This window comes from Lottia gigantea, assembly GCF_000327385.1.
Source record: "Lottia gigantea unplaced genomic scaffold LOTGIsca_2, whole genome shotgun sequence".
NCBI lineage: Eukaryota > Metazoa > Mollusca > Gastropoda > Lottiidae > Lottia > Lottia gigantea.
The window spans coordinates 177,220-249,308 of NW_008708400.1; the positions used below are offsets into that span (position 1 = coordinate 177,220).

General features: G+C 34.0%; 4 protein-coding genes across 4 annotated transcripts; 1 reads left to right on the plus strand and 3 right to left on the minus strand.

Moving 5' to 3' along the window:
* Nucleotides 1-9,801: 9,801 nt before the first annotated feature.
* Nucleotides 9,802-11,694, plus strand: LOTGIDRAFT_103976 (hypothetical protein; the record flags this gene model as incomplete). The annotated part of the gene is made up of 4 exons (XM_009053120.1): nt 9,802-9,963; nt 10,154-10,599; nt 10,843-11,226; nt 11,448-11,694. The coding sequence occupies 4 exons, from the start codon at nt 9,802-9,804 to the stop codon at nt 11,692-11,694; spliced, it is 1,239 nt and encodes a 412-aa protein (XP_009051368.1).
* Nucleotides 11,695-25,331: 13,637 nt separating this feature from the next.
* LOTGIDRAFT_152592 (hypothetical protein) lies at nt 25,332-26,240 on the minus strand (the record flags this gene model as incomplete). Its single annotated transcript, XM_009053121.1, has 1 exon — nt 25,332-26,240. One exon carries the CDS (start codon nt 26,238-26,240, stop codon nt 25,332-25,334), a length of 909 nt encoding a protein of 302 aa, XP_009051369.1.
* A 5,215-nt stretch (nt 26,241-31,455) lies between these two features.
* LOTGIDRAFT_152593 (hypothetical protein) lies at nt 31,456-32,859 on the minus strand (the record flags this gene model as incomplete). Its single annotated transcript, XM_009053122.1, has 1 exon — nt 31,456-32,859. One exon carries the CDS (start codon nt 32,857-32,859, stop codon nt 31,456-31,458), a length of 1,404 nt encoding a protein of 467 aa, XP_009051370.1.
* Nucleotides 32,860-34,953: 2,094 nt separating this feature from the next.
* On the minus strand, nt 34,954-58,080 carry LOTGIDRAFT_152594 (hypothetical protein; the record flags this gene model as incomplete). Its single annotated transcript, XM_009053123.1, has 40 exons — nt 34,954-35,832; nt 36,273-36,350; nt 36,688-36,925; nt 37,308-37,471; nt 37,947-38,057; nt 38,617-39,634; nt 39,854-40,086; nt 40,742-40,951; nt 41,586-41,747; nt 41,974-42,085; nt 42,245-42,307; nt 42,808-42,880; nt 43,300-43,354; nt 43,572-43,673; nt 43,984-44,185; nt 44,644-44,763; nt 45,113-45,286; nt 45,673-45,797; nt 46,493-46,713; nt 47,044-47,134; nt 47,489-47,559; nt 48,182-48,294; nt 48,921-49,000; nt 49,401-49,440; nt 49,605-49,682; nt 50,257-50,410; nt 50,866-50,939; nt 51,319-51,401; nt 51,631-51,749; nt 52,080-53,127; nt 53,416-53,482; nt 53,720-53,820; nt 53,960-54,008; nt 54,329-54,458; nt 54,727-54,805; nt 55,142-55,243; nt 55,558-55,695; nt 55,887-56,000; nt 56,167-56,247; nt 57,919-58,080. The coding sequence occupies 40 exons, from the start codon at nt 58,078-58,080 to the stop codon at nt 34,954-34,956; spliced, it is 7,314 nt and encodes a 2,437-aa protein (XP_009051371.1).
* Nucleotides 58,081-72,089: the final 14,009 nt, after the last annotated feature.

A 72,089-nucleotide genomic window follows, 5' to 3' on the forward strand; every position in this document is an offset into this window, starting at 1 on the left:
GCGTCCAATGATGAAAAAAGTAGATATAAACACTACGTCATGAGTCGAATGATGTATAAAAAGTAGATAAGCACTATGTAATGTGTTAAATGCGTAAAGTAAGTAGATACAAACACTATGTTGAATGATGAATAAAGAAAGTAGGTGTAAACACTGTGTCATGAGTTAAATAATGAGTCAAAAAAGTAGATATGTCATGAGTCCAAAGATGAATAAAGTAGATATGAACACTATGACATGAGTCCAATGATGAATAAAGAAAGTAGATATAAACGGTATGTCATGTGTACAATGATGAATAAATAAAAAAATAGATATAAACACTGTGTCATGAGTCCAATGATGAATAAAGAAATTAGATATAAACACTGTGTCGTGAATCCAATGATGAATAAGGAAAGTAGATATAAACATTGTGTCATGAGTCAAATAATGAGTCAATAATGTAGATATAATAAACATTGTGTCATGAGTCAAATAATGAGTCAATAATGTAGATATAAGAAACATCGTGTCATGAGTCAAATGAGTTGCAAGATCAATGTTTCATAACGAGTCCATAGCGAATATTTCACCTGCCATAGGTTATATAACTTACCTATTGTCAGTTTGTATCGTTTTCCATTTTCAGTTTTCTTGCATCTGGCATCACCATCAGAGATCAATAGAAATATATAGATTGGTGCCAGAAATATTATATTCCAAGAAGCTGAAATCATTATGTTGCCTTGAAGATTCAATTAAATATTTCTACTATACATCAAAATCACCGAGTCTCTTCCATGGTAAGTATTCATAGTTTTGTCACCCTGAATTTTCGTTCCAAGTACACCATATACCCTAGAACCATCACGTAAAACTTCTGAACTATTTTACATTGTAACACGAAACAAGTTCAAACGATTCTTTTATATTGTTCCCAATCTTGGAATGTATGACTTTACCAACATACGTTAGACACCATACGAAAACTTGATGACTTCGCTACCAACGTTCACAAAATCTTAATGAATGACCTTTATTGACTAATTCAGCGTATTCTAAATGGCAGTACAAAATAGTAGAATATAAAAATAAGGAAAAGTAAAATCATCACGAAGTAGAATACAAGATGAGATAGAATAATCGACTAATGGTATTACATTATTATTTGATTATCAATTAATTCCTCTTTCTCTTTCACACCATTTCAGCTTAGAGTTGATGAGTTTCAGATGACACTAACCTTTAAAGCAAGTACCCCACTTAAGAAGGGTATGTCTCAGCTTCTTAAAAAATCAGGAAATTATGTGTAAATATATCTCAATGTTCAACGCTTCAACAATTAATTCTTATTTTAAATACAAATTTTTCAAAACTGGTGTTAAGAGTGAAGAAGTTCCTAAAAACTTCTATGTAAAGCACTGGCCAAGGTCACAAATAAAGAGATAAATGTTCAATACAAGATAAGGTGAAGTTAGCATAGTTAGTATTAATTTAAAAAAAAACAACCACGAGTAATCTACAATAAACACAAGTCTATAATATGAAAGTTTTCTTGTTACCAGTTCTAAAGGAAAAGAGTATGAATAGGTTCTGAAAAGATAAACATCTATATATAAGGATTAGAACTGGTATAATTGCCAAATTTGTGTTTAATACACTTTATTTTCAACTCTTCGTTAGAGACTTAACATATTCTTCCCATGAAATTGGCATACACCACCACTTTAAATTGTGTTCCATTTCAAGATGTTGAAAGTAAATATCCAACTTGAATAATGTCACTTTTGAAGATGACTTTCTCTTTTTAAGTTTCTTATTCTAGATGATGTGAGAGTCGATTTTAAATGTCCTTTTGTCTGTAGATTCAGATATCATTAACTGACTCAAAGTTGGATGTTCCCGCTGAAAAGTGCTGCGACAAGCTGAAAGTTATAAATAACTTCTTTCTGTATTTTTAAACGGCTTGAAGTTTCTGTTTGTCTATTTTTTAATGATGATTAACTAGCCCCTTTACTTTAAAAATATTATTTTGGTTTACAATATCTTTCAAAGACAAAATAATTTGAAAAATAAAAGAAATTTTACCAGACACAAGCGATAACTATAGTCAACCTTTTCATGATTTTAAGCCATCGAGGGACCTTGAATGTAACAGTCTACAGGGCACAGTAGCAACTGATCTAAAGAGATAAAAAGGATAATTTTCGAGCTTCGAGTATATATATAATTGGAATCAAACAGTATTATCCTTTGATGAGTATTACCAATAAGCTGAATAACGACACAGGGTGCCCTTATTAATGACTGGATGTTTACTAACTGGAGATGGTGTAGATCAATCAATTAGTAAATTAGCTAACTAGAATTGTTATATTTCCCTGTAGAGTATCCACTTCATGAATCTGCATTCCGACTCGAATACAATACACTTACCACTTACCCTAATAACCACGTTACTTTAGTAAGAATAATCCCTGGAATGGTTACAGTAACATCAGAGGTGATACATTTATGATATTAGTGTATGTCGCCATTGGAGGTCTGAAAAACTGATTTGATTCTGATGAAGATATTTCTATTGAGGATCACACAAAGCCTTGGTGAGTGAAAAGAATGATGTCAGGTTGAAAGAGGGACATAGGTCTTTAACGTGAGTATGATTGTATTTATCTATGTAAGTTTAGGATATTTGGCTCTTATCTAACAAAAGGAACTTCCGAAAACAAATAACACTTAATAACATTCATACAAAATCACAATCGCATATCAAGTTATTTTTTTGAGGAAAAAGCTTTCTGGTGCATGAAAAGTGGCTATTTTTGTTAAGAAAGTTGAAAATCCAGACAGCAAAATTTCGACTGATAAAGAAAAGTGAACACATCTTAGTGATAATTTTCTAGAGGCATTGTTCGGAAGTAACAATATAGGCAATTCATTTCTATAGGAATTTACCCTTTATGAAATTTGTCCGCATTCGTTGTTTACTGGCCTAAAAACCAAACACAAGCCCTTGAGCTGTCAGGATAAGGACAAGCGCACAACGATAAAACATGAGATGGATAACACATGATTTGGATAGCACATGATTCACATTGCAGGAAATGTTGGTGATATATGTGATTGTTTCTGGTCTAACATTTCTGTCGACCGTACAACCTTTTAACTACAATATCTATGCAAGTAAGTAGTATCATTTTTCTTATTATTGAGTATAGATTAGTGGGTGGACTTCAGGCGAGCTAAGGAGTTGGAACAATACTTTTAGGATCCGATTTCGTGTCTTTTATTTTTGGTCTAATAAAAGGCGACAATGACACATGTTAGCTGATCATCAACATCTTTTTTTTTTAACTCAATGCATTTGAAATCAAAAAGTCTATGTATAGTGCTATATTTCTATAAAATTGCAATTGAAAATAGTTTGCAATTGAAATATCCCACCCTAAGTCTTTATATAAAGAGAAAGTCAAACATTCTATTTCCCAAGACCGTTACATGTCGAGTGTTGACTAACCCACAGTTTTTCAATTTATCAAGAGTTTTATGGTCAGGGATATATTTAAATGACTATGGTTAATAATCTGTGTTAATTCAATGAAAATAATGGTTTTAGCACCACGATAACATGATGTTTTAGATTAATTAGATAAAGTAAGCTATAGTATTTGAAGGTCGAGCAATCAATCAACGGATTTCGAAACATTTTTCAAGTGTTGAGGCCAAACTTTACAACATCGATTATAAGGGCACTATGTTTGTTTTTATCTGAACTTTCTTGCAGCCCGTACATCGATTTTGTATCGAAAACAATAAGCAAAATGTGATCCAGACGTATATTGCTATAAGGATAGAAAAGATTAGTAGATGTTAGTGAATACCACATCTCTACATACATAAATAGTACCCTTGTTCACTTTTTTTGAAGCGGTAAATTTTAACCAATCAAATCCTCTTTTCCGTACTTTCACCAGTTTCGAGTGTGTTCATATATATACGAAACAAAGCGAAAAATTACTATGTAGAAGCGTATTGCTTTGGGGTTTAAAAACACGTGACAACATGAATTTATAACCTTATTACGTGTTAAGACAAGGTTTACCTGATGCAGCGAACCATGGTAAAACAATGTCATCTTTTCGGACAAGTTGAACAGACCATGATCCAGATACTGATAATTCCTTGAATGACATGCCTTTTTTATTTATGAAGGTGTTATGGGACGACTTGGCTCCCAAGAAATTAAACTGTATCGCCAAGTTGCTGATATTTTGATGTCAAAAGAAAGTTATGAAAATGGAAGTACCAATCATTGTTTGATACATTTAAATGAATTATTATTTGATATGACAAATGGTTCAACGGTTTATGAGAGTTTGACCAAAGGTAAAACTTAAGATATTGAAATTTTGTATCGTAAAGCATTCAGAGGCACTTATAGATTTATTATCCTTGCCATAATAAAGATGGACTTTCAATCAGATTCTTTAGATGAACTGTGGTGGCTCTCGATTGGCAAGTTCTAAACTAGTTCTGTCTGCATGCTCCAATCCTGGCCTCAATCGCACGTGGAACGTGTCATTATGAACTGGTTTTATTGAAAGTTTAGTTTATTCCATGAATCCAATCCAATCGAGCGTCCCAAAGTGTATAAAACGTATATACAAGCAATTATAGAACTAAAAACTAAACGAATCCATACACAATACCTCTTACAACTTGAAGTCGCTGATATTCCAAAAAAATCCCGCAAAACAACACGTTTTAGCCATGTTGCAGTCCGAATTTTGTAGTAGAAGAATAGTATTTCTGTAGCCTTATGGCGACTTCCGAGAACCTATCGGTGGCGCCAACTTCGGGGACAGATGAAATGGACATTTGGCTCCTATTTTGACAAGATACCTATACCATTCCCCCTTATTTCAACTTTCATCTCATTGCAGCACGGGCAAATTTCGAAGATAATAAGGTAGCAGTGGCCATTGGTCCCCATATTGATGTTTTTACATCTACCAATTACGTCATACTCAACAGACTTCATCTGCTGACGTCAGCATCAAGTGAAGTTTCCAATAAGGTGGTGCCAATTCTCCCGCAAGCTAAATCCATGTCGTCTGCTATAGCAGATATTGTTCGAAGACTGGGTTGGCGAAATGTTGCTTTACTTGCACAAGGTATGATACTGACCACAGAAAACTATACAAATGGCGTCGTGTTGCTCGGATCGAGCTTTACATTTGCACTGCGCAAACCCTCCCTTCCCCGAAATCTATTTCATTTAATTTAATTTCTGTTGATGTATTTATTACAGCCATTGTCAAGAAAGAAGTTATTAAGTTTTATGGCGTAAAAAATTATTTGGAACCAAGAGCCCCACTTTTTCTGCCATGGTTGTTTATGTGTGTTATAAATATAAACCCCTATTTCTACCAGTACGAGGAAAAGTCTCTTTTTAACCATTCAACATTTTCGTTTTTCAGACGATTTCTCTCCAGTTTTGACATTGGGTAGTTTGAAAATTAAGGTTTGGCCCATTCGACTTCCACCTAAAATTTCTTCAGAGAATGACCCAGAATTAAGGAGAAATTTGATTCAGCTTCGTTCATCACAAGAAAAGAAATTTATTTTACATTCCAATAAACGGGATGTGATCAATTACGTCATGCGAGCAGTGAGTCTTTCTGAAATTATTTACATGATTATACTCAGCTATCTCCGATATCAATTTAATTGATAAATCAAAGCAGTTCGTTCCTTTCAGTTCTCAGTTTCTGTTATTCACAAGGATGTCCATTAATTAATGATGGAGAGTATCGAATTAATATTCCCTTACTTGCCTCCTATACTTCCGATTGAAACGCAAATACATTGAATTGCTTCATTTTCTGCCTTACTGATTGTGCACCAGCACAATTGCTTGAAAATTGTATAAGGGAGGTAATCCACTGACCTGAATCAATTTGTTTTTCAGGCCAAGCATCTTCATCTGCTTCATTATACTATTGACTGGTTTGTTACATATCCTGTAAGTTTTTCATTCTTTTGAGTCAGTATATTAGCTTGCGAATTTCATGTCATTGTCCCTACTACTTAAATGGCGCTTTGAATCGGAATAATTTTGTGACACCAACACAAACCGCCTAAACCGGAAGTGGTTATATATTCAGCAACACATAAACTGGTCTGAACATGACAACAAAACAAATAGTAAAAATAAGCTTTTTATTACATTTAGTTGATTTGTGCTCGCCATGAAAGAGGCATCAGTGGTTTGCTAGGTTTTATGAATTTTGTGTGCAAATACTCCATATTTCTTGATCTTCTGTCGCTTTTCCTTTTTAATTTTAACAATACTGTTTGTACATAGCTAACTTCTCATTACAGCTTGTCTTTTTCCCCAGGATTTTGAAGATATTATTAAAGAGCAGAGTGGACGATGGCCTGGATCTTTGTATGGATTGCAATTGCTAAGAAATAACAAAATTCCAGCTAATGTGTCGGGTAAGTTATTAAGAAGAGTCGATTCTATCGTGCCTTACGCCCCATCTTCCTTCCTTACTGAGCTTATATACAGCGATACGGAGGAGATTTCTCCCAACTCTCAAGTTTAGGTATGTACACACATCTACCTTACATCGTGAGTATCGACTTTACCGCCAATACCTCCATTTTTCCTTTTTCTTTCAGGACTACAAGATGTATTCAACATCTCTAGGTTAGATCTAGGTTTAGCTGTAGATGTTGTGGGGATTCTCAGACATGTTCTCTGGTCTAATGCTCACGATTGTAGTCGAGGTCCAATGGGAGGTAACTTCAACATCTACTCAGACATCTTTAAGACCACAATTAGAGATCAGGTAGGGCTGATATTTTTAAACCTTGGTATAATTTGAAATAAAATTCAGTCTTTTTTCATACCTGTCATTGATTGGTGTTTCTTTTAAGTAGAACTGTCTGCAATTTTTTCTTTATCTTCCACAGCATGTTTGGTGTTACTGCCTTTGTATTTTTTAGCAATATCACTAAAAAAGTATCTATTTTGCGTGAATAAGTAACTAAAATTGATAAGGTCCGAAAATTATAGCTCTTCTTTGTTGTGAAAAATTTAAAATTCCTAGTCGATTTTTCTACAGACTACAAAATATCTTGACTATCGCACTTTGAATTTTTGTTACAGACCAAATCTAACCATGGTTTGGTGTTACGTTTCGTTGTATGTTTTAGACCAACCCGTACCATGGTGCATTAGGACAATATATCTGGCAGAATGATGATAATATAAGAACTAACTATTCTATTGATGTTCTTTGGTATAACTCAACAGTTAATCAGGTAAAGGGTCAACTTCTTTGCATTTTGCTTTTCAAAATATAGCATTAACATCGAAGACAAACAACAAAAAACTGAAGAATACGTTTTCCCACCATGTCAAATGCATGGTCATGTCCATGTTCATGTCGGTCAATGTATTTTGACTGTAAGTGCTACGGAAGTTTGTAAGTGCAGCAATTTGGATTGATTATACGTTAGCGAATATAGCCAAGCAGAGTTCTTGACGGAAAATCTGTAACCGATAAACCATAATTTTTACAGCTTGTCTTTCTATGGCTATGAATTCGATAGCGTACAATCCAATCAAATCGCTGCAATTACAAACTTCGGTGATACAAGATTGGTATAACGAAGTTTGCAATACCTTGACCATGTGATGTTTGATTGGTCCATCTTCACTTTCCTAATCAAGGGCCGAAAATAAGACGTGGGCCTAAACTACTTAACAACCTCACTTTTCCTATATAGTTGAATTGAAATTGCCAACTAAGAGATCGAAAGCCTTGCCGAAGTTCCATCATCGTCATTGTATGTTCCACTCCGTACTCATATAATATTCACAAACTTCGAACGTGTTCAAATTTATTTAAAAAAGAGCACGTACAATTTGTATTTATTACCTGCTTAAGAGCAAAACGATAAAGAAATGTAGGCTAATACGTTTTGGAAGAAACGTCAGCTTAAGGATCGAGGGCATATACTGATAACTTCCTTTGTTAGAGCAAAATGTTTAAAAGCTTACGTCTTCAAGTCAAATCAATTTTTCACAGAAGCTCACTGACTCGATCCTAACCTGAGACTAGTCCGAATCATCGGCCTGTGTTCCAGCCTCTGATGGATATTTTGAGATTTATCGGCTGGAGCAGAGTCAGAAAACTAGGTCCTGTTTTATGGGGATTTTCTTAACCTCTGAAAATGCGTTCTAACATAATATTAAATTACTTTTACGATGACTGTAAATTACTTTTGGCCATCACTGTTACTCTCATTCTCCTAGTATCACTTTGTGACTCTTGAACTTTGGCTGTTTTGAATGGTCGATGAGAGATCATTAAAGGGGGATTATGGTTTATGATTTTGGTTCTGTGTATTGGTAATTGATGCTGCATATACTGCTAATCTGGCTGCTTATCTAACACTACAACAGATTGATAATAGAATAAGGTAGATATCTGATTATTCTGAAGATACTTTTGTACTGGTAACGGCTGGTTAACTTGCTTGAGATCTTGATACATATTTTGACGCATACAAAACAGGAAGCAGATAGATAAGTGTTCGAAATCAAGGTCCAGTTTATGTATGATGGCCAATTGAACTTTGGCTGTTTTGAATGGTCGATGAGAGATCATTAAAGGTGTAGGGGCATTATGATGGTATGATCTTCCCCATATATTTGGGTTTGGTGGATCCGTTTTGAATAATAAAGTTTAAAGCACCCCTGCACATTTGGAGGTGCGGAAAAATTACAGTTAAACAAGTCTTAGTTTTTCTGACACCAGCCGACAACTTTCAAAAAAGCTATCTGAGGCTAGAATAGAGGCAGATCTTTCGGCTTAACCTCAGAAATCTTATTTTTGTCAAATGTCGACACAGACATCAAGGGCTAAAAAGAGTCAGACTGATTATGACTGTGGAAAATGATCATATAATGTTAATTCCTGTAAGACTGACGTTCGAGTATTGTTTTCCCAGACATTGACCGGAAACAAACAAAAAGTTTACTCGTGTGGAAAATTAAAATGAAAAAGAAATGGAATGAAACTACTTGACGCAAAATTGACAGGAATTAGTCATTTCATCGCAAGTCCTAAATCGAAAGATATTTTCTGTTTTATTGGTTTGACCAACATAATATATTGAAATAGAAATGAAATTCCTAGTTTGATGTATTTTTGAATGAATTATGCGATTTTCATTTATTTTAAGTCTTCTGGGGACTATTTACATATATTCAAGACTCAAATATACCCCGAAAATGGTGAAACTGTCCCTTTAACAATTTTTTAAGATAATCATCTGACAAACTTTTGTACTTTGATAAAAGACTCATTACAAATTATTCGTGATGGCTCCTGTGGTTAAATAGATATTTACAACTGTGAATGTCGTTGTGATTTGTATTGATCAATATTTCAGATTGGAACTTGTACTTTTCTAGATGGCAAACCGCTTGTCGATTTTACCGTCAATAAAACCAAAAACCCTTCCCGAGATTTTGTATTTGGTAAAGATGATTTACTTCGAGTGGTTACCAAGCAGGTAAACTTTTATAAGAAATATAATATCGTTAGTCCTTTTAACTACCGAACAGTATAACCTTACCGCCACAAACAAATTGTCACAGATTAAGTTTTCAGAATAACTAGAATACTATTACCAAGAAATACCAAAACATAAGCATTCTTTGTATCAGCGAGTCTTCTTCTACCGTAGTTTTGTTCATGATAATATTTAATCTTTTCATTTTAGGATGACCCGTTTGTTATGTTGAGGAATGGTGAATATATTGGTTTTAATATTGATCTATTAAAACATCTGGCTGAAAAGCTTCACTTTACCTATGAAATATTTGATGTAACAAACAAGAAATATAAAAACAACCAGAATGGTCAACTGATAGGATTGGTACAAGAACTCATCAATGGGGTAATAAACAATTGTTATTGTATTCACTTACCATCATCTTTGCTTCTTCTTTCTTATCATCGGCGTTGTCATTTCCTTTGTGCCTTTCCGTTCTTAAAAACTGGAGTATCCTTACAAAACTAGTTTCGCCCTTTTCTGTTGTAAACTAGTAAGTAAGATATTAAATCTCGTTATATATTTTGAATTTAAGAATGCATCAATGGCAATTGGAGCACTAGAAGTCACAGCTCAACGAGAAGAAGTCGTGAGCTTCTCCTACACGATTTTATCATCTAAGGCATCCCTACTCATCAAGAAAGGTGAAAGCACCCGGAACTTCTTCCAATTTCTAGGACCCTTTTCAACTGGACTATGGTTAATGATTATGGGTTTTGTTGTCGCTGCTGGTCTGATAATGTACATCATGAGTCGTTACGACCAAACCCAAAGTCAGTCTGAAAAGCGGTTTAATCTGAAAGAAAGTATGTGGTACTCAGTGAATATCTTACTTCAAGGAACTACAGATTATTCTCCTCAAACAACCTCAACCAGGACCATCATCTCATTCTTTTGGTTCTGTGTATTGGTAATTGATGCTGCATATACTGCTAATCTGGCTGCTTATCTAACATTACAACAGATTGATAATAGAATAAGGTAGATATTTGATTATTCTGAAGATACTTTTTTAATGTTAACGGCTAGTTAACTTGCTTGAGATCTTGATACATATTTTGGCAGATAGATAAGGCCCGGTTTATGTATGATTGGCCGACTGTCCACGGACCAGGGAGTTTCAAACTTATGTTCCTTTCACTTATCTCCATTTAAATAATTAAAGACGATACAGGGTAAAGCATTAATAGTCATATTGATTGACGTTACTAATTTAATTTTCAGAACTGTATACGATCTTTCTGGACAAACTACTACTCTGTATGGTTTGGAAAAGGACAGTAGTATTATGCACTTCTTCAAAGAGCAGAAAGAAGATCCTTACGAACGAATGTGGGCCTTCATGAAGCTGAACGAAGAAGAAGCGCTGCTTACAGACAAGAATGATATTATTGACAGAGTAGCTGGTGGGAAGTTTGCCTTCATTGCTGATGGCGTGGTCAATGATTATTATGCTCAGTCGAATTGTGATATTGAGTCAGTTGAACAACATTTTGGTGGTAAGGACTACAGTCTTGGTCTGCCACGAGGCGCACCTTATAGAGATGACATAAATAGAGCATTATTGGAGCTAAAAGAGGAGGGTGTTTTGGACGGACTGAAAGAAAAGTAAGTGTCAAACTTGCCTTACATAATATCAAATCCCGGTAGGACAAGTTTTGGGTACATCACCATCCTATCGGTAACAAATATTTAGTTGTACTAAACAATCGATATGTACTCCCACACAGGCTCCCGTGTTCCAGCAGACATAATGCATACATCTTTTGGATTTTGAATAATGAATGCTTTGAGTAGTCTTTGATAGTGTCTGTTATTTTGCTTTCTAGGTGGTGGTCTGCTGGTTCGAACTGTAGTGATGAAGGAAAGGCCAGATCAATCAGTGATAAAACAACAGCCGAACTTCAGATTGAGAACATGTTTGGTGTATTTCTGGTATTAAGTGGTTTTGTGGTTTTGGCAATCGTTTGGGAAATAATCGATAGAATCAACAATTGTAGAGTAAGCATGAAGAAACCTTCCAGCAAACCTCCTTCAGAGGAGATACTCCCGGAATATAAACCTTACAATACTTGATACCCTCGTACCTTTTTTTTTAATGTTTTTTATCAATTGAAACCATAACCATAATAAAAAGACACAATGAACCATTAACTATAATATATAAAACAATACAATATCCTCTTCACTTCTATAAATACAATTGATGTACATAAAATTGTTTTAAACGGGTTCTTAAAAACGAAATGTACTAATTGTTAAGAAAGATGTTTGCCCTTATAGATTGGCTCGATAGGCCTACAATAGCGTATTTTAGCGGTATTTTGGGCCATGACCCTTTAGGCCCGTGAAAGATCTGACTTTGAAGTGAAAATTAAGCCTTCTCGATGCACAAAATTCATCTAAGGTATGTGAAATATGGCCCCTTCAGAGGCTGCCTTAGGCATATAGGGATCTCCATTTCAATCCCCTCCCAGGCCTTTTCTAGATACGCCCCTGGTTCGATATATTTAAAACCTTCAACTCAGCATCTAGTCGAGGGGAATGTTCTTCCAACCAGATAACAATAAATTACAAAATTCATTTGGTTTCGCTGTGTTCCAGTAATTTTAAGACTATTGAAATATCTAATAAATTCATAAGGACGAGGTAACGGATATTATATAGTATTGAGTATATTTACTATCCTTCCTTCTGATTTAATAAACTTTGATTACCCGGGGGGGCACGCTTCATAATCAACGACGAACCGTTTCTATCATAAACCTTTCTTCATGGAAGATACATATATTAAAATTTCACTTCAAGTTAAGGAGTTTAAGAGAAACATTTTGTATGATGGCGATCACTGTAACAACTCAGAGCAGCATAAAATCGCTTGATGTTTAAGTACACTCAAGGTTAAGAAATCGCCATGGTAGTTTTCAAAATGTCGAAACTGATCTCTAAGGCTCTATTGGATGGTTACTGGAGAGAATTGAAAGAAGAACAGGCATTACCATTGGTGTAGTTTCAGTCAATTTAGGTAACACTTCTGTCTTCTTTTGAATATGCTTTAAGGCGGCGTAGTAGCTTATGTTTGTAGGTGGCACGGACATTATAGGGTGTAAATATCATGGAAATAAATGGAAACGATTAATAAATTTTTGGCCAGATATGTTCATATGTGGCCAATGTAACAAACTGATTTCATGGCGTTTACTGTACAACGTGCATTATCGAAACCATAGGACTCTCAGCTAGCAAGCGATAGTCTTCATATATAGTCTGGTACAAAATACTGAGATTGATGGACCATTACGAATGGTAGACGGGGTAATAAGTCATATGATTTATCAGAATGATGTTATATACTACGAGGGATGTCTGAATAGTTCTAAACCTCTACCAGGTCATACCAGCTTAACATACTTTTGTCAGCGGTGCCGTAAGGATTGGACTGGATGGAGGCCAAGAAATGTAATTCACTGCTGAAATGACGTCATCGTTTATTGAAAAATAGCGAAAGCTTAAATTTTCTTTTTCATTTTGGGAGACAGATGGGCCGGGCTATATAATCATGGACATTAATTTTAATTTTACGGGACGCCAGGAAACCAACACATTTCTTTTCCGCTTTAAAGAACCATTACTTGTTTGGTCGCAAAAATTTGTTTCCATTCGATTGAGATATTCCACTGAGACTAAGAACTTTTCAGCCATCCCTCGTAGCCAGAAGAATGGAGTCTTATTGATATTTATTAAGAAGGTAATTACTGCCAAGCTTTACAGAAATGAGTTATTATGAAAGGATCCAAAACTCATTTCATTTCCAATTAGCAGGATGATATTTTCAGCTTCTTTGTTGAATGAAATTGATATGGAGATGTAATTTGTCAATTCATATTACTGGATGTCATGGACTCGAATCCCTGATTATAGTGACGCATGGAACTTAGAACTAAGGAAGTTTCAGCTAATCTGATGAAATAGTAATCTTCTAGCGAAACAGTCGAAACACCCTCATTCGAAACTGTATTTCTAGACCGAAACATCTGCATCTATTCCAGCCTCTGAAGCTATATTGAAAGTTGTCGGCCCGTGAAGAGAAAGAAAAACTAGATCCTGTTTTGTGGGAATTTTCCGCATGTCAGAGGGTGCTGGGGTGTTTTTTTTTTTTTTTTATCTAAATCGGATCCGCCAATCACAGATATAGTTCGGGGCGGTTTTTATCATCTAAACTTCGTAAATTATTCTGTACAGTAATCATATTAGACCACTAAAAGCTTAATTTTCGTATTTTTTTAAAAGAGAAAAGAAATGAACATGTCCTAAATAAACCTCCGTACACCACAGTGAAATAATTTCACCTTATTCTTTCTTAAAGTTAAATCGATCTTTCAGACAAAACTAAATTATATGGAAAACAAAGTCATTCAATGTAAATCAAATTTTTAGTAATGACTGTCGCGTGACGAACTGACGTAAAGTTCGCAATGCTACTGTCTGTATTTTATAGAATAACTAATCAAGCGGTATAATTAACATGTCTTTTCCATTAAAATTTATTGCCTCTCTTACGCTGGAATTGTTTAAAGGAGCACTTTGCAAAGGATTTATATAATTTAACAGTAAATAAACGTGAACAGGTTTCTAAAATATACTTCTATGTATCGACCTGATCAACTTGAATTTGTTTTAAAAGGGGTGATTAAATTTTTTAGTTGAAACCTTCATAATAAGTAGGAGACATATTTCTCAACAATTTGAGGTTTATATTGCTTTATAGTACAGTAGTTTTCTTATACCTGTTAAAAGCAGCGACCTTGAAAGGTTTACGTAAACGTTTCATGTATTTTCTGCGTTCTAAAAATTAGGGCAACGTACTTTAAACTCAAACTTTCAGATAAAATAGGGGACACTTGAGACGTTCTCTTAACGTGACGTTTACTATTTTTCCAGAATCACAAAATCAGACCTGTAAAGGGGCGTGATGTTTTACACATTATTTTTATTTTTTTTTGTTCTTGCTATTAAACATGCCAAGAATAATATCAGGAAGAATAATTTAGACATAGAGATGAAAAAGATTGAAAATTTAAATTTATGTGTTGCTGTAACTCTATGTTTTAAGGAACACTCCGCTTATGTTGTAGGTCGAAAAATTATTTGCTCAAAATCTGCCCTTTAACTCCAGTACTCTCCATTTTGAATCAACCCTTAAATTTAGTTTGATCAAGAAGATACATAAATATAAATAGCATACTTTAGATATATTTCCATGTATGATTTACAACGTTTTTTGATAATGAAAACCTTTTACCAAAAAGCGGAATATCCCTTTAATATGGACAAGCTTACATTTGTTTTGTAGAGGCTAGGAAACTATCATGCAGCTATGGGTTTAGAAAAATGTTTTACGGTGGTTCAAGTCTGCCATGGACTAAATGATTGCTGAGATGTTTATTCTTTTTGAACGCAATAACAATTATTTTAGTATATTGATGTGGGTATTTCTCTAGCAGAGTTTTATAGTGTTTTTTTTTCTCAATTACTGACGCATTAGATGCACTATGATTATAGGTATAGTAATGAAGGGTATTATGTAGTTATCGTGCTGAAGATTTAAACCATTTGGACTCCAACTCGTCCATCCAATAGCTCTCGCGCTATAATCTTCTATGTTTTGGTTTAAGGTTAAGCATCGGCGCAAAATTTTCGATAGCCATGACTATCTTCAATGGATTGGTCGGGGGAGTTAGAGTGATTCGCAATCGGTCTGTTTTAGCCATGTACGATATCGTAGCGCTGGTCATTAAAGTGGATACTCAGATACTTCGGGAGTGGGGCCGTCCAGTGGACATGATCCGAGTTTACTTCAACCACTCCACTGAATCTTGGGATCCATAGTAGCGAAAAAGTTTGTAATAAATCAGGTGATTGTTTCTTCTAAGGTTGGCATACGGCTCGACGCGGTTCAGGGCAGCGGAAATTGGTATCTGTGTGGTAGGATGGAAATTTGGTTTTGGTGATGTTTATTAGTTCTAAAATCTGCTTGTAGATGGATTCTCTATTTTCAGTTCGGATGTTGATGGCGACGTGAAATAAGACTTTCTAAGGAATCATAGTGGGATCTGCTTTTCAAAAGAATACTAAAAAGGTGACCGATGCGAGCTACTGGAAAAAACTCAGCTTGGGTGTCTTCAATAATTCGGGGATGCGACAGCTATTGGGTGAACCTAGTATAAGAATGGGTTTCAAGAATTTAGTTCAGTCGTTTTTTTCTGTTTTCGTGCTCATTAGGCTCTGTTCCCATAGGAATATACTTTTCGGGTATACGGTGCACGTTTTGAAGATAACGCGGATACCTTAAATAAAACAGGATAATTTCATAATACCGGGTCACATAAGAGGGCACTATTCGAAAACGCTGTATACCTGCGTATAGTAGAGTAAAGTATGGTATAGTGGGTATCGTGCAAGTTTTCAAGCAGCGTATATACATATATTCAAGACCCAAATTAACCCCGAAAATGTTGAACATGTCCCGTAGATAAGGCTTTCTCGAAAACAAATTTAATTGAAATTATTGGATTTTTATTGTCAAACATTAACTTATATTGTCAGCCTATTTGTATTTATGATTCGTAAGCAATATAGTTTTGAGAACCCTTAATGTTGTCAGGTGAATACTACTAATGAAAGAATTCCCTAAGATCGTAGATTGCGAGTGTGGTAATCTAATGCAATGTGGTAAAAACTAGAAGCAAACATTAGTATCTGCATTTTAGCCAAATTATACAATAATATTTTATCGATTCCGATGGTCAGGGAATTTCCACCTGACTGTTACTATAAATTACTGCAGAAGTAAACCGTATGTGCAGTTACCATGACGCTAAGCCGCCAAGTGAATTAAGCTAGCAATTAACAAGTTATTTATATATTGTTCTATTAAAATCTATAATACAGGCTTTTAATACGTCCGAAAGTGTATATCGTATCCAAATCTGCCAGTCCTTTGAAAATCCGGTGGCATGTCGTTTTTATGCTACTTTTTTTCTTCAAAATCGACTGTCAACTCACTTTCTCCTGAAAACTGAAAATTCTTGAAAGCAACCATGTTGGAAATCTATTGGCTGTACATGGCAAATAATCGGGGACACCGCACATTGCAAACTTAATTAAAATAATTTTTGTCCGTCTCAATTGCAACCTAAAGAGATTTATACTAAGGTCACTACTGCTGACGTTTCAAGCTATTTATAGCAGACATTCGAGCGCCACTCTCCCGCCAAATCACTTTTACAAGCGAGTAGTCTCATAATCTCATTGGACATATCGCTTTACATTGGGTTTCGCTTTCCCACAATTCAAAGTAGATATTTAGACACGGATTCTGCATGAATTGCCGTGATTGGTTAAAATAAACGTCTACGGTCCAATGAGTCCTTGGTAATCTAATTCAATTAGCCGACATAGCACGTGAAGAAGACTTCCGTTCAAACATACAAGATGTCCTGATCATTCCCGATTTTGTCGTAGTTTAACGCACACTGACTGACTATTCTATCAGCGTAAAAAATCGGCCAGTGTGCGGCGGCCTTTATGTATACATATTGATGATATCATCGTTTATTACCTCTGTCCAATTTCATGATAAATAAGCAATGAGTTATTGCCCTTGATTTCGCCAAAATACGATATAATTGGCTTAGCACGCAAGAGACTATCGCTTTATCGGATTTGCCATTTTTGTGTATTTTGCGTTTCTCACAATAATTAGATAAACAGTTTTTTAGTTATGGCCCTTGAGTTCTTCTACACTACCTTTCAAAAGATAGCAAGCACAAGACACCATGACGCCTTTATGAAGCCAGATTGCTAAAATCAGTACAATGAGATAGAGAACCATTTCCATCAGATAGGCGAACCCTGGATAGATAGACACTGTAGCTCCATAAGTAACAATAAATATAAAAGATTCTAAAGCCTTAGATGCAGATTCCGCACAACAAAGGACTGCAAATGCTTTATCAATATCCGAATCATCGACATGCTTACTCATAATCGCACTGCAGACACCAGCATACCACCAATCGCTCCTATCACCACTGAAGTAAACACCATCCATGTTTCATAACAAAATCCTGCCCACAGAGCTCTTATCAATTTACAGTAGGTCCCCAGGATGATGATGGTATCTGCTAGATTGAAATAATAAGTTAATAGTGGTGTCAACACCATCAATGTGACTCCCACCATGGTGTACTCGACAGATAATAAGTATCCGTACCACGGTGTCGGCCATGACAGTGGATACTTTCTAACAAATAATACCGTGACATCCTGATCTCCAACTTTACATATTTGATTCAAAGTTGTCATGATCACCAAGATAATGAAAATCTTCGTGGTAAAAGAGCCTTTAAATCCAGTAGGTGTACCTGATTTACCAGAGTCCAGTTCTCCCTGTTCCGATTTCTGAATGCTACAAACAGTTATCAGAACAGAAAATGCATGCAAGAAACACACAACAGTTAATGTGGTTTTTATATCGATGTACTCTTGGATTGTGGCTGATAAAAGGGAACCCGCAAACAATCCAAAATAGTTCATAGCCAAAAGTCGGCTTAATGCTCCTGTTCTGTGTTTCTGTTCAGTTATATCAGAGAGGTAACTATTCACTGCCAAAGATGCCTTGAGCAGCTGAACCACACAGAATAAGTGCAATCGTCCATTCGTTTTGTCTTAAACTTGCCACATATAAGAGAACGGCTAACTCATTACCTATGCTTGGTACAATCATTTGTAACTTCCGGCTGTGCTTATCACTCCACACTCCCCAAACCAGACCTATACTAGAGAACTATAGCAGGAACGTTCACAAGTAATCGATAGTAAATCAAATAGGTTGATGCTCTTTTTTCTTGTTGAAGTTTAGATTGTGAAGATGTATCTATGCAGATGGATGTATTTTCTGGAAAATTGTCTCTGCAAATAGCATGGGTGATGTACGGTCTAATTGTCGCACCAAGCATAGATTCTCCGGCTTTATATAAGAAAAATACTCCTGTAATTAAACCTTGCTTTGATAAAATAATTCCAAACCATCTTCTGTTAATCTAAATACACACTGAATGTTAAATGTATGTAAAAGATTCCTATAATTACATGCATGCGTAACTTGTAGTTTAACTTTAAAAATTTAACATCATGAAATTTCTGTTGCAGAACATAATTTGCTTAATTACTTCTTTCATATCACACACAGCTTAGTATGTCATGGAATACTACAACTCTGTATAATATGATTGACTCTAATATCCATTTTTCCTATATCACTAAATGCAGCTATTTGATTGAATTGAGCGCCAGCGAATACAGCCTATCAGAGTACTCGACAGACTGTAAACATTATGACCTGGTGTTTAAATGCTTTTTGTCGAGACCTCTGGATGCCTGTATCGATTGCAATTCAAATAATTCAAAATTTTGAAATTTTTTATAGAGAAAAAGATTTGCATGAAATATTTTGAAATTTTCTACTCGCTAATTATCGGATCGATTTTAAATGTACACGATAAAATAGGCAGTAGGCAAATACAAATAAAACTGCATCATTAACATTTTTGGCAAACGACTTACCATGAAAGTCACGCTAGCGCTCTGCAACATATCACGGTAATGAATGACCATTTTTTATGTCAATATTGTCACATGATCACGTGATTTGGGTAATTTAAATATTAGAGGCTGGTCGTTCGGGACTACAGGTGATGATTAAACAAAGTCAATGAAAAAGGAACTTCGTAAGATACAGATCCAAAATGATAATAAAATGTATCATTGGATAACCAATAGTTACAATATAGCATTAAATGCATAAATTATGTTAGATTCGTTAAAGGACCCTTTTAATGAGCTCTCATGGAAATGTGGACGTTTATTGCCGTCGCCCCTGTCCGCCCGTCCGTCTTAACGTCCGTCCGTCCGTCCGTCCGTCCATCCGTTCACATTTCTTGTAGGTGCGATAGAGGCTTTAGTTTTTATCCGATCTTGATGAAACGTGGTATGCATGTATATATTGATTAGATCTGTCAAGTTCGAAATTGGTAATAATTGGATTATGGGTTTCAGAGTTATTGCCCTTGACTTAGTAAAAACGCATTAAATTTGGCTTGTAGGCACAATAGAGACTAGTTTTTATGTGATCTTGATGAAACTAGATATGTGTGTATATTTAAGAGATCTCTGTCAAGTTAGAAATTGGTAACAATCGGATGAACAGTTTCAGAGTTATTGCTCTTGTATGTACAGCGATGAGACATTGTTCATGTTTAAATTTGATGATAATTTAATGAACTGTTTCAGGTTTTTGCCTTGACGTATAGGACACTTTAAGATTATCTGAAATTCATTATTAAGCCAGAAAATAGAAAAGATAGACAGAAAATAAAGTTGGAGGTTTATTCATTCTGTAGTCCTTGTAGATCTGATTCTTTGATAAGATGTATATCATATTGATAAATGTAACTTAACACTAAACCACTTGTAATCTCAAATGGAGTCTATTAGAACTACCAGAAACTGGTTACAACCTTAAACAATTACAAATCTCATTTCAGAACAAACAATTAAAGTTTTTATCCTTTCCTGGTAGAAAAGATTATATTCAAACAATAAGATGATTTTTAAAATTGCAAAATCATATTCGTCTGAGTCTCAATTGTGGCAAATGTATGGATTCACTAGTCCGATTAACCAGTGTTTAAATTGAACACAGTGTATCCACTTTCCAGCTATTTTGCGATATATTTATACTTCTAGGTATACCTTAACACAGTTACAACTTACAAACCAACTACTCATTTCAAATCTCCCGCTCATTATTTATGAATAGTGAAACAGTGTCAGATAACCATTTAATCAAAGAGGTGACATTAAAAGATACTACCAAAAATGCCTCCGTTCTCTTGTCATAGATTAAATATGCTATGGAAATATTTATTATAATATCTAAATTTCTACTTTAATGCTTGATAAGCATGTTTGGCGTCTTTTACAGTCGAGTTCTATACACATTCTTCAGATATGTTTACAGCTACACCATCATCTATGAAGAAAAACTCTATAGAACTGTAGAGTTTGTGTGTTAGGAATTATGAGGCTTGTAACAACTTACCCTGTTACAACTAGCCCTGCACCCTATACCAGGTGTTTCGAATTTTTTTTAGATATGCCTGTATCGACAGTTGTAAAAAACCTAGGTGTACTGATTGATTCAGGTCTCAGTTTCAACATCAATAACATTTGTAAGATTTGCCACTTCCATCTGCGAAGGATCGGGTCAATTTGTCATCTCATAACAAAAGATACTGCTGCCTGCTTAGCTCGATCATTTGTGCTATCCAGAATTGACTACTGCAATGCAATACTTACTGGTATTACAGAGGAACAGATTTCTAAGCTACAGATGATCCAAAATCGGGCCGCCCGAATTGTTACTAAAACCAAATCAAGATCACACATTACTCCTGTTTTAAATGATCTACACTGGCTTCGTGTTCGTGAAAAGATCAATTTCAAAATTTTATCGCTCACATATAAGACCATCAACAAAACTTCCCCATGCTATCTTCAAAATCTACTGTCATTATACAAGCCTAAACGTTCATTAAGATCTGGAGGCAAAATGTTACTTGAGGTTCCTTCATACAACCTGAACATGTTTAGCTCCAGAACTTTTCAATACAGTGCATCAGTAATTTGGAATAAATTACCGAAATCAATTCGACAATGTGAATCTGTGTCTGCATTTAAATCTAAAGTGATAACTCGGTTGTTTGTTTGGTTGTTTGTTCACCAATTGAGATCACCTGGGTGCTCCTTAAAAGATTCCACGAGGATTTAATTGATGAGCAATATAAATATCGTCATTATTGTTTGTTATCGAAATGTCAATTTTTTTTTTTTTTCGATTTTTACACACCTTCCTGTGCTTAGACTGTGGTAGTTACAACAACCTTTCAACTATCATAGACCTTCTATATAGGCGACGATGTGCTTAAGTGTAAATTGGACGATTGTTGCAAAACCGGAAGTGCCACAGTTCAACATGTGCAAAAGTCGAAAATTGGCTCTAGAAGGCGCATTTATGCGTCGATTTTCCCGGGGTTTTCAATTTTAACATCCGGTGGCTAAATGTCGACTAGATAGCACTTGAAAAATTTCGAAATTCTAAACTTTGTCGCAAACTTTAAAATGCAGATAGTCATCACTTAAGTAAATGATATGATACAGTCAGATTTTTTACGTCATTTCCGGTTTCGAAGTTTGAGTCACTTGAAGTCCAAAATCGAATTTGTCGAATAACTTCCGGTGAAATTTATCAAAATGAACGGAATTTCGTTGATCGATATAAAATAAAAATCTATGGCCGATTTTAAAATAAAATTCCGACCGGAGGTGTTACTTTGGCCGCCATTTTGATTTCCCTGAAACTCTTCGATTTTTATTCAGCCAATTTGTCTAAACCGAATTTCAAAGTTTTGCTGTCAAATGAAAGAACATAAAAATTAAGAGAGGAAGCCGATTTTTGAATTTCGATTTTGCTTTTTTGCAATTTGCGATTGAATTTTTTCAATATTTGATGGCGTATATCTCGTGACCTTGACCTTTGATGACCTTGACCTTAAGTAGGTCAAAAGTCATTGACCTTGGCTACCAGATGATACTTTGATATTTGACCTCCAACACCTACTTCCGGTTTTATAGCTGTCCGAAAACAGAAAAAATCGCAACTTTGGACTGCTCGTACAGGTGATCTAATTGACCTAGAGAGTTAATTTTTGCAGATTCTGAATGGTCTTTACGAACTTTTTCGAACGATATATCACAATGGATTTTAATGCAAAATTTGATTTTTTTATATTTTTTAATTTTTGGAAACCTTTAACTGATTTTGTGAATTTTTTTACATTAATATAAGCATATCTCACGAACCATTAGATATAGAGGTTTCAAACTTGGAACATAATACCCCATATAAATGTATCCACCCAAAAAAAATTGACGTGGGCGTGGCACATCCGGGTTAAATTTTCATTTTGTTTACATTTTGTTGTCTGGAAAAAAAAATATATACATTACAATTTTTTGGAAAATGCTTTTGCACACGCTTACCTCATTACTTAAGCTGAATTATATAAAAATCTCAGATGTTTCACCTTTGTAGTTCAAAAAAAGGAACGGGTTTTAGGATTTCAAAATTTTCAATTTTAGATTTTGACCGTTTTTGACCTTGATGATTGTATATCGCATTAACCAATAGATGTAAAGGCTTAAAAATAACGCATGTATATGATATTATCAATATTTATAAAGTGAGTAGATAAAATTTGACGTGGGCGTGGCACATCCGGGTTGAATTACTAATTGTTTAAATTTTGGGGCTGGGGCATAACTCGCATAGGATGCGATTGTTCAAAAAGAGACTTTGCACACAATTACCTCATCCTTTTGGCCAGTTTGTGTTAACAGCTCAGTTGTTTCAGCTTTATAGTTTCAAAAAAAGGAACGGGTTTTAACATATGGATATTTTCATTTTTCGATTTTGACCTTTGTTGACTTTTGTTGACCTATATCTTTTGACCTCTGTTATGTAGGAACTTTTGGAACATAACGTAACATTTTGAATATTAATTAAAAAAAAATTGAGGTGGGCGTGGGCACTTCCGGGTTAAATTACTCACTATTGACATTTTTGGCCAGGGGCTAAACTCGCAAAGTATACATTTGTTCAAAATGGAACTTTGCACACAATTACCTCATATTTTGAGCCAATTTGTCTTTGAATTTCGGTTGTTTCCGCTTCATAGTTCAAAAAAGGAACAGGTTTTGGAAATTCAAAATTTTCAATTCTTGACCTTGACCTTTGTTGACCTAGACCTTTGTAGGATCAAACGTCATTGGCATTGGCTATTTATTTATACTTTTATATTTGCTGTCCTATGTCAACTTCCGGTTTTGTAGTCGTTAGCAATTTGAAAATTTAATGGCGTATATCTCTTGATCTTGCCCTTTTTAGACCTTCTCCTTTACAAGATCAAAGGTCATTGACCTTGGCTATATGCTGATACTTTTATTTGTGAGGTCTGACGTCTACTTCCGGTATTAGAATCTTCTAAAAAATGAACATTTCTCAACTTTAGACTGTTCTTGCGCTTGACCTAATTATCGTCGATGGTTGATTTTTTCGGGGTCTTTAGCAAATTGCTACATTTGAAAAGCCCCACTCTGTGCCACAAGTGGCTCTAGTTATTATTATTATTATTATTATTATTATTATAAGATGTGCGTATATCAAATGATTGCGTTCGGTGTTTTAATTTGATAACTCTAAAAATAAATTGTGCTAACTATAAACTATGCTATAAATTACTCTTTATTACCCAGCTGAACAAAAACATTTTTGCTGGACTATAAACACAAACATATGATATGAACAAACCAAAGCGAAGCATTACATAACAAGGCCACTCTCCTATCATTCGGCAATCATCATTTCCCATAAAGCTGAATCTGTCTTGGTAATGAATTGAAGATTATGTTGTGTTTTCTTGGGCGAAACTCTTTACTTTCGGTATTTAGCATTAATTTGTCATGTGATGTCATTATTAGGACTTAAATATAGTCAATGAATTAAGAGCCTTTGAGAGATCAAACTAACACTTACATATGAATTTAATGCTATATTGTGACCATTTGTTCACCTATGATACATTTTATTAGCATTTTGGATTAATATTTAATTTCCAGCCAGGTGAAAATACAAGTTTTTAATTAAAAATTCTAAAATTATCACCCGAGTGGAAATTCAAGTTTTTAATTCAAAATTCTGAAATTTTCACCTGGGTGAGTATTAATTTTCACCTGGGTGAAAATACAAGTTTTTAATTAGAAATTCTGGAATTATCACCCGGGTGGAAATTCAAGTTTTTAATTCAAAATTCTGGAATTTTCACCTCGGTGAATAATATTTTTTACCCGGGTGAAAATATTAGTTTTTAATTCAATTTTTTTGTTAAATTATAATCCAGTTTTTTTAATTCAAAATTGAAAAAAATAAATGATGTCGTATACGAACCACCGTATATTCAAGTTTTTGTAGATCACAGTATCCAAATCCATGTGTGTCCAATGTTTGAAATTTAAAATGACCACCCGTCTTTTTTTAAACCGCATATTAACCTACAAGGCACGCGAGAAAGATTTTCGATCAAATAAGGCCTACAAGATATGTCCCGATCATTACCGATTTTGTCGCGGGACTGTCGTTGATTAACGCACACTGGCCGACTATCAGCAACAAAAATCGGTCAGTGTGCGCGCCGACCTTTATGTATACATATTGTTAATAGCACGGTTTATACTTTAAAATACAACATAATTGGATTGCCATGCAAGAGAGACTGCACCATTTTATTGGATTTTGTCATTTTTGTGCATTTTGATGAGTACGTTTCTCACAGTAATTAGATAAAAAAATGTTTTAGTTATGGTCCCTGAGTTGGTCTTTTTCTTCTACACTACCTTTCAAAAGATAGCAAGCACAAGACACCATGACGTCTTTATGAAGCCAGATTGCTAAAATCAGCACAATGAGATAGAGAACCATTTCCATCAGATAGGCGAACCCTGGATAGATAGACACTGTAGCTCCATAAGTATAATTAAAAATAACAGATCCTAACAATAAATATGAAAGATCCTAAAGCTTTAGATGCAGATTCCGCACAAGAAAGGACTGAAAATGCTCTATCAACATCCGAATCATCGACATGTTTACTCATCAGAGATCGCACTGCAGACACCAACATACCACCAATCGCCCCTATCACCACTGAAGTAAACACCATCCATGTTTCATAACAAAATCCTGCCCACAGAGCTCTTATCAATTTACAGTAGGTCCCCAGGATGATGATGGTACTATCTGCTAGATTGAAATAAGAAGTTAATAGTGGTGTCAACACCATCAATGTGACTCCCACCATGGTGTACTCGACAGATAATAAGTATCCGTACCACGGTGTCGGCCATGACAGTGGGTACTTTCTAACAAATAATACCGTAACATCCTGATCTCCAACTTCACATGTTTGATTCAAAGTTGTCATGATCACCAAGATAATGAAAATCTTCGTTGTGATCTGTTTGGTAGCAGCAAAAGAGTCCTTAAATCCAGTGGGGGTACCTGATTTTCCAGAGTCCGGTTCTTTCTGTTCCGATTTCTGAATGCAGCAAACAGTTATCAGAACAGAAAATGCATGCAAGAAACACACAACAGTTAATGTGGTTTTTATATCGATGTACTCTTGGATTGTGCCTGATAAAAGAGATCCCACAAACAATCCAAAATAGTTCATGGCCAAAAGTCGACTTAATTCTCCTGTTCGGTGTTCCTGTTCCGTTATATCTGAGAGGTGACTATTCACTGCCATAGTTATCACTGAACTTTTTCCAAAGATGCCTTGAACAGCTGAACCACACAGAATAAGTGCAATCGTCCATTCGTTTTGTCTTAAACTTGCCACATATAAGAGAACAGCAAACACATTACCTATGCTTGGTACAATCATTTGTAACTTCCGGCTGTGCTTATCACTCCATGCTCCCCAAACCAGACCAAGAACTATAGAACGTTCACAAGTAATCGATAGTAAATCAAGTAGGTTGATGCTCTTTCTTGTATGTTTTCTTGTTGAAGTTTAGATTGTGAAGATGTATCTATACAGATGGATGTATTTTCCAGAAAATTGTCTCTGCAAATAGCATGGATGATGTACGGTCTAATTGTCGCACCAAGCATAGATTCTCCGGCTTTATATAAGAAAAATACAACTCCCGTGATTAAACCTTGCTTTGATAAAATACTCCAAACCATCATCTCTTAACCTAAATACACACTGAATGTTAGCTGTAAAATAAGCGTATAATTACAAGCATGCGTAAATTTAATTTTAGTGAAATTACTGTTGTAGAACGAACTTTTTTTTAATATCACACACAGCTGTAGTATGTCATGCAATTTTTATTGTATCACTGAATGCAGCTATTTGATTGAATTTACGCCAGCGAATACAGCCAATCAGAGTCCTCGACAGAGATTTTAATTTTGAATTTGAAAAAATAATTTTGAATCTGAAAAAATAATTTCTAATTTATTTTCTATTTTTGTGACTAGTGTATTCAAGACTATATATACTATACTAATCATTTAGAATCCTTCCGTGATCATAAACACACTTCCCTCCTAGAAATGTCATCCGAAAACTCCTTTACCCTGTGTTTCAATTTCCCGAACATGAACAGAGACTCATTTTGTGAGCTGTATTAGTTCGGAAAGTGACGATTTAAAAAAATAATTTTGAATTTGAAAAAATGATTTTGAATTTGAAAAAATAATTTTGAACTTGAAAAAATAATTTCTAATTTATTTTCTATTTTTGTGACTAGTGTATTCAAGACTATATATACTATACTAATCATTTAGAATCCTTCCGTGATCATAAACACACTTCCCTCCTAGAAATGTCATCCGAAAACTCCTTTACCCTGTGTTTCAATTTCCCGAACATGAACAGAGACTCATTTTGTGAGCTGTATTAGTTCGGAAAGTGACGATTTAAACCCAATTCATGCAAAACTACCAATGCTTTTCAAGAATCTGAAATCTTGCTTTTATTTACAGGCACATGCAACATATTGCATGGTGATATTACCCGGCCCCTTTATTTCAAATTCAAAATTAAAAACAATTGTGATATATCGCTGGAAAGATCATGAAGAGCATATGAAGAATCCGAAAAAATTAACTCTGTAAGTTAATTAGGTCACATGCTAGAGTAGTTCAAAGTTGCAAATATGGCTGTTTTAGGACAGCTATAAAACCGGAAGTAAATGTCGGACGTAATGTCAAAGTATCAAGTGATAAGCCAAGCTCAATGACCTTCGACCTATAAAGGTAAAGGTCATCAAAGGTCAATATGGCGTCCAAAGTATCACTTCCGGTCTGGATTTTATGTTAAAATCGGCTGTAGAATTTTATTTACTAAAAGCCAGCCAGATTATGTTGACCTACATAATTCACGTTTAAACCGGAAGTGAAGCAAATAATTTGACTGTACCATTTAGTTTACTTTATTAATCCATCTTTGCACCTAACATTTCAAATTAATCGAATAGGAAGCTAAAATCAATTTTTTTTTTTGTTAAAAAATTCGGCCGTTAAAAGTCTGCCACAAATTGTCGAAAATTAAAACCTGGGGAAAATAGACCCACCCCCGATTTTCTACTTTTTGCACATTTGGTAATTTGCAAATATTGGCTTTGCAGAAATGTTCCAATTTATATTCATTAACAACGTTGCCACTACAGGAGGTCCACAAATGTAGAAATATTGCTGTAGCTGTGGAAAAGAAGTGACATTTCGACAACAAACTGGGACTTTGCTTCTGCACAAACACAAAAACGTTCCAAGACTTACAATACTATTCTGAGATTGCCGTGAAATACTCACAGTTGATCAGATTGACGTGGAAACAGGATACAGTATGGTATTTAAGGGGAAGGCCATTAGCCACCGGCCCTCCGCTCAGGTCTGTTAAAGGTCTTATGAAGTGAAAATTTATATCAGGTCATCTGAAATCGGTTGGCTGACAGCCCCCATTCCTCCGATCTCAAGGGTCTCGGAGAAACACTCATAGTGCAGAAAAGTAGGACGTAAAACTCCATTTCATTTCATTTTATTTCTATACCAGCTGACATCTGTCCAAACAGCTGTCTCTATACCAGCTATAATTATAACATCTGTCCAAACAGCTAGCAGAGGCTGGAATCGAGACAGGTGTTTCGGTCTAGGTGGAAATGGCAACTGTTAACTTCATTGGGTTGTTTGTGAAAGGAGATCTTAAAGAAGGCATTAATAATACTGTTATGTATTCCCAGCAAGCAGTCAACCAGTCCTTATGGCAGTTGAGCCACTGAAGACTGTAGATAAAATGCCGACATGCAATACATTAAAAAGCATCTACTTTTCGTTTTGTTTTTTGGGATTCTCAATCAGTAGTAAATGGGGAAAAAATAAGACACAGTGAGGGGTAGCTCGAGCTAGTATATAATGGGGATTAGCCCTAATGAGCATGAACCTAACTTTGATTTAAATATTTAGTGTCACTTATCATTGGAAAGAAGTAGTACTAGTGTTTCCAGATTTACAGCAACTACTCCACTTAGCTCCGTAGTTGCTGTAAATCTGTAAAACCCTACCAGGCGAGCAACTACTCCACTTCGCTCCGTAGCCCTGTGAATCACCTTCGGAGACTTTCACTTTTACAGAGTTAAATGTCATTGACCTTAGCTATCAGTTGGTTTTTTTATATTTGACCTCCGACGTTTACTTCCGGTGTATTATCTGTCCAAAAACAGCGAAATTTGCAACTTTGGAATGCTCTAGCACGAGACCTAAATCGTCCAGATGGTTAATGTTTTCTAATTCTAAATCAGCAGGGCTGAAACGATTCACCGTTGAATAGATGAATCGCGATTCGATCCTTCTTATCGATGCATTGCGGAAGAAAAAAATAATGACGATACATCGGTCTCATAAATATAATTAACTTCCTTTAGTGACTAATAGCACGGAATCCTCGCGTACTTTAGAAATTGTGTCATGTTCAAATGTTAAAAAATTGCTTTTCACGTATTAATTTGTCTTCAGCATTATTAAATTTTGTTATAAACGATGAAAAGAGAACATATTAATATGCCAAGTGGAAGATAAACGCATGGGATCCGATATAAACTTTTTCTTTTTCCAACGTAGGTGTGTTTGCATAGTCATAAAATAATTCCACGAAGCTGTTTATTCGATACAGCGCTCTTGGAAATTAGATTCTTCAGCTCAATACGTTTTTATAAAACCAAAATATATATGATCCATTCTCAAAAACGCAATTTATGACCTTGTTACTAACAACAAAACACAGAACGACATTTCTTTGTTTTTCGGTTTAAAATCTTTTTTTTTTTTGGTTCTCAAGGTGGGTTTCGAATGCCCTCCGGAGATAGCAGAATATCGTGGAATACCTTATTGTCGAAACATTTGAACACTGAAATATTTTATAAATTATTAGCTCGGAATCATCTCTACCGACAACGTCATCAATTAAAGTCAGGCTAAAATTATGTCAAAGATCACTGTGGGTGATAAGGCCAGTGAAAAAAAATGGAAATTGAAAACGCTGAGGCTAAGTATAAATCTGAAGTTTGGAAGTCATTTGGTTTTCCCGTTTATTACGACGACAATATCCAATTAAGATATTTGCCAATGGTTTGGTATTTTAATATTTATTATTTTTAAGAAATTTGTTAGTCCTTGTATGTAACAAATGATGAAAAGTGAATTTTGTACTTCTAAGCGTGCCAAAATAATTTGAACTGTGTTTAAATGTTATTAATTATCAGTTTTCATTTTCTTTCCCTTTTAATCAAAGAATCGCATTTATTATCGCAATAAATCGTATCGTTGAACGAGTATCGGATCGCCACTTTAGGAATCGTTGCAGCCCTAAAATGAACATTTTGTATTCTTTCTAACGATATATAACAAAAGTTTTTTCTGCAGAACCTAACATTTCCACTTTTGTCGCTGGATTTTTTATTTTGAAATTTTTGGTTTTTTTCTTCTGGTTAATAAACATCTAAATTGCGAACTAAAATTAATTTTCAAAATTTCAATATTACTTCCAGTTTTGACGTTATTCGCTTGAAATTTCATCTTGAAAAAATGTGGCTATTATGTATAATTGTGCTTATAAAGATATTAGAATAAAAAAATCCGAAAGAATTTTCAGCCATATGACCATTTTTGTAAAGCTCTAAAGAGTTGAGAGTTCAATCTGATTTGTATTGTTTCGGTATCTGTGGAAACTACGATTGATTGCGCAAAAAAGTACGGATATTTTGACGAAATAGACAAATAAGTCAAAAAAGGTGGATTTCTGTTTCTCCTTCCCTTAATTTTCGGGGGCTGCTGGGGCAATGGCAGGGGGAGTAAGCTCGGTTGTTTCAGCGGCAAATAAGAAAAAGGCAGAATACACCGCAGCCAGAGAAAAACGTAGACATAACTTAGAAATGGAAAAATTAGCCAAAGGTTCGGGCATAAAAGATATCTTATCAACAATCAAACAATTCAACCGTGAAACCAAGAAAACAGTAAAAGGGAATAAAACTTAGACATTCGCACCGGTGATGGTTTTAAAAACTTAGGTCCCCCTTCTTTCTATACATTTACAGAGTAAATCGTGCTTTAACTTCGATTTAAACCTTGTTCTATCACAACTAAGCGCCACCCACTCAACGAAATGAACAAATGGCATTTTCGATATCATGTTATAAAGACATTAATTGCTTTTTAAATTGTTTTTAATGCCTAAACGGATTACATCTATATCATGATTTATTTATCACGTCGAAATTTAATGTAAATGTAATGTCGGTTGGTTTACAAATAACTTTGTACCTTGTTACAGAAAACATAATAAATCAAACTACGCAATTTGCATTTCCATTTTAAATCGTTTCAAAGTCTAGCAACTTTAACAGTTATAGAATATTTTCTACGCATGAAAAAAATGTTTCAACAATATCATACTGCTCCCGTTTTCTTAGGCGAAATTTTGTAAGCCCACTTTCACAGATAGTTTTATTAAAAAACTGACCTTGTTTAAAAGAAGAACCTTAGAACAAATGAAATTATCATCATCGAAACTGGACTGCAACAAATTCTTTTCATCAATCAAAAAGTATTGTTTCCGCCTCAGTTGGTCTTTCATCGACGTTACCTTTCAATAGATTGTAAGCACTAGATACCATGACGTCTTTATGAAGCCAGATTGCTAAAATCAGCACAATTAGATAGAGAACCATTTCCATCAGATACGCAAATCCTGGATAGATAGACACTGTAGCTCCATAAGTATAATTAAAAATAACAGATCCTAAAACTTTAGAAGCGGTCTCCGCACAAGCAAGGACTGCAAATGCTTTACCAACATCTGAATCATCGACATGTTTACTCATGAGAGATCGCACTGCAGACACCAACATACCACCAATCGCTCCTATCACCACTGAAGTAAACACCATCCATGTTTCATAACAAAATCCTGCCCATAACGTTCTTATCAATTTACAGCAGGTCCCCAGAATGATGATGGTACTATCTGCTAGATTGAAATAAGAAGTTAATAGTGGTGTCAACACCATCAATGTGACTCCCATCATGGTGTACTCGACAGATAATAAGTATCCGTACCACGGTGTCGGCCATGACAGTGGGTACTTTCTAACAAATAATACCGTGACATCCTGATCTCCAACTTTACATGTTTGATTCAAAGTTGTCATGATCACCAAGATTATGAAAATTTTCGTAGTGTTCAGTTTGCTAGATTTCAGGTGAACGGTAATTGAGTCTCTAAACCCAGTCGGTGTACACAAGCCTGATTTACCAGAGTCTGGTTCTTCTTGTTCCGATTCCTGAATGCAACAAACAGTTATCAGAACAGAAAATGCATGCAAGAAACACACAACGGTTAATGTGGTTTTGATATCAGTGTACTCTTGGATTGTGCCTGATAAAAGGGAACCCGCAAACAATCCAAAATAGTTCATAGCTAAAAGACGACTCAATGCTCCAGTTCGGTGTTTCCGTTCCGTTATATCTGAGAGATGACTATTCACTGCCATAGTTATCACTGAACTTTTTCCAAAGATGCCTTGAACAGCTGAACCACACAGAATAAGTGCAATCGTCCATTCGTTTTGTCTTAAACTTGCCACATATAAGAGAACAGCAAACACACTACCAAGGCTGGGTACCATCATTGGTAACTTCCGGCTGTGCTTATCACTCCATGCTCCCCAAACCAGACCAAGAACTATAGCAGGAACGTTCACAAGTATTCGATAGTAAATCAAATAGGTTGAAGCTCTTTCTTGTATGTTTTCTTGTTGAAGTTTAGATTGTGAAGATGTATCTACACAGATGGATGTATTTTCTGGAAAATTGTCTCTGCAAATAGCATGGATGATGTACGGTCTAATTGTTGCGTCCAGCATAGACTCTCCGGCTTTATATAAGAAAAATACAACTCCTGTGATTAAACCTTGCTTGGATAAAATTCCCCAAACCATCTTCACTTTATCACAATATACACTGTGTTTTCACTGATTTTTAAAAAGGATTCATTTAATGCATGTGCCAGACAATTCTTTCGAAATTCAAAAATTGATGTTGCCGAACGTTTCCAAATAACGCTGTATTATCTTTTGAGATCTTACGATAGTCATCACTTAATAAAACTTATTTTAGGAAACGTGTTAACTTAAATAACTGCAACTTTGAAAACATTTACTTCAATCAATTATCCTGGTAAATGGCAAGACACATTTTCGAAAAACTTTCCAGATTTAAATTAACGAGGTAAAATAGATTGCTAGCCCAATACCCGATCAATTTAGACTGAAAGAAATAATGCGTAGCATGATTGAGACAAGAAAAATCTGGCTTCAGAATTAATCAATATGGAATATCATTGAATCGATTGAAAGGACAAGAAATTCAAGATGTACTTAAAGGAACCAATGTCAATCACATTTATTCAGGCGTAATTTGTTTATAATCACTTCTGTTACGAAACAATTTTTTATAAGTTGGCCTACGCAATAAAACTTTCTTTGTTGTATGTGAACAATCAATAGGTGTACTACTTCAGACAAAGACAACGTTCATGTAAAGAAGATCAAAATGGAAAAACAGGAAACCATAAAATCAGAGAAACGGTTCACAAAGGATAAGAGGGCATGTCAAATTCGGAGAATAATATCTGTTAAGAGATGTCCGATTTTTTCAGAGAAATATATTTCCAAAAAGGTCCTCCGTTAAAGTTCTACTGGAACAGAAGACTGTCGAGAGGTTACAGGATGGGTTTATCCTAAGAGGTAGATAAATATATAGTAACACCTGGTTTCAATCAAACTCTCAGAAGAATATTGTTCTTTCCAGAGTGCCATGTTAAGATTAAAATGATGATGTCCACGCCAATCTTAAAGGGATTGTAAAGAGGTTTTCTAAACTTTTTATGTGTATCAGGGACACTGATCAATTTGCACCATTCCAATTTTCATTCCGACGTCTGTGGTTCTTGCAATTCAGTGCCACAGAAAACCTCTTTACATTCCCTTTAATATGAAAATCCCAACTAATTTCCGATATTCCGAACTTTTGAAAACAGCCTTCTGTGAACCTTTTGATCGACCTTTTATATTTTACTATTAAGTAAGTTTTAAGTGCCCGTTTCTTTAAATAGTCTGAATGGAAGTGGAAGATTAAAGATCGAACGTCAATCATTCTATTAAAGTAAATCACGTCGCCTCATCCATAATCATAGACTAATTATAGCAGATCTTGTCGCTTCTCTAGTCATACAATTATTTCTGAAGAGAAGATGGTTAATATAGAGGAAAATAGTAGAATTAAAGGAATACAATCGTCTTAATAAGGGGATTCCAGCCTTTTCCTATCTACTCCTTCCAGATCCTTGATCGATTGAATCCACCCATCCTACCCCACCCCCCAAAAAATGGATTGCCTCCCTGCAAAAATTCAGACAACCGGCCAATTCAGTTCCTGCATCTAAACATCATTTCCACTCTTTATATATTACTTTCCTCTCCGAACAATCAAGTCCGGCTACGGGCTTGTTCTTGCAATAACTTGGTCAGTAACAGTAAGCCTATTTAATCGTTGGACCCACCCAGTGCCACAAATATACAACAGTATTCCTGTACATTACGCCATTATAATGTGGGCAAAAACTTACACCATAGTTGCCTCACCAAGTGGTGATATTCCCAATATCCCAAAACGAGGACCCAGCGACTTCTTTTTTCAGGTTGTCGCCGTTTATTGTATAGATATAAAGTGCTTGGACTTCAATGTCTGATTCATCCGCCATGTTGTTTTCCTCTCAAGCATGTGTGTCTTCGCCTATGGCCTACGCTCATATGGACAACGCGGCGTATTACGCTGTGTCATTTCCAGGCGTAATCTGACGCAACAGAATCAACATTTGACAGAGCAAGATTTTCAGATGAATGTTGCCAGATCACGTGGACGGTGAGTGCAGAATAGAATAAACACACAACTAATTATCTAGATTTGCCATTTTATCAATTATTCAATTCATCAATTACAAACATGATTGTCATTATGAAGATGATAACTTCTTATAAGTTATGATAACCAAGAAAAGATTGGATCAATTCATCAGGATTGGACATGATCAAAAAATCATCTCCTGCATCAACAGGAGCTTCAATTAATGTTTCGACTTCTTCCACGGGAGATCTAGCTTGAGAACTCGACTGATTTGAGGTTCTTCTTACATTTGAGATACTTCCTGAAGATTTATTAGGCTGGTGCTGTGCTACTTGGCTTGTTTTCTTAGAAGCCTGAATTGGGATTTGTTTTGGGATTGGTTTGTTTTGAGCCTTGGCTGTAGTAGCAGCATGTGCCAGAGATTGATTCAGCAAAGACACAGTCCCTTTTGAAACCATGAACTTCTGTGATGGCTCAACTGAAGCAGTGCTTTGCTTTGTTGAAAACAGTGGGAGGCTTTTGGTAGGGGCAACAGCTGTTGACGATGGTTTGACATCCTTTTTAACATTAGTTACTGCCTGCATCAATATATTCTTCATTGGTTCAGCAATCTTTAAAGCTGATTTAGAAGTACCATCAGATTTACCTTTATCCCCTTGCTCTGTAGTTTTAGACGACATAAGCTGTCCTGTAGCATGTGATTGTGGTTTCACATTAGATGTATCCGATTTTCCAAGATTTGATGCTAAAAGACTTTTGGAACTGACAGGTGAAGATAAGTAACTACCAGTTGGTGTTTCTGGTGTAGCAATATATCTACTGCTAGACAGGCTTGGTGTAGAAGGTGAGTTGGGTACAGGAGAGCTACAGGTGCTCAGTCCTGATACTCTCTTGGGTGGTGGTGAGAAGAATATGCTCTCTTTGTCTGATTTGGATGGGGAAAATAAGGAAGAGTCTGACTGACTTTCTTGTGGTTTAAATAAGGTAAGCGCAGGTCTGTGAGGGATCTGAAAGACAAATAATATTCTATATACAGTATTCTGAAGGAAAACTTAGACTTTGAATACTTGGTTAATAAGAACATGCGCATCAAACTTTTTTAAAAGTGATTTCTTGATACTTTCAAAAATTTACAGTCTGCCGCTTCTGAAATGAACAAGAGTTATTTGTGAATGGGTCATTTAGGCTAGTGAAGATGGGCACTGACATACAAAGCACAATGGCGGAATTCATTCAGGATATCAGAATAATTTTATTTTTCTATAAATTTGACCTGCCTGTACCAACACTATCCAAATGACAATCTAAGATCTTTGACCTTTGATTACTCAGGGGAACTGGAAATTGAAAAATCTTAGGCAAGCTTTGGACATAATGAGAAACAATATGCATGCAATAAGATCATTTGCTTATAAAATAAAATAGAAAGTAAAAGAGCATACCATACCTGAGGTAATTTAGTTTGATTTTGTCTCTGTTGACAAAATTTACTAGCTTGTTCTATAACTGCTATATTGTTGTCAACCTTGAAAAAAAAAATTATCAAGTTGTTTTCATGTGCCATGTATTTTTATGATTAGTGCATTTATCATAATAATAACCTACTAGTTGAAATTATTAGAATGTATATTGTCATATTGTGGTCTGGATCAGTGCATCTTAACAAGAGTTACTTTTCTTCTAGTTCAGCCAAAATGCTTGCCCTCGCTGTCATGTCAAGTGTCTGGAAGGATTTAATAAATACAGAGAATGGCTGAACTTCTACTCTGGTTTTAGAAAACCCTCAACGGTCTCCAGTTTTCAGACAAAATGAAGGTCTTCTTGCATGAAATCAGTAGATTTGTACAGCTCTTAAGACATACCTTATCTCTCCTGGCCAATCTATAAGTTCTTATGAACAATTTATTGGTCAATTCTGTGAGTTTGTTTATCTTATGTACACCATGATGCCAAACTTTATAAACATCCATTAAAAATGACAATCTCTTTTCTTCATTGTTCTCCTTGTCTAACTGATCACATTTATTCATTAGGACATCGATTGTATTTTTATAGGCTTGTTTCCATAAATAGATTCTTTCACTATCTCGCAGAAATTTCCTATAAAAGTTTTATGTCTACTTATTTATGTATTGGTAGCCTATCACTTTTCAAAAATAAAATCTAAAGTCAGGTTTGCTTACATTTAAATAACTACCAGTTGCCAATTGAGATAAGCCCACTCACCCAATAAATTCTTAGTAAATTCCAACATTATGTGAATATCTACACAACAAATTTGACCTGAAAACAACTTTGGTCTCTGTCATGTTCACAAGCCAAGGTTTACATACTTCCAGTAAATCAAGGGCAGTAATTCAATATTTATTTAATGGTGATCAGATTCGAACTCATCCAAAATATTGCTCTTGGATCAAAATTCAATGGATGGCAAATAAAATAACCTTGCTGAAAAAGTCAGATGAGTTTACAAGTTTCTTACTTGCCAGAATCTGGAACTCTAAGTAGTTGAACATGTACATTATACAGCATTCTATTGTCATTTAATTCTTTTAATATATCTAACAACAAACATATAGCTTTATTCATATGACTAGCAAAACTACCAGCTCTATCTATTTCTTGTACTGGTATTTTCCATATACCCTGTAATATGTACCAATGGGGATATGGTTATCACAATCTATAAGTCATCAAAAGCAATCAGATTGCCATGCAAAAACTCAAATATGGATAAAAATTGGATTAAACAAGGTGAATGCAGATACAGTAAGCACTTATTGCCCAAATTAATCAACCTGCCAAAGAAACCAAATATCTGATATAAGATTTATTCAAGCAAGCAACAAACTAGATTTTGTTCAATTGAGGACTTTTGACTTCTGATGGACTGTGATTTGGATGTATCAGTTATTTTCACCAATTTGAGGACTAAAAATAGCTTTAAAGAATTGTCAATGGGAAGATAGGAAGGGAGCATTGTTATCCAAATAGATATAAACAGGTTGGTCCACCCAATCAATGTGCTTTCAAGCAGTTTTTTTAGACAAAATAAAAGGAGTTAAAAGATTTTCATGTAGAATGAGTAATTCTTGAGAATCTTTTCATATCTCAAACATACCTGAAAGAAATTTGCTGTTTTCCTCTCATGAAATAATCCTGGAGATGACATATGATCTGTTTTCTGCCAATGGTTGGTTCCTAATAACAGATCTCTGGCAAACTGTAGATTCTGAAATTGAAGAATGATTTGAATCAAACTGCTTGCTTAATGAGACTTAAGATTTATTAAACTCAAGCTTCTCATGGCTAATATTATACAACTTACTTTTCTTTGGACTTAAAAGAGATTGTAAAACCTTTAAATCACTTACGATGAAGTCTGTGAACATCACAATTTTCAATAATAGGTATTGTAAAGAAGTATCAATCTGCTCCATTCCAATTTGCAATCAGACGTCTGTGGTTCTATCAATTCTACTAAAACTAAGTGATTTATGACGTCACCCCCGCAAACGTCTTATGTGATACATTATGTGACGTCATAAATCACTTAGTTTTAGTGAAATTACAGGAACCACACACGTGAAATGGTGCAAATTGAAGCTATCAGTGTCGCCGATAAGCATAACAAATTTAGAAATCATCTTAACAATCCCTTTAAGTTTCTACGAAAATTATACCAGGGGTCATTACATATTGATATCACATTTGATATCTAGATATTCTATTCCTTATGTTGAAACATTCACAGTAATAAATTTGTATTGATGAAAAGAGATTGTACAAACCTTGTGATTTTTAGAGTAAGTATACGCATATGCTAATCTGTAAACTGATTTATAATGATTAGGAAATCTGGATAAACACATATTTAATGTTTTCATACAACTTGATATTAGTTCTTTCCGTTTTACTTCAGGATCAACTACTTGAGCTTCTGCATCATCTTTTGGTTTATCCTGAATTTTCCTTTCAGAATCAGTCTTTGGAGTATTGGAATGCGTTTTTAAATCTACTCTTTGATCAGGATAGAGACATGTTTTCTTTGAAAGATCCTCATCACTTTCAGTCAGGTCAATGACCATGTCTTCCTCAGTTTTTGAAGCTGCAGCACTTTCACATTGTGTTTCATCTTTGTTTGAATTTTCAGATTTAGAGTTGTCCCCTTTTGGGGCAGACTTTTTACATTCAGAGACAAAAACATTTTGATTTTCAGATTTAGAGTCATCCACATTTGAATTTTCTGCTTTACAATCATCCACATTTGAATTTTCTGATTTAGAGTTGTCCACATTAATATTGTCAGATTTAGAGTTATCCATTTTGGGATTTTCAGATTTGTCTGTGTCAGGTTTTGCACTAATATTCTCCTTTTCTGTCTTGTCAGTAACAGTAGTTTCAGATTTTGGACTCATTTCTGAGTAAAAACTTGGTGCTTCTTTGGCAGTTTCCATACTCATTCCACCGACTTCTTTAGTAAATTGATTGTCACTGGTGTCCATTTTCTCAGGTTGTTCTGAACCTGCTCCTTCAGCACCATCAAATGCAGCAGAAGGCACAAACGGTTCTGTGGTCTGCTTTTCTAATTTGATTGGTTTCTCAACAGACTCTGTACTCTCTTTACCTGCTTTGTTAGAACCAGGGTTCTCAACCAAAGAAGAGCTATTATTATCTGTATCAGAACCTGAGGAACTACTCATTAGTTTAGAGTAAGTATGGTCTTGAGGTGTCATATGATAAACTGGTTTCTGTTTTGAGAAGCAGTAAGCAGAATTTGAGGAACTGTCTTCATTTGTCGATTCTCTTCTGAAAGAAAACCAAATAGTTTCATGAACTGATCTGGGAAATCTGAGTTTTATTCAAGATGGTAGACTAAGGTTGTATGACTGTGATCCTCGGAATAGAGCTTTGATCAGCATAAGTTAGTTTTCTCTTGATTTCACTGATCAATCAATAATCATCCATAAAAAATAAAAAAAAAAACACTACCTTCCCCGAAATTAAAGACAAGCACTGGATAATTACCTTTCCTGTCTTTTTTCTCGCCCTTTAGCAAAAGGACTGTTGGCTGCTTCAGTGATGTATTCTTCAAATAATTTATAGTCATGTGTCCCATCATCTCTAATAAGATGTTTTAGTATGGTGGCATGAAGTCTATAAAACACCTCCAAAGCTTCTATAGCAAGATGGGGTGGACTGTGAGAAAACACTATTTTCTTAGGATAAACTGCTTCATCTTCATGTAAGTATATTGCTGCCTGAAACACAACAGATTGCTCAAGTAAACTTCAGATACCTGTTTCTTACAAAACTGTTTAAAGGTGCATTCTGCTTCTTTTGATGGTTGAATTTTTTTTTTTTTTCAAATTTGTGAAAACTATAAACCAAAATCTACAGAAATGTATCCCTTAACATATCTGAAAATTTTACCAAAAAAAACCATTTATAAAGTTTACGTAACCTTCTGCTTTTTGGAGGCTGTATGTATGGATCTGAGTAAAATTAAACACCTAATTGTAGAGAAATATGTCTCCTATGTATTCTAAAGGATTCAACAAATATTACCAAGCTATTATAAAGCCAAACATCAAAACTAGGTCAAACTGCTTAATTAACAATTAGTACTCTCCATTTTTAATTTACCCTTTTAAAACAAAGTTTGGTTTTCCTCAATGTAGAATACATTATTATCATATTATTATTTAAGATATTGGATTTTACTATAATATGAAAATGTTGTATGTTTCTTTGTTATAGTCTTGATAGTTAATAACAATATTAGTTATTACAATATCATTACTAGGACTATGGTTAATACGATCCAAGTGAAGGTTAACCATGGGTTGTATTATCATTCTGAAAAGGTAGCTGGAAGGTAATAGGACAAGATATATATATTCAATATTACTCTACCTGTCTATAGTGTTCTAAATAATCTTTAGGATGGGCTCTTTTCTTCTCTTTGATCTTTCCCATCATATAGTGATGTAACCACTCTTCTTCACTACCGTCGGCTTCACATTCACTGGCTTTCCAGTAACAATTTCTAGCTATCTGTAACATCTCTGGTTTCATATCATTGACAATCTGCAGTAATTCTTGATCTAATGAGAACCAGTCCTTCTATAAGTATAAATGAATGGAAAAATGTGAAATGGTTTTACCTCATGGTCTTTGAAGTGGTATACCATTTTTAAAGGAAGGCTTAAAAGTCCAATGCAAATATATTTAACACATCAGTCTATGTAACAGAATTTTATAATGGTTATAAATACCAATTTATCTCATTTTGTGATTAAAAATATAACAAAACATAGGTAGAAGAAACCCCTGAAATATTGCTATATAACAAAAATCCAACATTTTTAAGAGTCATATAATTTGTCAATAAATCTCTTGAACATATTGTACATTTTTCAATAAATTGCCAAAATCCAATTGCAAAATCTAATTTAGAAAAAGTGACTTTAAAAACAGCTTTTTCAAAGCAGAATATCAAATATAAAGGTTAAATTGATCATAGAGATTAGAGTTATTTCAACTACCTAAAATCTACATAAAATCAGAGTGCCTTATCCTTTTTGTGAAAACAACAAATAGTAACGCTGAGAACAAAGACACAATCTTGATGTCACATAAACTAGATATTTGAAGCAAATAAAACAAGGGTTAACGCACTTTGAAGACTTATCAGTATGAAATGAAATTATTAGCCAGGCTGAAATTATTGAGTCAAATACAATCTAGGATTACCTACCAGTTTTAGCTGACGTGAAGAATGAGAGTGAAGTTGATAAGCTAATGAACCGTATTCTATCCACAATGTTCTAGTTGTATCATTAATCTCTACAGCTCTCTTGAAACATCTTAAAGCAGCAATTGCTTTTTTGTGGATTGGCATGTCCAGTTTTAATTCCATCTGAAACATCATAAAAGAAATTAAATTATTGCTTTGTAGATCAATCACATGCTTACAATTACAACAACACAAAACACTCAACTTTCCAATTAATTTGCTCCTTTTGTGAGCTATGGAAGCTAAATCTAATGCAAGGAATCTTGTATGTATGGAGTCATACAATTCATGAATGAATGTTTCCCTTAATCCTATTTTGATATTAAAAACAGGAAAACAGGAAATTTACCGAATTCAGCTTTTGTTCTAGTTGACTCATCCTAGCTAAAGCTGTTCCAGCCCAAGAATCTAATCTCTTTGGATTTACACACAAATCACATTGATAAAATCGGATAGCTTTCCTGAAATATAAAAACATTAATGAAATTTTGGTTTGATGATAATAAACATATCTTTGCTTTAGTTATTATTCTTCTTTTTTTTTAATCAAATTTTTCATCATCAATTCACAAGTACTCATCATTAAATATATTTGAAGTTTTAAAAGCATGATAACTTACGAAGTTTCCTTGTTTTTGAAATAATAATCAGCTAACAAATAATAGAGTTCTTTTAACACCAGACTGAAATAAATTTTATTATTATAGTTGATTCACAAACCACAAAGAGTATGTTATATGACCAGTATCACTTATCACACCATTTCTAAATTTTTTATGTGTTTCAGGGACGCTGATAACATCAATTTGCACCATTTCAATAAAACTAAGTGTTTGATGACATCACTAATTGTGAAGGTTCTTATGTGATACAAGCACATTTTGCAATTAGTCAAATCATGAAACATTTATTTTTTGTGGAATTGCAGGAACCACTGACTAAAAATTGGAATGTTGTTAGTGTCCCTGATACACATACAAAATTCAAAAAATTATCTTTACAATCCCTTAAAGTTATTAAGAAACTGAGTTAAATAGCTGCTATTTCAATGATCAAAATATATAAGTGGTATTATTTCTTGCAAAAAACTTCAATATCAGATTTATTCATTCAGGAAAGGGAGCAGCTCTGAACTTTACATAATACTCTAAACAATATCAATATAATGAATATAATTACTTACTTGTCAGTTTCAAAACTTGGTGGTGTATTAACATCTCCATCTATATATTTAACTACAGTATCAACTTTACCAGCTATAATATAAATCACAGTGCTGACATCCAAACCCTGGCTCAGTGAGTCCAGTGTTCGATACCAATATAAATCTAGATAATACCTTGCATTTGGTATTAACCTGACACTGGCTAACGTGGAAAAAGTGTTCAATGGTTCGGATGGGACAACAGGGGCCCAGTATGCTATAGACAGTGCACATAAAAGAAATTGGGCTAATGCTTATGTACCAAACAAAATTTTCTTCATTGCACACCGAGTGGCATTGCCTGTCTTCATTAGTCCAATCATAAAAATTCATTTTATTTTCATTTTAAAATCTAAACCAATGTTTTAATGTACAAAATAATTAGTCACATCCCTAAAATCTATGACAAGGCGTAAATCATTTGTGAATTTTCCACATAAATTATAACATATATTCAGTAAATTACCATACCTCCTCCTAATTCTTCTGGTACTAATACAAAAACCCTTCTTAATAATCCTTCCAGCTAGAATAATCAATATAATAATAAACACATTTTTTTCATTTTGTAGGGATTATAGCAAAAAAGTTAAAATACAAAAAGCTAAAATACAAAAATATTTCTTTATCTGATTGTAGACAAACCAGATGTTGGATTGACTCTTCAATAATAACCATTTTTGAAAGTGTTCATCCTTGAGTGAAAATAAACAATTTCACAAATAATATCAGAGACTATTTACCTCTGTTGATACTGTACTAGTTTTATAACTATCAAACTCTGGTACAGTTGAGGGTTTATAATATTCAAATACTGCTTGAGCTCTTGTCCATGTCAGAGAGATCTGTAAAAGAATTAAGTTCAAAATCAAAATCAAACACCTGATGGTACTTCTCTTTGGAGGAGCCACTACTTTAAAATTTTTGATTGATGAAATTGTCTTGCTTGTAGTTGTACAGATTTTATTTTCAACTTTTAATATAGGATACATTAAACTTTTGGATCAAATCTAAAACCATAAACAAAGGTATATGGATTCAAGTTATCTGTTAGTCTGAAAACAGATCTCTAGGATGTGATTTCACAAGTTTTTATATATTAACAATGAGCTACATCCATCCTTAACCCAAAATAAACAGAATTTAACTACATACTGGAGGTGAATTGTGATCGTGCAATCTTCTACTTTTGGATTTTTTATTAGGATGACCGTAAAGACAGTAAATGCATTGTTCAAAAGCCACATCTAACTCTTCTTTTAAACTGGCTGACAATTTACTCTTGTTTCTTTCTTTACGTAATACTTTAAGAAATAATAATAATACTGCACCATTATTCTTCGTACACCATGAATGTCTGAATAGATATAAAAGATAAAGATTGTTTTAATTCCTTGTTCATATGAATTATTTTCTTCAGTGAATACTTGTTCATTTATTGGAGCTTTCTGAAGGTGAACCACCTGAAGCACATACACAATTGAAACATATTTACACTACTAGTTTATATCAAAATAACACAAGATTTAGCAAATATCTAATATATAATACAGAAATATTAAAACAGAACCTAAAAGAACATGTTGTTGTTACTATGAGTTTCGCGCAATGCGATCTTCAGACAACTGACTTATGTCATGTCATGTCATAATATCTTACCCAATACAAATAAACTGTCTTACTGTTAAATAATATGAACAAAAAGCTTCAAATATGACGTGTGTCACATGCTTAAGTGCTCTAAATAGGATACTTGAGGGTTTGAACCACAAAATACCTAAATTTATATAAGAATAAACACTAAGGTGAACTTACCTTCCTAGATATTCATGAGCAACACTTAACAACATTAAAGAAGTACTTATAGCTCCTTCTAAAACATCAGCTTGATCTTTAGATTGACTAGCTATCATAGAATGTAGCTTCACCTCTTCACTACAAATAATAATAAACAGCCAAGTTTAAGTTCAGGAGAATTAGTCTTTTTGAGGAAAATGCATGCAAAATGTCATAATTTACTTGTCAATAACTTTGAAGAATACATCTGTTTGGAAATGAGGTTGTGCTTTTCCAATTTCTCCTATCTTTTTAAACAAATTCTAATTGCTTATATTTCCAAAATATAGAAGTTTATTGGTCCAAACGACCACTTTAACCCTAGGCCTTGGAATTTAAAAACACATCAATCCTGATGATCATATATATAATTGAAATCTTTAAACTGACAAACCCTTAATATCAAAACCATAACAAGCCAACATAGAGGATGTAAAGACATACTTACTGGTGTATAAGTCTATATAACAATAACCATGGTATGACAGTTCCTACTGGCATCTCAGTAACATTGGGTGAAACATCCATCATTGTCTCTATAATCTTGATTAAATTCTCACTAAATCTTATTTTATTGAAGGATGGTAAACCTTTACTAGCAGTTACATCTTTTTCAAATGCCCTTTAAAAAATGAAAATATGACTGTTAAATGGAAAGTAAAGAGGTCTTCTAAACTGATTTTCAATCACACGTCTGTGGTTCTTGCAATTCCTCGTAAACTTTGTGTTTTATAATGTCACTTTTGCACGATCCTAAAATACAAAAAGAACTTTTGCAATACTGACATCATAAAATACTTACTTTTAGTGGAGTTGCAAGAGACAAATATCTGATTGATAATTGGAATGGTGCAAATTGATGATATTCGATCTACTCGTAGGCACACCTGATGTCAGTCTTTCATATGAAATTTCTAAAGGTAGCTAAAACTGAATTCATTGATTGATTGTGACAAATATACAGTGTAACTAGTTGAAAATACAATAAATATACTCAAATATAATTACTTATTTAAAGAGTTAAGAACTTCCACCATAGTTTTGGCCCATTCTTCACGTTGTGTTGGGGTAGCTGCTTTACGATAATAATGTAATGCCTCACTATAACAGACTTCACCCCATAAAATACATTTCTACAAAATGATTTATACAGAATTATTATCAAATCAATTATTTTATTGGGCACAAGAATGATCTGAGAATCAATAGAGGCAAAAATTAAGTAAAAAAAAATTAAGCCTTAATTTTCTAAAATGAGACTGTAAAACCTGACCTTCAAGGTCAATTAGCATATTGATTATGATTGGAAGAAAATTGAGTTCTAGACCAATGAGATTCTTTGAAATTCAACATATATACCAGTCTCCAGTCATACAAATTTCAGTCTGCTACCTTCAAGGTTAATTTTTGTTCAGGTCTTCCAGTTTTCCAACAGTTATCAGATTATCTAACAAAACCAAACCAAACCAATGACTACCATTCCACTACCAATCAACAAGGATTAGCATTATCAGAACAAGTTTGGAAGAATGAAGAAGATCACACCCCCCAGGGACAAGTCTCACCGCGAGATTACGAGATCTTATGAAGTATCAACAACCAAACCAACAACACAGCATCATCCAATTTGAACCAACCCAACTACCAACTACTACGACTACCAACCAACAACTACCTAGTTTGCTATATCAGCTTTCGCTGGAAGTGAACGTTAACTTGTCATCTGCCAACCATTGATACAAATTTCGGTCTGGGTTAATTAGAAAATAGACAGACAACAATTGAAGATTTACTATCTTAACACTGAAGTAATGTCTGATGCTCTTACCTGCATATCTCCATCTTTAAATAAAGCTTTCTGTAAAAGTTTGATTTGACTATGTCTTTCACTGGGAGCTACAGAAGATTGTGGAACCTTATTACGAGACTCTTCAAATGTCTTTAATAAGGTATCTATAACTTTATCATATGATTCAGATTCAAATAGTTTCTGTGTTTGACCTAATGAATGACTTCTCTGTACATTGTCTTTTCTATTAGTAACTTTTTCTGTAAAAGAGAAAATAGTCCTGAGTATCAAACAGGATGAGCCAAAAAGGTACTAGCAGTAATTATAGAATTTCAAGACCGATTTCTCATTTATCCACATCTTAATCAGATTAAAAATGTAGCTTTTATCTTGTGAACGTAAACCACACACCCTTATCAATAATTTGTAACCAATGACCTTTTTCATACATACTGATATAATACTCAGAAGTGTGTGTTCGTAATTACAAAACAAACTGTATGTAGAAGTGTATTGATTGGCCTGTATAAAAATCATTTAAACTTATGAATTATATATATTAACTCTAAACATGTTCAGTACAGGCCTACCTGGTGTAATGAGCTGATCAGAATGACAATTTTGTAGTTTAATAAATAACTTGGACTCTTTCTCTTCTAGTTCTTTAAGATAATATAAAACCTAGAAATATAAACACAATTATTTCCCTTGGATTAAATGTACTTCTTACTACATCAATTTTGTGCAATTCTTATACTTGATATTCAACATACATTTTACTATTTACCTGGGTGAAAAATAATAAGCCAATAGTAAATGTTTATGGAACAAAGATAGGTAAAAAAGATGCCAAAAAGACACATAACTATCACATACATCTTTCCCTGATTATCCATATCCATTTTCAGGTGGGTATAATTCTCAAATAACTAGAAAAGATGACTTATTCAAGACTTTAACATGCAGACTGAAATTAGGACCCACGTCCATCATTTGTTTGACATATACATGCAAATGAAAGTATCGTTGAATTACCTGTTCAAAACAAACAACAGCCTGTTCAATATCACCTTGTAATAGATAAAATCTTCCTCGTAACCAATGTACTAAAAAATAAGATTATTAATTTTACATAACATGGCACGTAAAGATGCCCAAAAATATTGTGACACTCTCCTGGGAATCTTGAGGCGACAATCCAGTTCTTGAACATCTTTCAGAACGGCTCAAAATTTCAGCATGATGTGTCATAAGAAATTAAATTTGGCAGATCCTAAAAAACCTAGGCTGTAAAATATGGTTATTTCTTTCTGTCTTTCTTAAAACATTTAGTGAAGCCATTGAAACCCGCACACCATACTCTAACATGTCATTTTAGTCCATAAAAATTACATGAAAACTCTCACCTCTAATACAATAAGAAGGACTATCTTGAATTATGAAGACTCTCACCTCAGATACAGTAGGAAGGACTATCTTGAATTATGAAAACTCTCACATCAGATACAGTAGGAAGGACCATCAAGAATTATGAAAACTCTCACCTCTTATACAGTAGGAAGGACTATCTTGAAATATGAAAACTCTCACCTCTAATACAATAAGAAGGACTATCTTGAATTATGAAAACTCTCACCTCTAATACAATAAGAAGGACTATCTTGATTTATGAAAACTCTCACCTCTAATACAATAAGAAGGACCATCTTGAATTATGAAAACTCTAACCTCTTATACAGTAGGAAGGACTATCTTGAATTACAGTGGGAAATCCAATACAGAATAAAATATACCATAAATCTTCTCTTAAATATCTACTGAATATATCTTCTATTTCATCTCTATATAGAACAACAGACATTTATATTTCAAAGCCTTTTACCATATTTCAATATCAGTATTTTCAGTAAATGCATCTATTGAATTTTTCATAAATGCACTTTAAATGGGCAGATACGCCATTTTGGAGGGTAAATTTGAGTCTTGAATATATGTGAGTAGTCTTCAGAAGTACTAGAAATGTATAAAAATCGCATAATTACTCCCAAAATATCTCATATTTCCTACTTCTATTATTGTCTTTTCTATATGGCAGTGTCCAAAAAAAGGAAATTTGTCTTTTTAGCTTTCAATTGCGGATAAATACAATTTAGTCCAAGCTTTTCTCCTTAAACTCTTATATATTTTTGTTTTGCTTCATTAGAAATCAAATGAAGAATTTGAACCAACATTTCCTTCAGAAACCCAATCTGTAGGAACACTGGAAACATGACATCATTTTCTTAACAAATGGTGGTTGTGGTTTCTAATCTTGGTCAGCTTTTGAAAAATCTGGTAACCTTAAATAAGTCATTTTTCCTAATACATTCAATCGACCTAGATGTAAATGGGTATGGATAATAGGGTAAAGATAAATGCCTGCTTTAGGGGCCACGATTTACAAAGGAATAGTTCAAAATGAACTTACCTAGATAACACATCCTTTTCCAATGAGCCATTAATTCTAACATATTCATCTAAGAGTAATTCGCATCCCACTAGACCAATCTACAATATAATACAGTCATGCTATTCAAATTCTATTGTACTTTAGCCTTCATATTGTCAATTGACCTTCCCATGTTAATTTGTCCAGCTTATTGTCATTTGCCCTTCTTATTGTCATTTGGTGTTCCTATTGTCATTTGGTCTTCTTATTGTCATTTGGCTTTGCTATAGTCATTTGGCCTTCCTATTGTCATTTGGTCTTCCTATGGTCATTTCGCTTTCCTGTGGTTATTTGGCCTCTGACTAACTATTACTACTGAATGGAATATTGAGAATTGTTACTTTCTTGGAGAAAGTCTGGAACTGATATTAAAAGGTACTGTTTCAAACCTATGAGTAAGTGAATGAGGAATGAGTCACAATAACTCAATGAGTCACAATACTTTCAATCAGTACTTACTTTTGAAAAATCATACTTCATGTCTATGGGTATACTTTCACTGAAATATACAACACATATATAGATTGATTTATTTAGATTTAAACCCTTAAATGGACAGGAGAACTCTGAAACTGAAACAACTACATTATACTTGGATAACAGCTCAGGTTCACCATCGGTGGCTGGTAGAGTTGAAAATGTAAATATGAAAATAATTCCTACCTGAAGAGATCAGGAAAAGATGTGATTGGTCTTAAAGTTTTAAATACATCTAGAAATGATTTATGTACTTCTTCTTGCCTACAAATACAATGAAAAAATTCATAGAATAAAATAAAATCAAAAGTTTGTTATCAAATACATTGTATATGTTACTGAGTAAGACTCTGGCTCACTAAACAAAAGGTTGTCATAATCTGACCATTTAAAGGGATAGATGCGCCATTCTTTATGACCAATCATACTTTATTCTCAGAAACACAATTTTTTAGCTAAGCCAATCATATACAGTGTTCACATCTCACCGTCAAAATTTTAGCCTTCATCCATGTGTGTCTGCATTTGAATGTTAAAATTTATTCAATTTTCAATTCAAAAAGATAGTCTGTGATATATAGAAAAGACATACATAGTGAGTAAAATTCCCATGAATTTCAAATACCTCTGAAGACTATTAACATATTTTCAAGACTCAAATCAACACCTCAAAATGGAGCATCTGTCCCTTTAATGCATCAACAAGAATAATGTCCTGAATGGCCTCAGATGCATGCCACTAAACCCTCATTTGCAGTTTCCTGGAGGAGAACCCTACCACAGGAGGAGTCTCAGCCCCTACTCCTAATTCAATGACCTTCTTACGACCCTGACTTACCATATTTTATGGTCTTGATGAGCCAGAGTTATTAGATATTTTATACAGAGATGAACAATACCACCATTTTTAATACAAGATTTTATAAATTCTCTAACATCTTTATCTTCTGTTGTTTTTAAATATTCTACATCTTCAGTTTTTACTACAACATCTAGAAATATAATTCAGTTTAACAAGTAAGAACTGTCAGTCCCCAATCAGCTAATAAAGATAAATATATTTACTCAATCCTATTACATCGGGTTGTAACAAAATTATTAAATAAGCTGCTATATTGATTATCTTATGTTATTGAATGATAGAGCAAGGCAATATATACTGACATTGCAATAAATAACAGTACAGGAATTTATATCCTTATCAAAATGTTCTTATTTATAAACACCAAAATGTCGCAATTTTTGTCATATATAATATTATGAAGTTATTTGCCGTAGGTTTTGCTAATATCCATAGTTGACCAGTAATAGTTGATAATGTATTTTGAAATAAAAATGGCTATGAATTCATATATTGTGATATATTAATAAGAGATTTTGTAATATCCATTAGATTCAATAATACCCAAACCTATTGAAATTGTCTGTGATATGAACAAATACTAACCTTTTTTATTTGTTTCTTGTTCTGATTCAGTTTCATCACTTCTCATTTCTTCATCATCTTCTTCATCATTTTGACTGAAAAAAAAAAAATTCGATTCAAGCTTTTAAGCTTTTCTTTATTCTACTATCATAGTGTACAAAAGTGTTACTAAAAGATTGAGAAAAATTAGTTATCAATTTCTATTTCAATATAATTTATAGTGCCTAGATTATCCAATCTACATTTCAATAAATGTCAAGAGTCATGGATAAGAATAAAGAAAAAAATATAACTTGACAAAATTCTTTGAGCTTTGCGATTTCCTCTATCTCATGCAGATATCTTCAAATTTGATACCTTGTGTAGAAAGATAAACCCTTTTAACAATGGTTGCAAAAAAATTATATTCCAAGACTCAAAGTGACATAAAGTAAAGATGATGATGTTAATGTTATGTAATGTATAGTAACTTACACTAAACTTGATGGTAAAAATTTCTGTAACAATTCCTGAAAGTTGACACTTTCTTCTTGTTTTTGATCTTTGGTATGTTTTACCTGTTATAATTAATATAATACAGCAAATTTGACAGGAGCCAAGGGTTATTAAAGGTTCCAAGCCCATTGTATGTGTATCAGGGATACCTATAGCTTCTTTATGCACCATTCCAATATCACAAAATTTTGTCAAAGCTTAATGAAATGACAAATTGTGCTGGAATATATTTAGATACCAAATAATGTACAATATAAGAGATGGGTTAATTCTATATTAACTATAACTTACTCTAGCAGATCGTCTTTTATTACCATATCTATCATCTAAATATAACCTTTTACGTTTTTTATTCAGATCATTCCGGGAGGTTGGGGTACCAGGTTTAGCTTCATTATCTTTAAACAAACCTACAATATAAAAATCTAATTTAAATACTAGAACTTTGGCATTTCTTTCAGCATGGATGTAATTTGATATCAGGAATATTTTTTTGTTTAAAATAAAATCAAACCATGTCAACAAAGCTTTATGATTAATTCATATTGATAAAATTTGAAAAACATTATTAATGATGTCATCAAGTGATTCAAGTCACTTATCTCATAAATAGAATAACTGAAAATACCCATAGAAAATATCTCAAACAGTTACATTGAAGGTTTATTTCCAAACACAAATAAAAAATTTAAGTGGGTGAAATAAAATGTGAATGTATCATCACTAAAAAAAAATCTTACTTCCATAATCAAAATCCTGAACAACATCTTCTGCAGGAAGGAAATCACCAACAATCATATTAGCCAATATACTACTGGTCTTTGGTTTTTGCTGGGAGCTGCTTTTATTTGCAGATGAGGAGATTTCTGCATCTGTCTTTTCAGCTGCCTTGGGAAATATTGATTGATTTTCAGTGGACACCTCTACCACAACACAGTCTGAGTCTACATTGTCTTGGTTTGTTGTTTGGGTATTAGATGATTCTTGTGTGGTAGACATCTGTGATGACTGTTGAGAATCTGCAGGTGTTGTTACTGATGAATCAGCTGCTACTTTTGCTGCTACCTGAGCAAGAATATTGGAAGCTGTCATCTCTACATCTGATACCTGGGAAACAGGTTGACTTTCCATTTGTGAAGATACTTTGCTGTCTTCTTTGAACGAGGATTGACTACTGGATATTTTAACTTGAGATGACATTGGATCATCTGTTTCAATTTTCTGAGATGACTGGCTATCTGCTGCTTCACTGTCAACTGTTGTTACTTGACTTGTGGTCCCAGCCTCTGTTAATTGTGATGATGGAAGACTGGTAGCAACAACATTTGTGGAAGAAGAAACCTGACTGTCAGAAGAAGATGTTTTGACTTCTGCTGCTGGACCATTACTAACTGTGTTGGCTGATTTCTGGCTGTCTACATCCTGTTCGAGATCTAAAATCACCACACTTTCACTGCTACTCTGTTCTGTTAACTCTGTCATTTCTGCATCAGAGTCTTGACTGGATTCAGTAAAACTCGTATCAAGATCCGGCTTGGTTTCTATTGCAGTAGTTTCATCTGGTCCAGGCTTTTCAATATCTTTCGGTTCTTTTGTTTCCAAAGATTTATTTTCAGCATCTGCTTTGGAAGTCACTGAGCAAGCACTTTCTACCTTGTCCTGTTTAATAGTATTAGACTCCATCTTGGTGTCTTCTTTGTCAGAAACCTCTTTTTTAGGGACATCTGTTTCCATTGGCTGTTCTAGAACATTCTCATAATCACTCATATCAATAGGCAGACACAAACTCTAAAATTTAGATAAATACAGTTTTCAAAAACCTAATTATGAGAGCTAGAGAGGGAGTGAGTAGCTGAGCCACCGCAATTTTATATATCCACGACTAACAACATATTAGCTTTACCCTGATAAAAAATATAATTCAGCCTGCCCAAACCAAGCAATGTACAACAATCTACAAGACTTGAAGTAATTTCATGTTAACCTCTTTGCAAATCTGAAGATGCTTTCTACCATATATCCTAGACCTTATTCCCAAATCCAAGACACACAGGACACCTATGAAATATTACTTACTACAGAACGATTTGGTTCCAACGCATAATTAATCAGTGATACCAAACATTCTCCAACTCTCTTCCAACTAAAATAAAAAAAAATACAAACCCAAAATGAAATTTATTACTTTCATGATAATTTATTCACTTTATTGGGCTAATGAAACCAGCAATGTCATTACATTGCAATAAGACAGATTTTGCCAAAATAGAGGTTAAATTTTCAAACTTTCTCTTTTATTTCCAACTGTAATAATATAATGAACGTCTAAACATAATTTGTTTCCAAAACATTATTGAACAAAGAGAAACTATTAACTTACGTGTACTTATCTATTTTTTCTGGTAGCTTAATAACTGGAGGGGGCTGAGGTTTAGCTAATTCTCGCCTTTTATCTCTTATATTTATAGCTTCCTTGATATACTAGAAATATAAAACATCTCATAAACAATAGCTCCTATTTCATTGATATACTTGGAAGAAAAAGAAAAAAAAAATTTTTTTAAAAAAGGAAATATCTTGTAAATTTGAAATAACTATAAAAACAATCATATTACATTACCTCTTCAGCTTCCTTCTTCTCACATTTGTTACGTTCAACAACAGGATCACTAAAATAACAAATTATAATTCAATAAATTTAAGTGATTCTGTTGGATAGCTTCAAAATAATACTAAATATCTCCCATTGACCACAAATTCATGTTTTATTTTACATCAATCCTCATTTTCATCATGACATAGAGGGATATTAATTTTGTCTATGACAAATTTTCAAATAAAAGCAGTAGCAATTTGGTTGCTTTTTAGTCATTTCCATAGTCCTTTAGCAACGGAACAATATTATCCACATCTAAGATACATATAATATACTACCGGTCCTAAAGGAATATTTCAAAATCTGAATTGATTATGAACAAGTAATATTTACCATAAAGAGAATAGTCGCTTGGACATAGACTTTAACTCTGGTTGTTCCTTAAATATCTGATCTCTTATAGCTAATCCCTTGCCATAACTAGAATCTAACTCTAGACTTTTAGCTATATATTCTAAACAATCTGAAAAATACCACAAATATAAATTCTGTTGTGTTGAATATTGCATGGTAAGTCAAGTCTTGTTTCAGATTTTCAAATAAGAAAAAGATAAAAAATTAGTTATTTGCATCTACTGATAAGCTAAGCTAAAGCTACATTATAAATATGTAAATATTGTTCTATATAATTTGAACAAATATCTTGTAATTGACAAAGTATTTTATTAGATTAGAAAATCGGGAAAAGTTGCTCAAAATTTTGCAAATATCTTAAAAATAATGCTACTTACTCCACATGTTATTATAAGCATAAGTTATAGTTACAATTCTATCTAGACATGGCCAGTGGTTAGGATTACACACCAATCCCTGAAATGATTAAAACATATCATTTATAAGAATATTACAATACAAAGAATCATATATCATTGCTTCAATATATCAGTCATAAAGAAACTGTAAAATAATTGTTAATTTTACTAAGATTTCTGATGGATACTTGTCATAAAATAACTAGAAAGATGTCTAAAATATAACTACATGTATATAAGAAAATATTATTAAGTTACAAACTTATCATATCATTATCAAACACTGGGATCTGAAGTAAGATTGCCAATACAATATTGAGATTTCTGATGACTTCTTTTATTCAGACCAAGTTTGCCGCTCTTACTCTGGGTATTTCATATATTGATAACTAACCTGTTCAAAAGCTAATTTAGCTAATGAGTAATTATGTTCATTAACGGCTATTTTACCAATCTTAAACCATACTGTCACTTCACTTTCATCTATCTTAACAGCCTGAAATAGTGATACAAATCACATCATATCATATTGAATACAAATGAAATTGAAACACAGGAATCTTCATTTCTATATGTCTCACCAAACTTGTAACATGTATAATCGGGGCATTCAAAAAGGGAGCAGATTGATTTAATGGGGAGGGGGAGGGTCTCTGCTTGGGTTAAGATATGGGCAGAAGCTCTAAAAATCACATTTTTGAAATTTCTTAAAAATGTACCCCACTGGCAATGACTTGCCACCTTCAAAGCAAATAAGAAAGATGAGATAATTTTTAAACCAGAATGGAGAGTATATAAAAGATTGGTTACCTCTAAATAATGTTGTAAGGCTGTTTTCTCATCTTGTCTACTTAAAGCGATACCTGCCAGATTTTTATGAACTGAGTACAAGAGGGCAAGACCTGGATGTATAGCTCCTTCAACTTCATTTTCTATCAGTTCTTTAGCCTGTAACACAAATCAACTAAGGCACAAATTTTAAATAATAATAAATAAGTTTCACATTAACATTTGAGTAACAATTATGCATAAGAATGGCTGAATAATTCAATTATGCAGCACATGGATACAAATTTAAAAGTGTGGCATTTGACAAAGTGGGCCTAAAAAGGTGATTGAACTGAAAGTAATATCTTTACCTCATCAAGAAAAGGATGATCTATAATCTGAAGAAATGTTGACTCAGAATCAAATATGTTTCCTTGTCTCTGTAAAACCAAAGCTTTATTGTACCATCCAAATACTTCAGCTTCCTGTAAAGAAAAGATACATTTAAAACCAAAATCCATAACTTGTAGGTTAATACAGCATAAGCATAATAATGATACAACTTTACAATAACAGCAGATCTGCCAGGCTTAAGCTTAAAATTAAAGATGGAGGTCACATAAAACATAAGGGAAATCAACAAATACATACCTTTGCCTCTTTAGTAAGAGCTTCTGATGAGCTCGAGTCACTTCCATCAGAAGAACTTTCATTCAATGCTGCAATGCGAATCTGGAAAGTAGGAAAAATGTTTTCCACATCATTGTCATTGATTATCTGCTGAGTAGTTACATAATGTAAGTACAAACAATGTGGACTAATTATGACCCATATAACATGCAGAGTATCATATATATATATACTATCATACCTAACAACTGTACCATACGTACGAATGGACCAAGATAATATAGCACTATGTAAAAACAACAAAGTCCCCCCCCACCTTTCTTTTTTATCTTCAAGCTTTTATTCCCGAAAACATCAGAACTTAGTGTCTGTTGAACATTTAACAATTCTTATCATACCATTCCTAGTGTTTACTACCACTCATCCAATTCTAGAACCATGTTCCTAAAATGGACAAATGCATTCTTTATTTTTTTCAATTTTTCATTTTCGCTTCTCTGCCGCCGACAGCAACCGGAAACGCCATTATTTACATTTATCGCGCAAGCGCACTATGAAATAGTCAGTCACATCGCCTCACGTCAAATCGGTCATTTGGCAAATTGGACATGAAGATGCCATTTCGACTTTTATAGTAATTATCCCTTTGAATAGTAAGAATTCTATTCTCAAGACAAAGTCTCACATTCTATTACCCCTAATTATTTCCCGATCGCATAATTATATGGTGAGTGTGGCTGCAAATCCATATAAGGCCTACTTCATTTTTTTAAATTTTGCTTTGTTTTATTTTTGATTCAAGATTAAAAAAATTGTTTTGGTTGACATAAATCAAAATGTATTAGGTGCTTTTTCTTCTTTAATATATATGCCTGTCAGTTGACTTGCTCTAGCGATGTACGGTAGCTAACATTCTTATTGCATGTCTAAGATAGTTATTTTGGGTGGTGCCATTACAACTATAGCTATAATTTCTACCCACGTTATAACATTATTATCTCATGAACAATTTTATCTCATATTCTCCTAGAATCAGTGGGATTTACAGGTGAAAGAAAGTCGTTAGATCTAGTCTTATTCCATTGATGCTATAACCTGGATGTATTCTGTTCGTGAACATTGATTTTCTGGACTTCGACTTTTATTGAACGTTATAGGCCAAATCCATATAAGGTACGTGACTTATTTCTAATTGTACGAATTTTAATTAACTTCTTACTTCTAGTGGTAATATATCATCCAAATAGTGGAACCTATCATTATAATTTTAGTGGCTTTTTTATGATGATTAGGGATGTGTGTGTGGAGGGGATGAGGGAAAATTTGTTTTCTCATGTAGCTTTGCAGTTTCGGTGGGTTCGTTTTGCCGCATTGCCCAACTTGCCGCATCGTGCCCATCTGCACAAAACGACTTGTAAAACGAAACTACAGTTTTCTTATAAAATCCGGAATGGCCATTTGTTTCACATGAAACGAAATATTTCAATCTGTTGTCCCGCATCGATTTTCTTTTTAGTTATAATTCGGACCTGTTAGGGAAATCGAAACTATAGTTTCAAGACTTTCGTACTGTGCCTTTTTACAGAGGCATACTCTTCGCTATGACAATACTGAGTTTTCAAAATATAACCCTCACCGATCACGGTTTTAGATTCAGCAATACTTATTTTCCTGTGGATCCATCTGAACATTTTTTCTAAACAATCGCAGGTTCGTCTATTTTTGTCTCCAACTGCCGACGGAAGTGTGGAGCCAATCAACCCCAGCTTCTACCTTGTCTACCAGGACAATCTGGGACTTATCTGGAATCAGTGGGGGTTGAGCCACTGCCGAATTATAGAGCACATCGAATACGAGAATTTCAAACTTCTCCTCGCTTGATAATTCAGATTTACTATTCAGAAGATTTTTACTTTCAGACATTTCAGTTACCATTTTTTCTAGCACGTGGGTGACGTTATAGGCTAGACGTAGAAGGACATAACTCTTGCAAGTTATGACCAATATTTTATTTATTGAACTTGTCTTGTTTCATTTTATGGATTTATGTATTTTGTATTACGGTTCTGATCGTTTGTACTTGGTATTCATTTTATTCCAGATATTACCATAAGATTATAGTTTCGATTTCCCTAACAGGTCCAAATTATAAATAAAACAGATTAAAATATTTCGTTTCATGTGAAACAAATGGCCATTCCGGATTAGAAACCTTTAGTTTCGTTTAACAAGTCGTTTTTTGTGCAGTTGGGCACGATGCGGCATGTTGGGCAATGCGGCAAAACGAACCCACCGTTGCAGTTCATATCCCGATAACTACTCATGTGTTTAGTTTAATTCTGGATGATCCAGACTATGTCTATTTCCAAGTTCCAAGGTTTATAATTTCTATTAAGTTAATCGCGACTTTTAAGGGAATCTTGCTTAAAAAGACTCGCACACAGCCGAGAAACCAAAGAATGCATTCTTTCTTTTATCTCACGAACACAGAATTTCCTAACCTTTATCTTTGAGAAACTTGAAAACAATTAGAAACCCAACCGTTGATAAAAATTTGGTTCTTTTTAACTCAGGATTTTGTCACAAAATTGTTAGATTTTGATCACATGGTTACGAGTAATTCCGAACAAACACCGACTGAAAGGTTTTGAATGTGCCGACAGATTAAACCAATCATCACCAATCAGTGTCATTTAGATAGAATTTGAAATCAATTCTTGAAAACTATACGTCAGTTGGTTAAATTAAATCCTTATCCAATGAGATTCATGTTTAGATATTTTGGTTTTGGTTTTGTGGGTGAGTTATCATCACTGTAGCTACAAAACATGGTTAAGTTATGAAGGGTGTTGTTATGTCAACTACAGGCTAAACAACGTAAACTGGAATTTGTAATACATAAGTATGTGTCTTGATAGTACCTTCGGATTCTTCAACCTGGCCTGCACCCTTTCTGTTATGTGATACAATGGTTTGTAGGTTACCCTTACTTCATTTCTAGCAACAAATATATGATACCAAATGAATTCTATGTATAAAATTTGGTTTGAGGAGAACCCTATCAGATGCTCCATTGGAGTCATGATCATGCGCTTCCACACGTTTTCAAGGTTTTGAATCTCAACCTCGACAGTTGCACCCTCTCCCCCATTGAGTCCCCTATTGAGTCCCTACTTTATAAACCCCTATTCAAGGTAGGCTGGTGTCGTCACCGGATTTGGTTCCGTGTGTTTCTACATTAACGACAGCTTTTCTCTTATCGTACACTTCCTGACGTTGCTTGAATGCCATTTCATATTATCATCAAAATCAAACGAATACAGGACAATTGGATGAAAAGACATAACGGTACGAAACATTAATGACAACGTTAACAGTCACTGCTAATGAACGCATGCAGTAATTAATTAAGGTAATAAAACGCGCTCAGATTTCATGAATGGGAATAAAGCATAGTCATTTGCTGACCGATAAAACCTTTTATTATGACTTATCACCATTTGAATTATTCGCTTCAAAGAATTTATAGCTTGTTTTGATAACATAACCAGGAATTTGATAGAACATGATCACAATAACACCACAGGGGCATGTATATTTAGGATCCTTTCAACTCAATAGTTGAAGACACCTTGTGTTATTTTCCCATGCAAATATACATATTATTATGCTTGGTGAAAATCGGCATATTGGTTATTAATTTGCTTAGCGTCAAGACATTGGTATCAGTTTAGTTAAAGTGTGGAAATTGGTTATCAGTTTCTTTAAAGCCAGGATACTGGTGTCAATTGGTTAAAATCTGGATATTGGTTTTCACTTTGGTTCAGATCGACACATTGGTTATCCATTTGTTTAAGGCCAAGACATCCATTTGGTTAACGTCAGGACAACCGTTATCAAGTTGGTCATTGACAGGACATTAGTTATCAAGTTGGTTACCGACAGGACTTTTTTTATCAAGTTGGTTAACGTCAGGACATTGGTTGCTAGTAAAGTTTATATCAGTACATTGATAATCAATTTTTGGATACCGCATGGACATCGGAAACCTGCTTTGTAAAACTATATCAATTTGATCAGTAACAAAGACAGCTATAAATCGAGTCCCTGTGATAAAAGTACACAAAAACGACGAAGCATTAATGAGATACTAGTTCGTGCAAACAACATGCCAGTTATATCTTAAAGATGTATTGAACTTCAAAGACTGGCTGAATACTTAATTGACAAAAGAACTATGGAATCGAAAGGCCAAGTGGGTAATCTTAGCTTTAATTAAGTTAAGACGCCCTTCTCATTATCTTCAAACGTCTTTTCGGTAAGGAAAAAGCAATTTTCTTTTTGATCGAAGTAACCAACATCATTTTATAGATTTTAGTCTATAGCATCATGTATCTTTAATGCTTTTGATACAATTTCAAACCAAAACAAACTTCCATTGTTCCGAGCACATTCTGCATGTTTAAAAACAGTTTCTGGATTCCATAATATCGTAGACCCCTATATAGGTTTTAACACTAATGTCAGTTTGATGCCTTCCATGGTTTTCGCTTTGGAGTTTATTTGTAGCTTAGTTTTGGAGTTATTTTTGTATTTAACGCGGGAATGTTGATCTTTTGAACTTGGGTCTATATTTTATTTCATTCTGACTTCGATTTGGATCGAACTAGCCTAGTTGTATAGAGCAAATGTATGAAAATGGCAAGCACCATTGCAATATTGTTTTTCTCTTGTTATTAGCTTGTTGAGAGCACTAGGCAAAAATGTCGACATTTTTGGATCACTGGAACAATGCTGCACTCTGTTATGTAGGTCAATAGTATTAGATAACAGATTTTGTCTTTTGAATTCCGAGTTTCTGACATTGTACGTAACCTGCATTTATGGTATCTTCTAGAATCTGTGGAAAATAGAACTATTTTTAACAAAGTAAGAAACAGGAGCAGACTTTCTCTTGCAATTTATTTGACAAAATGTCTGGACTATTTCCAGTAAGTGGTTATTCAACAGTGTTAGCTAAAATAATATCTGAAATTAAATGAAACATGCATTTGTGGTATTTTATGGCATCGAACATCTTTTGATATTGAAAAATGAGATGGTAGATGGTGATTAGTTTTGACACATTTACCCTTCCATAACATGCACACTGGTCGATATGTAACAACGTAAAATTGAGCAACTAGAATTTATAATTGTTCCTGTCAATCATTTTATAGTTTGATAGTTCAATTACAATACTGTCTAGACAGGATTAATACAGAACACGACTTCAAGTTATTTATAACATTATAATAGCATCAATTTCATCTGATGCCACTATCACTATACCCTACTTTGGGATAGTAAATATCATATGCAAATAATCACACTTTGGGGCATAAGTTGGTTAGAAAATGTGCATTTTACTTCTCAAAAAAAACGTTTACATAAAACTGTTCAAAATGAGTTTTTCACTGGCTGTGGGAGCAAGATATCGAGTATATTCAAAAATAGTAAATCTAAGTATAAAAGAATAATTAATAACGTATGGTTACCTTCGTTTTAAAAGAAGGTTTTATGTGATGTTCTTCTTACACGTTCACTAGTAGGTTAAAATGACTTTACAATATCAACTAAAACTCACAGATTTGTGGTCAATGGGAAAAGTATTTTTTATTATAGCTGATTTCCAGTTAGCTCTCACAATCACTTCCAAGATATTTTAAATTGTGAAAATTGAATGAGCCTAAGTAATATTCTCGTTCTGTACATTATTGAATTCATTTGTACCAGATTTTGTGCCAGCACCTTTAGTTGCCAGATACTAAACGATGGGGCTTTTAAGTATGTAATAATACAATAATACTATGTAATCCCACTAATGACTTATTTATATAATAACACTTATCAACTATATGTATTGGGCCTCTTCCAGAAATGTAGCCCAACTTCATAATGAAGCTTTGGACGATGTGAAATGATTTATTTTTGAGAATATTTGTTGTCTAATACAATATTCAATACAATATTTGTTGACGTATCAGTATCACTTTTCATTTAAAATTACGAAGCCAGGTTTGTCTTCAATGAACTTAGAAGATATAGCTCAAAAGCCTTTCAGTTGAAAATCGTTCACAATGAACTTTAAAGTGATGTGACCGATGGAAGCGAAGAGAATCCAATTTTAACCAGCGTTGGAATTGAAGGATCATTGTCAGTAGGGTGATATTATGATCCCAACCATCCGACCACCAAACCACGTAACAAGAAAAAAAATATTGCGAGATAAAAAAAGGATAGAATAAATCAGATAAAGTAAAGGACCCTCTTACATTTAGAATTCCCATTATAACGAAAGTCTACATCGTTGTACTATTTTAATACCAATATTGTTACCTATACATCCTACTTCCTGTTATTCCTAGAGATATTTTAGAATGTCATGAACTTTAAACAGGCTATGAAATGTTGACATGTTGTGGTTAGAAGGTCGGACACGATTGGATCATCAATATGTTTCACCGGAAGTACCCGTATCTTGTGCATATGTTACCGTGCTGAGAACGCTGTTGTCTTGGGTGGTATATATACATTATAACAACACAACTAAACATTCGGCAAAAACGGGAGTTTCCATAAAGCTCAGATCAGGCTAATTGCTAGCACAAGGCCTATGCCAATGGTTATCACAGGAATTCCTTACATGATTTCTGTAAATTTTGTATCGAATCGAACATTTGATTGGTTGAAATGTTTAATGATCTAAAATATGATTTGCATAACAATTTCTCCAGATCTTGGATCTAATGGAGTCAAATACAGAAAAAATATGTAGCAAAACTGCATATTAAACAGATTTCAAATTGCCACGCTTTTAATCTGTGTTCAGCCTACTATTAGGAAAACGTTCAACTCGACTTGCTATTTGTAACATGTTAGTAAAACACATAGACAGGTGTTAATATGATATAATGTAGGATATTTTTAGCTGTAACATTCAGCTACTGTAGACAAACTTCTACAAATCTAATCTTATAGTAGTTAACTTCATATTTTATCTAAGACCATACAATATTTAAACATGTTGCAATCAATATTTTTATCAGAAAGAAATGGCAGGTACATACAATCTGAAGTTACATTTAACTGATCACGACCATAATGGATCTTAAATAGAAATAAACCGTCTTAATATATATTTTGAGCTAAGTAATGAAAGCTCTATTCCTCTAAGCGTGTGACTTTTCAGCCCAATAATTCGACTTCAATTTTGCTTTTAATATAATCAAGTTAAAGGAATTGGTGGATGTGAATGTAGTCTTGGATTTTTGATGACAAACTGCATACATGGACTATTGTAACTTCCGCCACTACATTTGATTTTGTTCGCAGACTAACCAATGGTCACATTTTTGTTTTGAACAGTGTTACAGAGGGCTGAATTTGTGTTGAAGCAGCAATTGGTGATGACATGTTATGTTGTAAAAACTCATGATGAATAAGAAAGACAATTATAGTAATCATATCCCATCTTTTAATTTCTATGGCATTCAACCTTTAATGTTTATCAATAGTTTAAAGCTACATGATGAAAGATTCTAACTGATTGTGAACATAAATAAAGTGTATAAGTGTATATATGATACTGTTACACTTATAACTCAACACTTACACTTAATTATAAACATTTCATCACTTTTACTTCATTTAACACGACTTATTTCATGTTCAGCACCACATAAAAATATTTTGAATATCTTCAGAAAATAATGATAGCACGTTAAAGCGAACATGAACGTCAGCCAACGTTGTAACCATCAAAGTCAAGATGTTTCCATGATCGTTAGCTAACGATGCCACCATCAAAGGCACTCAAAGATGTTTCCGTGAAATTCAGTTAACTATGTTAACTTAGAAAGTCAAAAATGTTCCCATTAGAGTCAGTCAAAAATGTGACCATGAAAGTCAGTCAAAAATGTTACTATGAAAGTCAACCAGATGTTACCATAAAAGTCAGCCAAGTTACCACTAACGTAGACATAGGCCTACCAATGATAGTCAGCATGAAAGTCAGTCAAAAATGTCACCTTGAAGGTCAGCCAAAAATGTTCCCATGAAAGTCAGTCAAATACGATACAGTGAATCTCCGTCAGAAACATATCAAAGAATGTCACCATGAAAGTCAGTCAAAATTCTATCATGAAAGTCAATCAGATGTTACCATAAAAGTCAGCCAAGTTACCACGAACGTCACTCTACCAATGATAGTCAGCCAACGATGTTACCATGAAAGTCAGTCAGTTACCATTACAATTTGTTTCAGATATAGGTTGTTACCGGAGTCTCATCCTCCTTGCCTTGCCATTACATAGACCCTACATTTCATGCATTTTGCACACATTGAAATGTGCAGCTTGGAAGCATTGATAGAAACTAATCTCTGGAGACTCATTGCACGAGAAATAGAAAAACATGTAATAATATTATTCTATTAATCAAATTATCTGGTATTAGAGTGTACGAACATTTTTTTACATCTGGTGGATATGGGATAATGTTCATACCAGACGTGGATATATTGGTAATTATTGAGTAAGTTTTTCCCGAGCCAGCAGTTATTATCATCTTCAGATCTAGCCTATCACTGTCAGGTAAAATTAGTTCATTAAAACCATTTCGTTCACTATCGTGAAATGTAGTTTTTGGCCCATGAGCGTAAATGGTCAATTAAAGGCAATTGTCCGTCAATTTGGGGGTTGATTTTGGTCTTGAAAATATGTAAATAGTCTTCAGAAGTACACGAAAATCTCATATTCAAATATACACCAAAATAGAAAAGTTTTTTCAAACTTGCAAATGCGAATAATTCTATCAAACATTGATTTAAAGGATCAAAAGTTGAGTCATGAACATTATTATTGATTAGCTCAGCTGAAAAAATTCCCGTTTGGTCAAACTGATGGCAATCCAATCTATTGTTAAAATGGCCAAATTGTTCCAGTTTCCCTAGTGTTTAGGCAGTTTGCTGATTTAACACAGACATCTAATCAAGGCAAGAAAACATATCTGATTGGATGGTAGTCGGCTCTCAATCATTGTCATTAGTTGCTTGAACACTTGATAGGATCTGTAAAGCTTTCTATTCAACTTTATAATTCTATTTTTTTATGTCTCCCACATGTACTTTCACTAGATCGTCTCTGGATGCTGGAACTCCTGTTTAAAGGGGAGCTTGTTTGGATTTTTTTTCAGCAATGTGAAAACGGACTTTGGAAAGACCAGCAACGTTTCTGATGCCATTGAAGATTGATAGCAAGTCCATCTTGGTCTAGCTTCTTGACTTCCCTCACTAAAGTTGAACAACCTTTGAATATTTCTCTGGAAGGCTTGATCCGAACACAGGTTTTTTTCATGTTCGAGGTGTATGATTTATGCTTACGTTGGTTTATAATCGATCACATACTTTCGGGTTTCCGCATAATGACATCTTCACTGAACTTTCGATGAAGCCAAAAAAATTACCTTGTAATTTATGAACTGTTTATTATCCATATATCAATAACATAACACTAATATTGAGATAAATATTTATTGACATAATGATGTGTGATTGTTTATTTTATCCTTTGTTTATTTATTTAACTCATAATTTGTTTATAATATATGAAGTGTTAAAGTTTGGATCTCATTCCTAACTGATTGATGACCAACTATTTAGTGAATGCAGTCTGTAGATATAGATATTTGTGATCCGTGTTTTATGTGTTTATTACACTTGTCATGCATGATCTGATAATGTTCAAATTTAAATCTTATTCAAATTCTAATCCTATAGTTTGGAATCTAGTCAAATTTATGCTGATCAATCGAAAAGACAGATTATTTCACATGCAGTTTAAAAATCTTTTATTGAACATAATAATTCATTGGTTGAATATTGTAGTGATCTAGGAATGGCAAGTTCATTATAGCAAAATAGTTGAAAATTGAATTCTCAAGTATATCCGATCATCGGATATTTGAATCCATCGAATGTTGGCTGATAAGATAGTCATAAGATCTAACGTAACTCTTTTTAAAAAAAAAGGTCAATATCCCAAATTTAATCAAGTCATTTTTCAAAGAAAAATAGCTTTATTGAGGTCGTGACGTCACGAAACTAAAAACACCTGACGCTATTTTCAAGTGAGGATTAATTTTCAGATTCTGAAATTCCTAATCAGTATGATAGCCTTTAAAGGTGTTAGTACTTATCTATTTCTGTATGCTATAACATTCATTAAAGTTCGCCGTTTGTGGTAATCTTTGACTTTGAAGTAAAACTAGATCATCTTAACCCGGGGGAAGAAACTCTAAAATAGAATAAAAACCACTCTAACATCTTTATCAACTTATATCTTTTACATTTTATAGATCTCGACAATTTCAATAAATATGATAAATGGTTCCTGCTTATCTTGGAATTCATGTAAATACCAGACTACCTTGTAATTGCAGGAATATAAGAACCATATTGGCTCTGGGTTGTAAAATAGATAAGGTCGATAAAGACAACAGCTTAAAAATTTTCCGATTCATTAACAGAGATATCTTGATCTGACCGTTGGGTATCTGAAATATATCAAAGTTCGAAAATATTAACGAGATGTTGTTCAAATGGTCCTTGTAAAATTAGAACTTTAACTGGCCAACAGGGTCGTGCTTTCTAAGAGTCACTTAGCTAAAAATAATGTCTATTGATATTTCTTATTTCAAAGTTTTTATCATTTGCGATTGTTCCTTGTTGAAACTTCAGTATCTTATCATGTTTCTTTTAAGGGGGGAGGGGATGGGGTGGGGGTGGTTCAACGTCTAAACATTGCTGATCATATACATTAATACTAAATTTCAGCCTTTATTTAGTTAACATTTAACTAGTGGTTACCATTTGTCAGATGAAGATTTCAAGCGGGTATCAGATGGGGTTTCTTCTGTACTTTGTTCCAATGAACCGGTATTGTGTAGTTTCGGTGACCGAGACGATATTTTATCTATTTGGAGAATTTCAGTGAAATTTTTTACATTGGCACCTACCTGTCTGGGACACCACCTTTAAGACAGAAACTTAGAAACCTCAGCTTTGAATTGTATGTGATATTTGCTGATTGAACAAAAGATGAAGACAGCATTCAAAGATTTCAAACTTTTCAATAAGAATCGATATATTAGAGCACCAGATGAACTAAATTAGGTCTATGATAAATAGCTTTATATCAATCCAAGGCCTGGATGATAGAGTTAATGGAAATGTGGTAAATACCAATTTTCCCAATAGATTTGGCCATTTTCTATGAAGCTAATTATATATTTGACGATCATCATCTGGTTTTTGGAACATTATTCTGGTATAGTTATTTACGCTAGAATACTTTTTCAATAGAAAGTCACGACATATATACAATCGGAAACAAAAACGTTCTAAACAAAAAATATGTTTTAAAAGGACACATGCGCCATTTTATGGGGTTGATTTGAGTCTTGAATATATTTACAGTCACGGGCGTGAATGTCTTCTCGATTTTAATTAACACATAACGCCCCCACAAATTTTTCCATCCGGTACCTCAAAAAACATAAGCAATCCTTTTGCGCCCGTTAAACCATTAATTTAAGTATATTATACGTTTAATGCAATTAAGAACGTGATTGTTATTGATTCATTCAAATTTGGCCTTTTCCACTCAATCGTATGATTATCTGATAAAGCGTCTAGTTTGCTATCGTCTGATATTTATTATAAACCTAACTTCACCTTTAATTACCTCTACACCAACATATTTCTTTAATCGTTAGAATACATCAGTGTATCAGACTGGTCTGACCTCATAATTTATAGTTCTTAAACTAACGTTTTTATTTTATAGTCTATGAGTTTTTAATTAGATAAATTCAATAGCTATTCAAATACATGTTTCTTTTTAGTATAAAATTGGCTTAATTTCAATTTCCGTTTTCCATATTCCAGTCAGTAGGGAGTAATCAATAAAGAAATGTTTCATTTTCATCATAAAATGGTTTAATTCGGCTGTTCAACAGGTCGGATGCAACAAGATAGCTATAAAATCATATAAGCAAAGTCGTAATTTGTAAATTTCAAAAGTTGTTTGATCTCATCAGCCTGGAATACCGGGACTCTAGGAGTAATCAGTGGTCGTGCAAAGAGGAACAGTCAAATTTATAATAATATTTTACAAGTATTGAAAATTTCAAAGTTTTGACTCATTAAGCTTTAAAGTTCTTCATATTGCTTACCATTGCGAATTGGGTGTCATGTAGTATTTTAATCAAGTAAGGGGTGTGGGAAATCTTTAGTTTTGAACGATAACCGGAGTTGTTTGATTGGTATCATCTACTGTGGGTAGTTTGGAGCCAAGTCGATGGCATAATACCAAAATGCATCGTACCACGACTCAAATTGAACTGTTCTTCTGCATTTTACTCAATACCAATATATTAACCATAAAACTAATCAGTCGAAAAGTGAGATCTGCAGTTTTAACGTCAATATCTGTTCTTCATCAAAAATAACAAATTGAAGAATAACACCATCGTTTGATGATATAACGGAAAGTGATTACCAGTGTTCTTTTATGTTGTAAAGTATAAAGGAACACCAGATATCTACTTTGTGCCATTTATTATCCTAAAACATTCCTTAAACTTAATTCAACTATCTGATGTCCCTTTCATAATCATTATTTCTATGTTTTAAACTGTCTAATGCATGCTGAAAACTTAAAAGAAAACATCAGTGATCAATCGCCAGTTTCTTTATAAAAAATTTTTTTCATACAATTATTAAAACCCAATTTTTTATACAAAGCTTTTCTCGAATCGAATTTATATGCTTTTTGCATGATATCTGGAACTTATGTGTATTTATGCACAATAAGACCTTTACAGTAAAAGCATACACAATTACTCGATTGGATATTTTCCAGTTAAGTTGAGACGAGAAATTCACTTTCTTGAATTGAATACAATATTGCGGATATGAGTATATTTCAGTAAATAGTTTTACCCACTTATCACATAAGCATCAAATATAGTCTGGTATCTCATCCATTCCGACAATAAAGTAAGCACTAGCTAAGTGACAAGCAAGTACATAAAGACACCATTTAGACAGAATGGTGATATATGATGTAGTTGGCAAGTCAATATTGAAATGAAACTTAAGTATTATTGACACTGTTTTACCAGTATGATGTATTGATTCCATACTCAGTCAAGCTAGATAATATGCTTTGACTACAAAATCCATTTCAACAACAGCTTTATTGGTATGACGCTACATACTCGTACAAGGCCCATAGCTACAGAGGACATGCCAACCCCCCACCCCCCCCTCCCCCCACTTCTTCATAACGTTCTGTTCTCCATCCTCCTGAGATGTACCCCCTATCTAACTGAAGTTCAAACTGTTCAGTGCACTAATTATCACGATTTTCCTCTCAATAAGTCAATTACTCTAATGATTTCATCTAACCTCAACCTCAGCGGCAATATCTGTAAGTATTCTAATCTTTATCACAATTTGTACTTTTTTTTCTAACGATTTACCATTTGCGTCTTCATTACGTTTTACTCTCAGATAGTCATCACGATATGCCTCTATAATCACGATTAAATCTCAATCTTCTTTAAGATTTACTCTCAATTCTATTCAGTTTGTCCAGTATTCTAAATAAAAATTAAAATACTCACTCAAAGCTTATTGGTGTACTATGTATCTAATTCATTTACTAAACTAATAGTAAAAGTTCATTATACTTGACACGTACGAATAGCATAACTAAACCTACATCATTAACTAGGCGGAGCTGATGTTGGGCTAAACCTTTTTCTTTTTCAAATATATTATTTAGTGTGGTAGTCCAGGTTCACAACATGGTATAAAACACCCTCTGGTAACCATCCAAAAGAAAAAGAAGATACCAGAGCTTTTCTGGAATATTAATATAGCAAGACAACTGTAATATAGTACTTTGGTCGAGGTCTTGTCCCTTTATTCATTGTAAAGACTTGAAAGCCTTGGTTCTTTACCGGGTTAGTGAAAGGGTTCCAGCACATCGAGAATTAATTAGTCCGCGAAATCATTGACCACATTTATAGGCTTCAGATTTTGATGGATAGTTGATTGGAAGATTTCAGAAGGAAATGTACCATATTCGTGGAAAACAGCGAACCCATTTATTTCTTCCATTTTTAATATTAATTTCACATTTACAACCAAATGAAATGAAATGAATGGAGTTTTACGTCCTACTTTTCTGTACCATACGGGCTAATGAAGACGGGGAACGCCGTGCAGGGTGCAATGAGGGAAATTTTGCCAGGACAGCCTGCTTATTTTCGATATCCAACTGTCGAGGGATCTTTAACGTGCACAGCCCAATGTAACACAATATATTATTAGGGTTGACTAGCAATGAGTGTCAGAACAGGTAACGAATAGAATATTTAAAGAGTCAATTAACACCTCGGCAATTTGAAATTAAATATCTGTTGTCATTGCTAATGTAGCATCTTCATCTAAGGGTAGTATATTAGATAATACTACGTAGCCTTTTAACACCTTTAGTCCTTGACAATAATACCTCTTTGTTCTGAGTCTACCAAACTAATTAAGCTTATACTTATGAAGTATTATAAAAGATCATGCATTCTGTTCCTGTGTCAACAAATGTCAACATTCTCATGGTCAGTCCCTTGACCAATCAACGCCCTTCTTGCATTAGCTTTATCCAATCAGGTCTCAAGGATATGGACGCTTAGGTTTCAACCAATCAGAATATAGTTCATATCTTTGAGCCTGACAAAAAGGAATAGGACCTGATTCTAGAAGAAAGTTTGGGAGTCCAGTTTCTCGCTCCCACTGGGCCCCTGCCCTTTTGGTCTCGGGATGATAGATGTTCCTGTATTTTACCTGTATTGATGTTCCTGTATTTTACCCGTATTGATGTTCCTGTATTTTACCCGTATTGATGTTCCTCTGTTGTACCTGCATTGATGCTTATTGTTCCCGGTGTTGTCCTTCCCGAATAAAAGTTATTCAAACCTTCAAAGCCGTTACGTTATTATTATGTTTTGTAACAGCCTGTAGCGCACGGGGCCTCGGCTTATTGTTTCATCCGAACGATTAGATACTTTTTCTATGTCAGCCCCTCTTACCTGCATCACTTACAGGGGGAAACCGGGTTGAAAAATCCATGTATTATCGCGACCTATGCCCGGATTGAACCCTGGACCTTCAGGATGGCGAGCATACGTCTAACTCACACATTTACCACCAAAGGAATTGCATCGAGAATACGGCTTTTCAGAACATCGTTATGAAACATATCTGTTCTCTTTTTTAACTTGTCAGGCTTGATTTTGAGTCAGATTATTTCTCGTTTGTACCGCATTATTTTCATACGTCACATTTTTTTTTTGCAAATATCAAGGTTGCGTTTCAAGTGTAAATTAACTCTTAGCATTCTAATACTCCACCTTTGCTTTGAGAGAATAGTGGGAATAAATGACCTTCGCTGTAAGGCATTTCATCATGATCAATACTGCCGGTATAGAAACCTGACTAGCGAGAAATGGTCTATAGCAGCCTAGAATACACTATTTCCTCCCTCCATACAGTGGTGATGTTGGAGCTTTAAGTAAATTACGTGGTAGTATTATAAAAGTAAGGAAATATTCCTGGTTTTCTTCTATTGCCAGGAATTATTAGAAATGTTGATGCCAAGCCATACTGTATTGTATGTCTGAGCTAAATAACAAGTGGATATAGGTAGTTATTAGGTCGTGCTATAAGTGTCTATCGCTGGCTGAATCTAGTTCGCTCTTGTCATTCGTATTATATACGTAATATAGGTTGGAATACAGTGACATTTAAAATAATTTTGTAAAAAGGTAAGACCATTGTT